Source organism: Nyctereutes procyonoides, unplaced genomic scaffold, assembly GCF_905146905.1.
Source record: "Nyctereutes procyonoides isolate TBG_1078 unplaced genomic scaffold, NYPRO_anot_genome, whole genome shotgun sequence".
Lineage (NCBI taxonomy): Eukaryota > Metazoa > Chordata > Mammalia > Carnivora > Canidae > Nyctereutes > Nyctereutes procyonoides.
Window position 1 is genome coordinate 55725543 of NW_026575047.1, and position 72089 is coordinate 55797631.

Here is a 72089-nt window from a genome sequence, read left to right on the forward strand (position 1 = left end):
TTCTACTTTTGGATAGTAGGGGAAACCTGTATACATATATATGTATATATGTGTGTAAAATAAATACAGCTTGAAAATTAAATTTTAAGGATGAGTACATTTAGTTTTTTTTTTATGAGGGTGGGTTGTGTGAAGAAAACATGCGAAGATATGATTAATTAAGACTCCAGTGAGAAAAATTGTTTAAATGGTCTCAGCCAAACAGCACATTTTCATTCTAAGGACCCAGCAATGACTCACTGCTGGTTATCACTATGGCAACAAAGCTGACTCTCAGGGCTCCCAGAGATGTAGACTAGGTTTACTGATAAGGCTTGGTACTGTCTGCTATTGATATGTAATAATTCAATCAGTAACTCAGATGCATATGTCTTTACATTGAACATTCTGTATTCTCCTGATCCTCTTTGAGTAAGGTGTTTTTTGAAAAATTTTTGTAATGGTAACTATACAGTAGTAAAAGGAGAATAAATAATAAATTCTTAAGAATGTAAGAATGAAGAAAAAGTGGACATATCACAAATAAAAAAGTAACCAGTAATACTGGAAATCAAATGCAGTGGTGCAAAAGGAAGATTTACTAAATTTATATCAAAGTAAATTCTTTTTAAAGATTTGTATTTATTCATTTGATAGAAAGGGAGAGAGAGCATAAGCAGCAGGGAGCAGCAGGCAGAGGGAGAAAGACAAGCAGGTTCCCTGCTGAGCAGGGGGCCCAATACAGGGCTCGATCCCAGGACCCTGGGACATGACCTGAGCCGAGGGCAGATGCTTAACCAACTAAGCCACCCAGGTGCCCCAGACAAAGTTAATTTTTTTCAGAGTTAATTTTAAGGAAAAGATGATAGCAGAGAAAATTTCAATGCACCAGGAAGAGCAATTTAAGAGCAATTTAGATTTGTGGTCATGTGATTATATAGCCTCAGAAAATACAAAGATAAAATGATAGAACTGGTAGGAGATACCCAGAAATCCACAAGGTAGTAGATATTTATCTTTAAAGATTTATTTATTGGGGCACCTGGGTGGCTCAGTGGTTGAGTGTTTGCCTTTGGCTCAGGTTATGATCCTGGGGTCCTGGGATCGAGGCTTCCTATGGCATCAGGCTCCCTGCAGGGAGTCTACTTCTCCTTCTGCCTACTTCTCCTTCTTCCTTCTGTCTCTGCTTCTCTCTGTGTTTCTCTTGTAAATGAATAAATACAATCTTTTTTTAAAAAAGATTTATTTAGGGATGCCTGGGTGGCTCAGTGGTTGAGCATCTGCCTTTGGCTCAGGGCATGAACCTGGATTCCCAGATCGAGTCCCACCTTGGGTGGGCATGCCCTTGGTGGGCATGGAGCCTGCTTCTCCTTCCTCTGCCTGTGTCTCTGCCTCTCTGTGTCTCTCATGAATAAATAAATTAAAATCTTTTTAAAAATATAAATAAATAAACAAATAAATAATAAATATTTAATTTATTTTAGAGAGAGTGGAAGGGGAGGGAGGGGGTGGGGATGAGGGAGAGGGAAAGAGAAACCCAAGGCAGCTCCAAGCTGAGTGTGGAGGCAAAGAGGGGCTCAATTTCAGGACTCTCTGAAATCATGACCTGAGCTGAAACCAAGAGTTGACCCTTGATTCACCACCCAGATGCGTTCGTAGTAGATATTTTTAATAACATGTTCAGTAACCTATTTAAAATGCAAAAATGTACTATTTGAATAATGCTATTTGAATAACTAATTTGAATAATATAGTGACCATTATGGAATTAATTGTGTTTAGATTCTTATACTCATCAAATGGAAAAAAAATTCACTGTTTATAGTACAAAATAAAAAAGGAATTTGGGCTGGAAGCCTAATACAGAAGCCTTTGTTTTTCTGATAAAAAAGAGATACCTTCAAATAAGATTACCACATGATAGACAATATACAAATAAATCTATATGGATGTTCTCATTCTCACAACATTCAGAGAAGTGTACTATTCAGATTAGATAATGAGGGAGGGGAGGAGGGGCAAGATGGCGGAGGAGTAGGGTCCCCAAATCACCTGTCCCCAACAAATTACCTAGATAACCTTCAAACCATCCTGAAAATCTACGAATTCGGCCTGAGATTTAAAGAGAGACCAGCTGGAATGCTACAGTGAGAGGAGTTCACGCTTCTATCAAGGTAGGAAGACGGGGAAAAAGAAATAAAGAAACAAAAGGCCTCCGAGGGGGAGGGGCCCCGCGAGGAGCCGGGCTGAGGCCGGGGCGAGTGTCCCCAGGACAGGAGAGCCCCGTCCCGGAGGAGCAGGAGCTGCACCAACCTTCCCGGGCGGGCGGAAAGGGGCTCGCAGGGAGTTGGAGCAGGACCCAGGAGGGCGGGGATGCCCTCGGGCTCCCGGGGACACTAACAGGCACCTGCAAGCGCAGGAGAGTGCACCGAGCTCCCTAAGGGCTGCAGCACGCACCGGAGCAGCTCGGAGGGGCTCGGGAGCGGCTCCAGGGAGGGAGCTGCGGGGCGGGAGCGCAAATCCAACAACACAGGCCCCGGAGCACAGGGCGCCGGGACACAGCCCAGGATCCGGCCTCCCCCCGGGACAGGCAGAGGCCGGGAGGGCCCAGGACAGCAAGGACGCTCCTGCCCCGAGCTGAGCAGATCAGCGGCCCCGCCCCGGAGCCTCCAGGCCCTGCGGACGGAGAGCCGAGAGCCCCGAGCCCCGTAGTTCCTGCGGAGGCTGAATCCAGGCTTCCAGAGTTGCCATAGCAACTGCCGCTGATCCTCCTGAGACCTCACGGGGTAAACAACCCCCGCTGAGCCCTGCAGCAGGCAGGGGCAGAGCAGCTCCCCCAAGTGCTAACACCTGAAAATCAGCGCAACAGGCCCCTCCCCCAGAAGACCAGCTGGACGGACCAGTTCCAGGGGAAGTCAAGGGACTTAAACTCTACAGAAATACTCCCCCGTGTTTTTTTTTTCTTTTCTTTTTTCTTTTCTTTTTGATTTCTGATTGCTTCCCCCACCCCCTTTTTTTTTTCACCTTTCTTTCTTTTTCTTTCCCTTTTTCTTCTCTTCTTTCCTTTTTCTTTTCTTTTTCTTTTTTCTTTTTCTCTTTTCTTTCCTTCTCTCTCTTTCTCTCATTCTCCCAATACAACTTGTTTTTGGCCACTCCGCACTGAGCAAAATGACTAGAAGGAAAACCTCACCTCAAAAGAAAGAATCAGAAACAGCCCTCTCTCCCACAGAGCTACAAAATCTGGATTACAATTCAATGTCAGAAAGCCAATTCAGAAGCACTATTATACAGCTACTGGTGGCTCTAGAAAAAAGCATTAAGGACTCACGAGACTTCATGACTGCAGAATTTAGATCCAATCAGGCAGAAATTAAAAATCAACTGAATGAGATGCAATCCAAACTAGAAGTCCTAACGACGAGGGTTAACGAGGTGGAAGAACGAGTGAGTGACATAGAAGACAAGTTAATGGCAAAGAGGGAAACTGAGGAAAAAAGAGATAAACAATTAAAGAACCATGAAGACAGATTAAGGGAAATAAATGACACTCTAAGGAAGAAAAATCTACGTTTAATTGGGGTTCCCGAGGGCGCCGAAAGGGACAGAGGGCCAGAATATGTATTTGAACAAATCCTAGCTGAAAACTTTCCCAATCTGGGAAGGGAAACAGGCATTCAGATCCAGGAAATAGAGAGATCCCCCCCTAAAATCAATAAAAACCGTTCAACACCTCGACATCTAATAGTGAAGCTTGCAAATTCCAAAGATAAAGAGAAGATCCTTAAAGCAGCAAGAGACAAGAAGTCCCTGACTTTCATGGGGAGGAATATTAGGGTAACAGCAGACCTCTCCACAGAGACCTGGCAGGCCAGAAAGGGCTGGCAGGATATATTCAGGGTCCTAAATGAGAAGAACATGCAACCAAGAATACTTTATCCAGCAAGGCTCTCATTCAAAATGGAAGGAGAGATAAAGAGCTTCCAAGACAGGCAGGAACTGAAAGAATATGTGACCTCCAAACCAGCTCTGCAAGAAATTTTAAGGGGGACTCTTAAAATTCCCCTTTAAGAAGAAGTTCAGTGGAACAATCCACAAAAACAAGGACTAAATAGATATCATGATGACACTAAACTCATATCTGTCAATAGTAACTCTGAACGTGAACGGGCTTAATGACCCCATCAAAAGGCGCAGGGTTTCAGACTGGATAAAAAAGCAGGACCCATCTATTTGCTGTCTACAAGAGACTCATTTTAGACAGAAGGACACCTACAACCTGAAAATAAAAGGTTGGAGAACCATTTACCATTCAAATGGTTCTCAAAAGAAAGCAGGGGTAGCCATCCTTATATCAGATAAACTAAAATTCACTCCGAAGACAGTAGTGAGAGACGAAGAGGGACACTATATCATACTTAAAGGATCTATCCAACAAGAGGACTTAACAATCCTCAATATATATGCCCCGAATGTGGGAGCTGCCAAATACTTAAACGAATTATTAACCAAAGTAAAGAAATACTTAGATAATAATACACTTATACTTGGTGACTTCAATCTAGCTCTCTCTACCCTTGATAGGTCTTCTAAACACAACATCTCCAAAGAAACGAGAGCTTTAAATGATACACTGGACCAGATAGATTTCACAGATATCTACAGAACTTTACATCCAAACTCAACTGAATACACATTCTTCTCAAGTGCACATGGAACTTTTTCCAGAATAGACCACATACTGGGTCACAAATCGGGTCTGAACCGATACCAAAAGATTGGGATCGTCCCCTGCATATTCTCAGACCATAACGCCTTGAAATTAGAACTCAATCACAAGAAGAAGTTTGGAAGGACCTCAAACACGTGGAGGTTAAGGACCATCCTGCTAAAAGATAAAAGGGTCAACCAGGAAATTAAGGAAGAATTAAAAAGATTCATGGAAACTAATGAGAATGAAGATACAACTGTTCAAAATCTTTGGGATGCAGCAAAAGCAGTCCTGAGGGGGAAATACATCGCAATACAAGCATCCATTCAAAAACTGGAAAGAACTCAAATACAAAAGCTAACCTTACACATAAAGGAGCTAGAGAAGAAGCAGCAAATCGACCCGACGCCCAGCAGAAGAAGAGAGTTAATTAAAATTCGAGCAGAACTCAACGAAATTGAGACCAGAAGAACTGTGGAACAGATCAATAGAACCAGGAGTTGGTTCTTTGAAAGAATTAATAAGATAGATAAACCATTAGCCAACCTTATTAAAAAGAAGAGAGAGAAGACTCAAATTAATAAAATCATGAATGAGAAAGGAGAGATCACTACCAACACCAAGGAAATACAAACGATTTTAAAAACATATTATGAACAGCTCTACGCCAATAAATTAGGCAATCTAGAAGAAATGGACGCATTCCTGGAAAGCCACAAACTACCAAAACTGGAGCAGGAAGAAATAGAAAACCTGAACAGGCCAATAACCAGGGAGGAAATTGAAGCAGTCATCAAAAACCTCCCAAGACACAAGAGTCCAGGGCCAGATGGCTTCCCAGGGGAATTCTATCAAACGTTTAAAGAAGAAATCATACCTATTCTACTAAAGCTGTTTGGAAAGATAGAAAGAGATGGAGTACTTCCAAACTCATTCTATGAGGCCAGCATCACCTTAATTCCAAAACCAGACAAAGACCCCACCAAAAAGGAGAATTACAGACCAATATCCCTGATGAACATGGATGCAAAAATTCTCAACAAGATACTAGCCAATAGGATCCAACAACACATTAAGAAAATTATTCACCATGACCAAGTAGGATTTATCCCCGGGATGCAAGGCTGGTTCAACACTCGTAAAACAATCAATGTGATTCATCATATCAGCAAGAGAAAAACCAAGAACCATATGATCCTCTCATTAGATGCAGAGAAAGCATTTGACAAAATACAGCATCCATTCCTGATTAAAACTCTTCAGAGTGTAGGGATAGAGGGAACTTTCCTCGATATCTTAAAAGCCATCTACGAAAAGCCCACAGCAAATATCATTCTCAATGGGGAAGCACTGGGAGCCTTTCCCCTAAGATCAGGAACCAGACAGGGATGTCCACTCTCACCACTGCTATTCAACATAGTATTGGAAGTCCTAGCCTCAGCAATCAGACAACAAAAAGACATTAAAGGCATTCAAATTGGCAAAGAAGAAGTCAAACTCTCCCTCTTCGCCGATGACATGATACTCTACATAGAAAACCCAAAAGCCTCCACCCCAAGATTGCTAGAACTCATACAGCAATTTGGTAGCGTGGCAGGATACAAAATCAATGCCCAGAAATCAATGGCATTCCTATACACTAACAATGAGACTGAAGAAAGAGAAATTAAGGAGTCAATCCCATTTACAATTGCACCCAAAAGCATAAGATACCTAGGAATAAACCTAACCAAAGAGGTAAAGGATCTATACCCTAAAAACTATAGAACACTTCTGAAAGAAATTGAGGAAGACACAAAGAGATGGAAAAATATTCCATGCTCATGGATTGGCAGAATTAATATTGTGAAAATGTCAATGCTACCCAGGGCAATTTACACGTTCAATGCAATCCCTATCAAAATACCATGGACTTTTTTCAGAGACTTAGAACAAATTATTTTAAGATTTGTGTGGAATCAGAAAAGACCCCGAATAGCCAGGGGAATTTTAAAAAAGAAAACCATAGCTGGGGGCATCACAATGCCAGATTTCAGGTTGTACTACAAAGCTGTGGTCATCAAGACAGTGTGGTACTGGCACAAAAACAGACACATAGACCAATGGAACAGAATAGAGAATCCAGAAATGGACCCTGAACTTTATGGTCAACTAATATTCGACAAAGGAGGAAAGACGATCCACTGGAAGAAAGACAGTCTCTTCAATAAATGGTGCTGGGAAAATTGGTCATCCACATGCAGAAGAATGAAACTAGACCACTCTCTTGCACCATACACAAAGATAAACTCAAAATGGATGAAAGATTTAAATGTGAGACAAGACTCCATCAAAATCCTAGAGGAGAACACAGGCAACACCCTTTTTGAACTTGGCCACAGTAACTTCTTGCAAGATACATCCACGAAAACAAAAGAAACAAAAGCAAAAATGAACTATTGGGACTTCATCAAGATAAGAAGCTTTTGCACAGCAAAGGATACAGTCAACAAAACTCAAAGACAACCTACAGAATGGGAGAAGATATTTGCAAATAACATATCAGATAAAGGGCTAGTTTCCAAAATCTATAAAGAACTTATTAAACTCAACACCAAAGAAACAAACAATCCAATCATGAAATGGGCAAAAGACATGAAGAGAAATCTCACAGAGGAAGACATAGACATGGCCAACATGCACATGAGAAAATGCTCTGCATCACTTGCCATCAGGGAAATACAAATCAAAACCACAATGAGATACCACCTCACACCAGTGAGAATGGGGAAAATTAACAAGGCAGGAAACAACAAATGTTGGAGAGGATGCGGAGAAAAGGGAACCCTCTTACACTGTTGGTGGGAATGTGAACTGGTGCAGCCACTCTGGAAAACTGTGTGGAGGTTCCTCAAAGAATTAAAAATAGACCTGCCCTACGACCCAGCAATTGCACTGTTAGGGATTTACCCCGAAGATTCAGATGCAATGAAACGCCGGGGCACCTGCACCCCGATGTTTCTAGCAGCCATGTCCACAATAGCCAAACTGTGGAAGGAGCCTCGGTGCCCATCGAAAGATGAATGGATAAAGAAGATGTGGTTTATGTATACAATGGAATATTACTCAGCCATTAGAAACAACAAATACCCACCATTTGCTTCAACGTGGATGGAACTGGAGGGTATTATGCTGAGTGAAGTAAGTCAATCGGAGAAGGACAAACAGTGTATGTTCTCACTTATTTGGGGAATATGAATAATAGTGAAGGGGAATATAAGGGAAGGGAGAAGAAATGTGTGGGAGATATCAGAAAGGGACACAGAACATAAAGACTTCTAACTCTGGGAAATGAACTAGGGGTGGTGGAAGGGGAGGAGGGCGGGGGGTGGGGGTGAATGGGTGACGGGCACGGAGGGGGACACTTGACGGGATGAGCACTGGGTGTTATTCTGTATGTTGGTAAATTGAACACCAATAAAAATTAATTTATAAAAAAAAAAAAAAAAAAAAAAAAAAGATAATGAGGGAGGGAGAAGTTATGTACTTTGTCCACAGACAGGCCCACATACAGAAAGTTGTGAAAGAATTTGAAACTGGATTGTCTGATTCCAGAACTCTTGAGTTGACTGCCTCCTCCCATTCTTCCAACCCTTTTGATCTGAAGTAAGTGTATGTGTGGTCTGGGAATGGGTGTCCTAAACAAACAACATACATGGGAAAAAGCATATATCTCTTCATTGTAGAGGAACCAGCCCCAAAGTTTAGGACTGAGCATTGCTAAGCTACTGGGGATAAAAGACTGCAGGATGGGACACCTGGGTGGCTCAACAGTTGAGCTTCTGCCTTTGGCTCAGAGTGTGAGTCCGGGCCCAGGATCAATTCTGCATAGGCTCTCTGAGGGGAGCCTACTTCTCCCTCTATGTTTCTGCCTCTCTCTTTGTGTCTCTTATGGATAAATAAATAAAATCTTTAAAAAAGAAAAAAAAAGACTGAAGAATGCTCTGGATACCATCTTTTCATCTTATCTGTCTCTGGACAAGGGACCAATTGTTCCATTGCCTGGACTCTGCCTCGTTAATTACATTTGTGCAACAGCACTCTTCTTGCTGTTTCTTTGTTTCCTGGAGCAATAGTTCAGCCTCTTTAACTGTGGTTTTTCTTATTTCTTCCAACATTGTCTCTTCTAAAATGATATTACCCAAATGGTCAAACAAAAGGTCTTAGTTTGGGTCATCTGAGAAGCACACATCAAAACAGAGTAATTATGCATATATTTTACTTGGGAAAACTTCTATAAGAAAAAAAAAGATAAGGAGATGTCTAGAAAGACTGGGATATACTTCAGACCAAGTATGATTGTAAAGAACAGAGAGAAAATATGATGGAAGCATTCTAGAGTGCTACAAAGTCTAGCGGAGACTCAGGAGCTCATCCATAAGTACTTAAGCCACAATCCTTTGTCATTGCAGTCCTGTTATCTCTCAAAAGTAGACCTAGCCACATTCAGTCATTAGCTGTGAGCAGCCCATGGGAGGTATGACATTGATATAAATGCAACAATGGATTTCAAAGAGGAGTGGTTAGTGCCCTTGGTCAATTAAACTCATTATAGTTGGAAATACTTCAGGTGCATTCTTATGACTGGTCAAATGAAGTAGAAGGCTAAAATGTTTCACCTGTGCTGTGATGCATGGTGACAAGAATGTATGAAATCTTAATCATGACCCAGCCTTTGATACACTCAGATTCTTTTTTTAAAGATTTATTTATTTATTTATGATAGAGAGACAGAGACAGAGACACAGGAGGAGGGAGAAGCAGGCTCCATGCTGGGAGCCCGACGTGGGACTCCAGGATCGCACCCTGGGCCAAAGGCAGGCGCCAAACCACTGAGCCACCCAGGGATCCCCAGATTCTTTTTTTTAAAAGATTGTATTTACTTATTCATGAGAGACACACAGAGAGGCAGAGACATAGAGCAGAGGGAGAAGCAGACTCCCTGTGACGAGCCTGATGCAGGACTCAATCCCAGGAACCCGGGATCATGCCCAGAGCTGAAGGCAGATGCTCAAACACTGAGCCACCCAGGTGTCCCAATACACTCAGATCCTTAATATAGTTTCTTTCTTAGGGCTTTAATTAGCCAACCAACTAGAGAATGAGGCCAATGTCATGTTCTCTAAGACTCTGTAATAATAAAAGCAGACGTTCCAAAAAAATAAGGTCAGTGTAGTAGGCTAGGGCAGCTAGGGCAGATCTAAAGAGCAGGTGCCATATTTTGTTTTACATATATGTAATGAGAGAGAGAGAGAGAGAGAGAGAACCGCAGGGGCCATGTGTGTTTAACTTATTGGCTGACAGGTTTTCCAACCCGTGCCTCCTTAGGACCCTGTCTAGGCTCAGGCTCTGGGAGTTGCCAGACCCTGTGCTAGCACTGCAGCCTGGTTGTGATTGGTCTGTCTTGGTGACCGTGTAGGGTATTTCCTGCAGAGGGTCCATTCCCCCCTGCAAATGGGACTAGAGCCAGGGACAGGGCAGGCACATGCCAAGTCAGAATGAACCCAACTTCTCAGAAGCTCCTTCCTCTACCCAATACCTCCCCATGGATGGTAGCGACAACTTCCTGCAGACATTTCAAACCTGTAATTTTTATATGAAAGGAAAATAAACACCAATGAAAGCTGATATATATATATATATATATATATATATATATATATATATATATATATATATATATACCATTTATCCAGACTGTCACAATAAGAGACAGAAGACACTAAACTGTGCTTAGAGAAAATAGAGTCATTTTGTCATTTTGGGGCCAGATACATGAAGGACTGGAAGCTAACTCCATCTATTTGTCTTATTAGTGTGGCCAAGTTACCTGAGTGTCCTATAGTTCAGTTTACTCACCTGAGAGAAAAATGGGAATAACACCAATTTTTGAGTGGGGACCTATGATGAGCATGCTGCTCATATTCAAGGATCTTGCTCCACTAATATTTTTGTGGTAAGCTCTATGGAACTTATTATTCCTCTATAAATAATGAATTGAGCAAGAAGCATATTAACCCATTATCCCCAAAATTTTAACAGTGAAGGGATTATTATATAATGCATTTAGGCTAAGGTCATAAATTTTGAAACCAATAAATTGCAAATTTTATAAAACGACTTTTCACTTTCTGAAAAATAGCAAAAATCCACATAATTTGGGAGCACATAAACAAGAAAACAGCAAAATTAAGAAATGGCAGAGTAATATTTTTGGCAAAAATAGACAACTAAGAAAACATACTGTATGAATTTATTTTTAAAAAGTTAAAGAAAAGGCCAATTTATTGAGATAGAAATTAGAAAGTTGGTTACCTATTGGATGAGAATCAGAAGGAACCATGAGAAAACATGCTTAAATGATGGAAATGTTTTTTATCTTCATGGTTATTGATTACATAGGTCCAGTTACACTGGAGTTGATGCTAATGGCTCACAAGAACCACTTATGCATATCTCTTCCCAACTCTACCTTCAGTAATGTATCTGTGGCTTGAAATGAAACATGGTGAGAATATTTACACCACAGATGTTGACATAACAGTACAAATCAGTGGGTTTTTTTCTAGAAAGTTGGTTTACCAGGACACTACTGTACAGATCCATACATTTGTCAAGTCATCAAATTCATACACGCACGTACATATATATTTAAATTTTTATTTATCTAGTCATGAGAGACAGAGAGGCAGAGACATAGGCAGAGGGAAAAGCAGGCTCCCTACAGGGAGCCTGATGCAGGACTCAATTCCAGGACCCCGGGGTCACAACCGGAGCCGAAGGGAGATGCTTAACCACTAGTGCCCCTCAAATTTATATTGTCTTAAAAGATGGGAAATTCATTTTTTATAAATTTTAACTTAAAAAATAATAATGGAATGTTTTCTTCCACTTAAAGGACAGTCTTTTTTTGACCTATTAGACATAAGGGCCCAAGTCATGGTCAGTCCAGGGTTTCCCTCTAAATTCCCAAAAGGGGGAGCCTCTACCAACAGGGCATTGCCAGTAAACAATTGAAGGTGTTCAAACCCATTTGGATATAACTATTGAGACCATTTAACTGAAACTGCTTCTTCAGTTGGTGCCCCCCCCACCTAGCTTTTTCTTTCCCCATTATAGGTATGGATGCATTAACAAGATGCTATGCCACTTGAACAAGCCCAAGTTCTTGGCCTTCCTGCTGCATAGATAGATGCCAATGACTCTTCCTCCTCAGTCAAGATAATAAATACTCCCCAGTATCCACCTAAATAGGGCACTGAATGCCAGTACCCTCTCATTAACAACATGCTTGAGGCAGGAATCATTAAACCCACAGTCTCCCCTTTCAATAGCCCTATTTGGCCAGTACTTAAGCCAGCCACTAATTCATGGAATTCACCATTGGCTACTAACACCTCAGTACTCCCACTCCCATGATTGAGGCTTCAATTCCTAATATTACAGAATGGATTGAAGACCTACAATGGGCCCAAGGATTGTCCTTAGTGGTTATTTGCCTAGCTAATATGTTTTTTTCATGTTCCCATTGTGGAGAAATCTCAGGCCCCACATGCTTTAATTTTTGTTTTGAAGCAGCTCAATATACATTTATGCATCCCCCAATGGGATAAACAGCTCTGAATTTCACGTAACCTCTGACATCAGAATTTAAATAATTTACAGTTGGAAAAGTACCATTTGGGGCACTATACTGATGACATTATGCTGCGGGATCCCTCAGGGAAAGCAGCAAGACCAGATTTGCACTGCCTCACAGACCACCCACATCAACATGGCTGGGCAATTATCTGTCACCAGACCCAAGGCACAACCTCATCTGTCAAGATTATTGGTGTTATATGATCCTCTAAGGGCCAATAAATTCCCCCCCAGTCATCAAAACTCAAAAATCAATTACTCACTATTAAATTACCTACAACATTCAGATAGGGACAACATATAGTATGTCTTTTCATGCTCTGGAGGCAACAGATCTCTTGTCTCTCATCTCTCATTAATTCATTGCCTTATATACATAAGCCCATGGAAATCTGTCACCTTCCATTGGGGTGAAGTCCAACAGTATACTTTATAAGCTGCCTAGCAGACAGTCCAATACGTCCTACCTTCAGTCCTACCTGATTCCACGTTCCAAATCAAGTCCTTCATCATATCTGGCACAGTCCCTAATGTCTAGTGACTCTGACCAGGGAACCCACTTTTCCTCTCAGAAGACTCAATAGTGGGCTCTCCAACTTAATATTCTTTGGAATTTTCATCTAGGCTACTGCCCCCAGACAGCTGGCCTCATAGAGTATCATAATGGCATCCTAAAAGAGACTATTTTAAAATTACTTCTGGTCACTGAAATGAATCAAACTCTCTCAGGTCTTCATTTGATTAGCTCTCACCCCAGGACCTTCAATCTCACATACCATTTATTATGGATCTTCCAAAATTCCATTTTTGGTCATTTCTGGCAAGACTCAAGCTTTTATCCTCCAAGATGATGCCTTTTTTATTTTATCATCTGACTCCACTTCCCCCTTCTCCTCTGATATTCCAATCATCTCATCTTCTGCTTCATCCTGATAACCTAATGAGAGCAGATGGTCCAATAAGATCCACTCAATATTGCATAATCCCAGCCCAAAAGCCCACCGAGATTTCTTTGGAAATATTGAAAATGGTGAGGACTCTTCACAAAGAGCCTCCATCAGACTGGCAACTTTCCCTAAATATTGTAGCTACAAGTGCTAGATAATGAAACTAAATTCCCCTACGGGTTCACAGAAAGTGGAAGCCACCACTCTGAGACCAACCAGTGGCACTGTTTACATGTGTAAAGAGGGAAAGAAACTCTTCACTTCGTGGACCTGAGCCATTTTTGGAGATGAGTGTGCAAGAAAGCTACAGGTCCTGACCTCACCCCACACTGGATGAAGTAATCCATGACTTTCTCCATGAGAATGACTACAGTCACCTTTAATCAAATACAAAATGCTGGAATATTACTCAGCCATTAGAAATGACAAATACCCAACATTTTCTTCAACGTGGATGGAACTAGAGGGTATTATGCTGAGTGAAATAAGTCAATCAGAGAAGGACAAACATTATATGGTCCCATTCATTTGGGGAATATAAATAATAGTGAAAGGGAATAGAAGGGAAGGGAGAAGAAATGGGTAGGAAATATCAGAAAGGGATACAGAACATAAAGACTCCTAACTCTGGGAAACGAACTAGGGGTGGTGGAAGGGGAGGAGGGCAGTGGGTGGGGGTGAATGGGTGACGGGCACTGAGGGGGGCACTTGACGGGATGAGCACGGGTGTTATTCTGTATGTTGTCAAATTGAACACCAATAAAAAATAAATTTATTATTAAAAAATACAAAATGCTCAGTCAGAATGAATCCAATCCAAAATCACCTAATGTCCATGCTCTGTGTCACTATGGCTAGTCTTACTACTTTGCATGGCCTGGATCATAGGGTTGCTGATAATCCCCTCAAGCCTAGTCATCACACAGATATTATGTTGGAACAATATGATTCCAGCTCATAATTGTACCACTGGGTAGTAAAGTGGGGAATGTTGGAGAGCCCTCTTGGCAAGGCTAAGGCCAGCATGCCACTGATTATGGGGGCAGATGGATTGAATTCCTTTTCAGTCAATAAGCTTCCCTGTAGGAATGTATAAATGACATGTAGCTATTCTTTCTGTACATCAAATATTGCTACAAGCTAACTGGCTCTATGATTGTCCATACAAAAATCCATCTGGTTACAGTGACTGTAACCCCCCATGATTTGTCCATTACCCTCACTGCTTGGTTCCAGGAATTCACAAAATAGCATCTACAGATCTCTCTTAGTCTGGGATATAAATGTGTCCAGAATATTTATATGTCCTGGATGAACTCCTTGGGAAATGAAAGAGAAGCTACTGATTGCATGGCTGAACATGCTCTTGATAACCCCAGGGAGCACTTCACTTTTTTTTCCAATAGCAGTAGACACCAGACATGCAGCTCATTCTTCAGGGAAGCCTCCAAGTTATATCATGCCACTCCACCTCGAAGCCATGACCAATACACCAACTGGATATCCACATGGATCATTCTTTCCTGGATCCTCAAGACTTTACCCTTGAGTGCGATGGTCTTGTCACTGAGAGAACATCATCTCACATGACAGGGCCTCTGACGAAGAGTTTACTATTGGAATTCATATGCTTCCTATAGCAGAGTGACACCTTGGGGACACATCACCACATTGAAGACCTTATCACTTACCCAGATGGTCCCACTTAGTTTACAGTGACCTCAGAGAAATAACACAATGGGGACTAAGTCTTTCCCAAAATAGTGGACTGAATGAACTGCCCTGTTAGAATCAGGGAATGTTCCACTAGAGTATTATTTTGCCATGTTTTTCTGGCACTGGTCTGTTGACTCTATCCTATAATAAGAAGATATATTCAGAATGTTAGACTATTAGTAGATTTTGTGTTGACCCCAGGGTAGCACTGTATCTTATTTCCCATGTGGCAGCTCAGAACCAGACAGCTTCCCAGTCTACAAATACTACCCATTAAGACTGTTTTGCCCTTACCTGTTCCCCTTGACTTTTCACTTCCATTTGCTTAAGGGACAATCCCCAACCAGGCTACTGCAAGTCCTCACCAGGATCATTCCTAACATTATCATGGCTATCCCCAGCATATCATTTTTCATATACTTTCCACCAGTAACACCAGCAAGACTCTTCATAAAAACCAATTAAAGTTTTATTCAATGGCTTGGGAAGGCTACCCACACACTGGGAATCAAAAATCGTGGGACTTGTTATTTGGCCCCAATTGCCTGCCCCTCCCCTTAAATGCTTCCTCAGCTATATTCCATTTCAGTCAACTCCAATTAACAACATCATATCCCTTAGTTTCCCTTCAGTTAGATGCCTCACCCATTTTCTATCTCAATTATTCCTCAAGGAGTCCTGTTGGAGTAGTTTTTCAAGGCCTCTTTGGTTATTCAGTGCCCAGGCACAAACAACTATTGGCCTTCAGATCACTTTAACCACACTACTGGGACTCTTCTAGTAGAAAGAGTCAATGAACAGGTATGAATTCCCCAGTTCTTTCTTTTTTTTTTCTTTTAAAAAAAGGTTTTATTTTATTTATTTGACAAAGAGGGAGAGAAAGGGAGGGAGAGAGATAGAGAAAGAGAGAGACCACAAGCAAGGGGAGTGAGAGAAGGAGAAGCAGGCTCCCTGCTGAGCAGGGAACCAATGTGGGGCTCAATCCAAAGACCCCAGGATCATGACCCAAGACAAAGGCCAAATACTTAAACAACTGAACCACCCAGGCACCCCAATCCCCAATTTCTTATCAGAGGATCCAATGAATACTTTACACTGGGAATTTGTCTTTGGAATTGTTTGCAGGGTGTCAACACATGGCTCACACGTAGTACAATTTCTCCATCAGCCATCTGACTGGCATCCTCAGGGCCACATACTACACTGCACAATATGCCATATTGCCTACCACTGAAAGTGTTTTTTAAAGATTTTATTTATTTATTTATTTATTTATTTATTTATTTATTTATGAGAGAGAGAGAGAATGAGAGAGGCAGAGACATAGGCAGAGGGAGAAGCAGGCTTCATGCAGGGAGCCCAGTGTGGGACTCAATCCCAGGTCTCCAGGATCATGCCCTGAGCCGAAGGCAGATGCTCAATCACTGAGCCACCCAGGTGTCCCCCACTGGAAATTTATATTAAGGGTAGCAAAACCCTGCATTTCCTACTCTAGTTGGCTACCACCAACCCAAAAGATCCATTTTCATTCACTCAGTCCTGGACATGTCAGTTCTACTCACACTCACTGGACTGGGTACTGATACAATGGCTTCACCACCAAAAATTGAGTAATTGAGGCTAACCAACAACTATCAGCCACTCTAACCCAACATGTACAATGACACCATAAAATCCTGTCACTTGTGCAACAGTTCCATGAGTCTTTTGATAATACAGCCACCTGATCCTAGATTATCTACTGGATATAGAAAGTGGTTTGTGCCTTCTCTAGGATGACTTGCTGACATTAACAACTCAGAACAAGCTCAAACCTACTTATACTAGATGACCTAAGATGTTAAAATATTCCACAGTATTGCCCAAATATTTAAACATATTCCCAGAGCCCGTGAGAATGGGCTGGAATGGGTTCATGGCTGGAACCCTCAAGTTTGGACAATGGCTACAGACTGGATTGCAGACTATTGCCTTTATAATTATTATGTGTACTCTCTTGGTTACAGTGCACCCTACTCCTGACTTCTAACGTGTGTGCCACCCAGGCTATTTGTGTCCTCACCATTAACTCTGATGTCTTGGTCTCCCAGGATGGAGTGTAATGTAAGTGCCTGACAATTAGGGTTTTTAAAAATAATAATATAAGTTCCTATCATTAAGCTTTTGATTGTTTATTTTAAATATTTTATTTATTTATTCATGAGAGACACACTGAGTGAGGCAGATACATAGGCAGAGACATAGGCAGAGGGAGAAGCAGGTCCTTGTGGGTAGTCCAATGTGGGACTCAATCAGGGACTCTGGGATCATGCTCTGAGCTGAAAGCAGACATTCAAACACTGAGCCACCCAGGCATCCCCATTTTTTTATTTTTTTATTTTAAGTTTTTAATCTGTATGTAAACATACAATTGTAATGATTCCAGGTGTACAATATAGTGATTTGATACTTCTATACATTACTCAGTGATCATCATAAGTATACTCCTTAATCTCCATCATCTATTCTACCCACCTTCCCACCCACCTCCTCTCTGGTAACCATCTGTTTGTTCTATATAGTTAACAGTCTGTTTCCTGATTTCTCTCTGTCTTGCCCTCTGTCTCGGTCTCGGTCTCTGTCTCTCTCTCTTTTTCCTTTTCTCATTTGTTTTATTTCTTAAATTCCACATATGAGTGAAATCATATGATATTCGTTTTTCTCTGGCTGACTTATTTCATTTAGCATTATACTCTCTTGTCATTGCAAATGGCAAGATTTTATTCTTTCTTATGGCTGAATGATATTCCATTGTATCTATATCTATATCTATATATCTATATCTACCACTTTTTCTTTATCCATTATCAGTTAGTAGATACCTGGGCTGTTTAAATAATTTGGCTGCTATAGATAATGCTGCAATAAATATAGGGGTGCCTATATCCCTTTGAATTAGTGTTTTTGTATTCTTTGGGGAAATATCCAGTTGTACAATTACTGGAGGCCGGGTAGTTCTATTTTTAAGCTTTTCAGGAATCTCCATCCTGGTTTTCAGAGTGGCCGTAATATTTGCATTTCCACCAAAATTGCAAGAGGGTTCCTTTTTCTCCACATCCTTTCCACAACTTGTTTCTTGTTTTTTTTTTTTTATTTTGGCCATTCTGACATGTGAGTTGATATCTCATTGTAATTTTGCTTTGCATTTCCCTGATGTAAGTGATGCTAAGCATCTTTCCATGTATCTGTTCCCTGATGTAAGGGATGCTGAGCATCTTTTCATGTATCTGTTGGCCATCTGAATATCTTCTTTGGAGAAATCTCTTTTGCCCATTTTTAATTGGATTCTTTGTTTTTTAGGTGTTGAGTTGTATCAGTTCTTTTTTTTTATAAATTTATTTTTTATTGGTGTTCAATTTGCCATCATATAGAATAACACCCAGTGCTCATACCATCAAGTGCCCACCTCAGTGCCCATCGCCCAGTCACCCCCACCCCCCGCCCACCTCCCCTTCCACCACCCCTAGTTCATTTCCCAGAGTTAGGAGTCTTTCATGTTCTGTCTCCCTTTCTGATATTTCCCACTCATTTTTTCTCCTTTCCCCTTTATTCCTTTTCACTATTTTTTATATTCCCCAAATGAATGAGACCATATAATGTTTGTCATTCTCCTATTGACTTATTTCACTCAATATAATACCCTCCAGTTCCGTCCACGTCGAAGCAAATGCTGGGTATTTGTCGTTTCTAATGGCTGAGTAATATTTCATTGTATACATAAACCACATCTTCTTTATCCATTCATCTTTCGATGGACACCGAGGCTCCTTCCACAGTTTGGCTATTGTGGACATTGCTGCTAGAAACATTGGGGTGCAGGTGTCCTGGCTAAAGATTTTATTTATTTATTCATGAGACACAGGCAGGGGGAGAAGCAGGCTCCATGCAGGGAGCCCGACGTGGGACTCAGTCCCAGGACTCCAGGATCGCTCCTTAGGCAGGCACTAAACAGCTGAGCCACCCAGGCATCCCAATGTATCAGTTCTTTATATATTTTGGATAGTAACTCTTTATCAGATATATCTTGAAAATATCTTCTCTCATATTGTAGGCAGCCTTTTAGTTTTGTTGATGATTTCCTTTCTTGTACAGAAGCTTTTTATTTTGATGTAACCAAGCAATCTTGAAAAAGCAAAGCTGGAGGCATCACAATTCCAGACCTCAAGTTCTATTACAAAGCTGTAGTAATCAAAATGGTATGGTACTGTCACAGAAATAGACACCTAGTTCAATAGAATGGAATAGAAAACCCGGAAATAAAACCACAACTATATGGTCAACTAATCTTCAACAAAACAGGAAGGAATATCCAATGAGAAAAAGACAGTCTCTTCAACAATGGTGTTGAAAACTGTACAGCCACATGCAGGAGGGTGAAACTGGACCACTTTCTTACACCTACAAAAAATAAATTCAAAATGGATTAAGGACCTAAATATAAGGCCTGAAACCTTTATAAAAAATCATAGAAGAGACATCAACTATAGCAACTTCTTTCAGGCTATGTCTTCCTGTGGCAAAGGAATCATTTTCTTTTCAGATTGAGTTCATTCTTCGGAGTCAGAGTTTGGATTACTCTTTCAAAGTAGGTGACTCGTTTCTCTGAGTGGTCTGACTTCAGAGAGCAAATGGCAGATAGGTAGGGGAAACAGATGTGATATCTCAACACATGATCAAGCCACGTATTTTTCTGTTCAATAAAGACATTTACTTCATATTACAGGCCCTCCATTTTTATCCCTTTCACCCAAAAAAGTAGGAAGTCGAATTCCATATCACATTTATGTTCTTCTGGAATACTTTCTTCTTGCCTCACAAGCAAATCATCCCTTGTCAGTGGGATTCCATAATTCCTTTGAATCCATGACTGTTGTCTATTTCCCCTACCTTTCCAAATGAGTGTTTCCAATATGGTTATCCTCTCCCTTTCTCCAACTAACTACTTAGTGTTGGGAGAAAATAGCATCCTTTTATTTTTCCAAGTCCTTAACCATGAAAAACCACGTTAGGACTTTAATATTATTCATACTTCCTGACTTTGAGCTGGATTCAATATCTAGATTAACTTTGCATTGTGTCCCTTAGAAAAAGAGTGTGTTCAACATGTGAGAAGAAGGAATTAAGTGAATATTTGATGAACAAAAGGGTTACCATGGCAGAGAAAATGCTGTATGGTCATCAAATCTTATTTACTCTGGCCTACATTTCACAGTCCTGCATTTCCCATTCAGAGTTGTCATTAGTTGAGGTCATGTGACTGAATTCTAACCACTGGCACATAGGCAGAAATGAAGTGTTTCACAACCATAGCTGGTCTGACATAATCCTCTATGCTTTTTCACTTCCTCTGACAAATGAAAGGCATATATTCTGAGAATCAAGTGAAAAACAGAATCATGAGTGGGTAGGTACTTGAATCCTTGATTAATTGCATAAAGCAGAGCTTCTCAATCTCCACTCTCCTTAATCTATCCTGAATTTGGCATTATCAAGAATAAAGTGATATGATGTATTTTTTTGACTTGACATATAACATGAAACATAACATAGTATAACATAACATAACCAAGCCACTGAGATATAGGGATTTCTTTGTCACTGCATCTAGTGTAAATTTCTCTGAGTATCCCAGAAAGGAATACATCAAAGAGGTTATAGTATTTTATCTGAAATCACTTATGGTTTTCAAGAAAAGGTATCTGCGTAAATATCTAGGAACCAATCATTCTAGGCAGAGGGAACAGCACATACAAGGACCAAAGTCTGGGAGCATATGTTTAAGAAAAAGGAAAAAAACACAAGTACACCTGGCTTCTAGTGAATGAAGAGGAGAGAGGTGAAAAATGAGATTGAAGAGGTTGATGGAGTCTAAATCACATAGAACTCTGTAGGTAATGGTGAAAAGCTTACATTTCACTCTAATAATGATGAAACATCTTGGAAGATTTTAAACAAGGAAAATACATGATCTTATTATGATATATATGGTTTAAAAGATAATTTGGGTTACTCTTTGGGGAATAAGGTTCAAGAGGGAAGCAGAGAGATTATTTAGGAGATAAGGCAGTCTTCCAGGGAGGAAATGTTAGGAAATTAGAAAAATATTTATAGTGGTAAAGGGAAAATTTATATAGTCCACTGATTCATTTAATTAATCAAGTCTAGGGAAAGCATATGAATTGTATTTTTACATAATAATTATATGGAATATATAGTACAGTTAATACATTAGCAAAACATATGTGTACAAAATTCTGTTAAATATTCGGAACACTTTAAGTTAGGCTGAAGCAAGCCCTAGTTTTAGACCTTTTTAGACTTCATCATGTAATTTTAGTGAAACTAAAGTCCTTCACAGTAACAGAGAATACAAAAAAGCTACTGGTTTTCCTTATGCCCACCAGATGGCCCTAATGGAATCCACTCCACTAATGGAATACAGACAGAATGAAGTCAGCACATCTCTTGCTCTTGTGCACTGAAAAAGTGAAAGGGAATAAAGGGGAAAGGAGAAAAAATGAGTGGGAAATATCAGAAAGGGAGACAGAACATGAAAGACTCCTAACTCTGGGAAACGAACTAGGGATGGTGAAAGGGGAGGTGGGCAGGGGGTGAGGGTGACTGGGTGACGGGCACTGAGGTGGGCACTTGACAGAATGAGTACTGTGTGTTATTCTATATGTTGGCAAATTGAACGCCAATAAAAATAAATTTATAAAAATTTAAAAAAAGAAACATAGCCCTCAACAAAATAAATTCAAATCTAAGAGACTATGCTATAGGATCTTACAAAATCGGAATTCTGTAAAACCTTACTGAGATGGGTAAGTACTCATTTTAGGATGAAAAATAATAATGTACATGTGTAAAAATATGTAATTCTAGTCACGGGCTTCAGCTAGAAAGTTTTAGAGACCACATTGCCCTTCTCTTCATTAGAGAGCATAGCTCCTAGACACTCATATTGGACAACCCTATAGATAGTTGAGAATATAATTAAGAATAAAGTGTAAAACAAGAGCTTGCTTAAGACTATCTACAAATGTCTTAAAAATCTTCTGTGGATTGTTCTTTTGCCAATTTATTAGTGGGTTTTTTATTTTCTATTAATTGACTTTTATGTGTTCTTTGTATATTCTAGATACAACCTCTTTATCAGATATATGATGTATAAATAAACATATTCTCTGAGGCTGTGACTTGCTGTTTAATTCCTTCAATAGTGACTTTCATAGGTGTTAATTTTACATTTTGCATTTGATAAAGTTTATTTTATCAATTTTTAATTTCATGGATTATACTTCTTTATTTATCTAAGATCCTGTCAACAAACTCAAATGCATGCTACCTTTTGCTTTTGTTTTCTTCTAAACAAATTTATTGTTTTTGTATTTTATACATCTATGATACATCTTTACTTTTTATATAAGGTCAGTTTCAAAGTTTACTTTTAGTGTATGAACTTCCAATTTCCCACCATCATGTGTTGAAAGACTTTTTTTTCTCCATTGAATTGCTTTTATGTCTTTGTCAAATATAATTTGACTCCATTTGTCATAGTCCATTTCTGGGTTTTCTATTTTGTTTCATTGATCTATGTGTTTCTACTTTCCAATGCCATACTGTCATTATCTTAGAGAGAAGACATTCAGTCTCTATATTAAGTATTATGTTAGAAGTATATTTTCCATACAAATCCTTTATTAGGTTAAGGAAGTTCCCTTCTCTTTCTAGTTTTGGAGAATGTTTACCCTGAATGGGTGTTGAATTTTTGGGACCTTTTAAAGAGATTACATGTCTTGCAACTCTTGTTCTAATTCACTGTTTTTATTACTGGGGGTTTGCTAGCATGATGGTGAAGTTGGGGGGTGGTGTTCTCCAAGCTTCTGGTTCTCAGTCATTGGAGTATACAGTGTGCTTCTGTGTTAGAGGTCTTCGTGATTGTCTCTGTCCTTCAACCAGGGATATAGTTTTTCTTCATGTTTTTATCTTGCTTGGTTATTGCTCCCAACCTACTTCCTTGGAGTTCTCTCTAGTGTTGGCTATAGCTTTTTTATTTCTTAGATGACACAGGAAGGCTGGAGTTAGGCTGGAGCAGCTAAACTTTCCTTTCCTGTGTTGCTTTCTGGTAAAGACTTTCCTCTAATTTACGATGTCTGGTAGCTTCTACTCCAATTTTGCATTCCCTATATCTCCCTAGAATCACCTTACCCCAGATTTTAGGGCAGTTGATTTACTGTACAGCCTTTGTTCTCTGGTAGGTTTAAGATAATGCATCAATTTTCTGTTTGTATATATTTTTTCAATTAAGGACAAAAATGATGACTTTCAAGCTCTTTACATGCCAGAGCTCAAACAAATAGTTGACTTTTAATGAACTTGATAGGAGTGAATAAAAGCAGAATTCAGATATATGACATGAATATGAAGCCTTTTATGTACTCTAACAAAACCTTGATTTCAGACAGTGTATTTTACCTTATTGTCTTCTGAAATGATCAGGGATTCTCAACTTTATTATGTGTTTCTCTCTCTGAATGCAAGTTGTTTTCCTTTCATTCTTGCAGACTTTGGGTTATTTTTGTAATTTATCTCTTTGCTCCTCCAGATATTGGGAATCCCTAACTAAAGATCACACATTTAATATGGCAGTGGAGTAACAGGAGTGTTATCTCCAGATTCACAGTGACCAGTAATGATGGACTATATCTCCAATAAGCTTTATTTTTCTAGACATCAGCATACAGCATTCTCCTAGGAAGGGCAACTAGGTCTCTGATGGCTCCTAGCTACCAAGAGCACTGGAATTCATTCCAGCCAGTACCACACACCCTAGATGCCTCTCCAGCTTAGGAATGCCATTAGCACGATCTATCTGTACATGAACACCATATTAATTTTTGGGGGAATATGATATCCCAGGCCTGGGTACATTTTGGCACCTAAGCCACTTAATTATAACTCATACAACCCCTGTAAAAAGGGAGATGGCTCATTTATTTTTTTCTAGAATTATTTGGTTATGTCAAATAAATCAAATCATATTTGATTATTATGTGATTATGATCAATTTCTGTCAAAACACTAAAGTAGCCATCCCTAAAACCACTATCAAGTTTGAATAAAGTCGTCTTTCAATGACTTTAAGAAATAAACTTCCCTTATGTGTACCCTTTTTATAAGATCCAAAAACTACTAAGAAGTGATCATATTAGAAAGGTACTTCTGTTTTTCCAAAAACATAGAAGCATAAAATGTGATCCTAGGGCAAGCTGGCTCTAGTAGTCCTGGCCAGCTGCATAAATCTGGTTAATTTACCATCACCTCATTCATTTCCATTGATGAACTTCCGAAAGGATCCCATTTGCAATCCATAAATAAGCATACTAGATATATAATACATACATAATTGTGTATGTATGATCAGCTAATGGAATGAAGAGGCAAACTAATGTTCCCAAATTCCTTTGTTCATTTATGAGTATTAGTTTCCCAAACAAGGGCAACCACTCACACCAACCCTTAATGAGGCTAGTTATCCAAACCAAAGAAGTCAGGATGGTAAACATAGCATGGACAGAACCACAAAAGAGCAATTTCCAGAGGCAATGCCATGTATGTGAAGACAACTTACAGAGAAGCCAAAGTTAAACTCAAGCATGTGAGCAGCCATTCACATATGATGAAGGGAGAGTGGCCCTTGGGTTCATAACACTTGCTCTGAGATTGTACAAACTGGTAATAGATCCATATCCTTACTTGAGTGTCCTTCAGAAATTTATTACACTCTTATAAGCTTCAGTTTCATTTGTAAAATGAGAACAAATACTTGACGCTTCTAAGGTTTTTGAAAAAACTGAATGTGATAATCTATGAAAACTGTTTGCCATTTATTGCTATGTATTACATATACTGCTATGTAATACATGTACAATAAACATTTCCTGAGAAAATGAGTTTGGGAGCCATAGCATTTTGGAATACTTGTGAATGTTTTGACTTGCATAGGCTACAATTATTTTCCTCCATTTTCTACCAGTTTTAGATTTTCTTTTTTTTTAATAAATTAATTTTTATTGGTGTTCAGTTTACCAACATACAGAATAACACCCAGTTCTCATCCCATCAAGTGTCCCCCTCAGTGCCAGTCACCCATTCACCCCCACCCCTCGCCCTCCTCCCCCTCCACCACCCCTAGTTCATTTCCCAGAGTTAGAAGTCTTTATGCTCTGTCTCCCTTTCTGATATTTCCCACACATTTCTTCTCCCTTCCCTTATATTCCCTCTCACTATTATTCATATTCCCCAAATGAATGAAAACATACACTGTTTGTCCTTCTCCGATTGACTTACTTCACTCAGCATAATACCCTCCAGTTCCATCCACGTTGAAGCAAATGGTGGGTATTTGTCGTTTCTAATGGCTGAGTAATATTCCATTGTATACATAAACCACATCTTCTTTATCCATTCATCTTTCGATGGGCACCGAGGCTCCTTCCACTGTTTGGCTATTGTGGACATGGCTGCTAGAAACATCGGGGTGCAGGTGTCCCGGCGTTTCATTGCATCTGAATCTTTGGGGTAAATCCCTAACAGTGCAATTGCTGGGTCATAGGGCAGGTCTATTTTTAATTCTTTGAGGAACCTCCACACAGTTTTCCAGAGTGGCTGTACCAGTTCACATTCCCACCAACAGTGTAAGAGGGTTCCCTTTTCTCCGCATCCTCTCCAACGTTTGTGGTTTCCTGCCTTGTTAATGTTCCCCATTGTCACTGGTGTGAGGTGGTATCTCATTGTGGTTTTGATTTGTATTTCCCTGATGGCAAGTGATGCAGAGCATTTTCTCATGTGCTTGTTGGCCATGTCTATGTCTTCCTCTGTGAGATTTCAGTTCATATCTTCTGCCCATTTCAAGATTGGATTGTTTGTTTCTTTGGTGTTGAGTTTAATAAGTTCTTTATAGATCTTGGAAACTAGCCCTTTATCTGATACGTCATTTGCAAATATCTTCTCCCATTCTGTAAGTTGTCTTTTAGTTTTGTTGACTGTATCCTTTGCTGTGCAAAAGCTTCTTATCTTGATGAAGTACCAATAGTTCATTTTTGCTTTTGTTTCTTTTGCCTTCGTGAATGTATCTTGCAAGAAGTTACTGTGGCCAAGTTCAAAAAGGGTGTTGCCTGTGTTCTCCTCTAGGATTTTGATGGAATCTTGTCTCACATTTAGATCTTTCATCCATTTTGAGTTTATCTTTCTGTATGGTGCAAGAGAGTGGTCTAGTTTCCATTCTTCTGCATGTGGATGTCCAATTTTCCCAACACTGTTTATTGAAGAGACTGTCTTTCTTCCAGTGAATAGTTTTTCCTCCTTTGTCGAATATTAGTTGACCATAAAGTTGAGGGTCCACTTGTGGATTCTCTATTCTGTTCCATTGATCTATGAGTCTGTTTTTGTGCCAGTACCACACTGTCTTGATGACCACAGCTTTGTAGTACAACCTGAAATCTGGCATTGTGATGCCCCCAGATATGGTTTTCTTTTTTAGAATTACCCTGGCTATTCGGGGTCTTTTCTGATTCCACACATATCTTAAAATAATTTGTTCTAACTCTCTGAAGAAAGTCCATGGTATTTTGATAGGGATTGCATTAAACGTGTAAATTGCCCTGGGTAACATTGACATTTTCACAATATTAATTCTGCCAATCCATGAGCATGGAATATTTTTCCATCTCTTTGTGTCTTCCTCAATTTCTTTCAGAAGTGTTCTATAGTTTTTAGGGTATAGATCCTTTACCTCTTTGGTTAGCTTTATTCCTAGGTATCTTATGCTTTTGGGTGCAATTGTAAATGGGATTGACTCCTTAATTTCTCTTTCTTCAGTCTCATTGTTAGTGTATAGGAATGCCATTGATTTCTGGGCATTGATTTTGTATCCTGCCACGCTACCAAATTGCTGTATGAGTTCTAGCAATCTTGGGGTGGAGGCTTTTGGGTTTTCTATGTAGAGTATCATGTCATCGGTGAAGAGGGAGAGTTTGACTTCTTCTTTGTCGATTTGAATGCCTTTAATGTCTTTTTGTTGTCTGATTGCTGAGGCTAGGACTTCCAATACTATGTTGAATAGCAGTGGTGAGAGTGGACATCCCTGTCTTGTTCCTGATCTTAGGGGAAAGGCTCCCAGTGCTTCCCCATTGAGAATGATATTTGCTGTGGGCTTTTCGTAGATGGCTTTTAAGATGTCGAGGAAAGTTCCCTCTATCCCTACACTCTGAAGAGTTTTGATCAGGAATGGATGCTGTATTTTGTCAAATGCTTTCTCTGCATCTAATGAAAGGATCATATGGTTCTTGGTTTTTCTCTTGCTGATATGATGAATCACACTGATTGTTTTACGAGTGTTAAACCAGCCTTGTGTCCCGGGGATAAATCCTACTTGGTCATGGTGAATAATTTTCTTAATGTGTTGTTGGATCCCATTGGCTAGTATCTTGTTGAGAATTTTTGCATCCATGTTCATCAGGCTTTGAAAATCTAAAACTCCCTGATGAACATGGAGTTTTAGATTTTCAAAGCCACTGTTCTCTGGCAGTGGGAGTCTCCCAAGCTATGCCTGTCACTGACAACAGGATGGCTCACAGCTACAACAGGCTCCAACTCTCATATTCTGCAATAGATAGAATGGGGAAGTGAACCTTTAGATGGGGGAGTGCCAGAACTCTAAGTGTACTATTGCAGACCATGACAGACAGCCTAAGCACAGAACAAATCCAATGGCTGGCTGTTGCTCTTCTCATAAATAAAATATTACCAGTACAAGTTAAAGTCACACAAGGTTGCAACAGAGCATGTCTGGTTCACCCCTAGGTTAGGTGCCTCATCACGTGGAGGTACAAAAAATCATTTATGTGAATGCTTCCACCTGTTTTAACCACTAATCACCTGAATTCCAAAGACCAGACAAAGAAACAAGTGCTGTAAGTTAATAGTGATTCAGAAGTGAATAGAGGTTTATCATAATTTAAGGTTACTGATCATCCAAAGCATCCACCTGATTTTGAAACTCTACCAAAAATAGAATTGTCAAAAAACATGATAAATGTATGAAATATAGAGTCTATGGCTACTTGAGAAGAACATGTAAGTTGTTGCCCAGATCTTGCTGTTGAATACTTAGGATCCTGTCAGGTGTTTGGGGCTGTACATAAAAGAAACCTCACCTAAAATTGGTTTTAAAATGCCCCACAGGTACGATTTGTTAATTTAGTGGCTTAAGCATGTCATTGAAGTCATGGGTGTTTTATATCTTTGAAATCTATGCTCCTTAGCATGTGAGTGATGTTTCTTTAATGATTATATGATAACTAGAGTAGTTCCAGTGGACATTATAGCTTCGCATGCCATGAGGAGGTATTTTGTACTCTCCTTTAAAAAATCTTCTTTTATTATGGAGGAAAATATTTCAGAAGACCACCGACCAGACTTTGTCTCATGTCCATCAATGAAGAATGATATTTGAATTATTATGATTATTTTAAACTAATTCTGGATTGGGGAAAGGAATTACCATACCTTAGTTCATGGTAGAATGAACATTCCAACCAAACTAAGTGTCTACCAGCAGGGAAAATATTTGGTTAAAGGGAGAGGGTAGGGTAGAAATGACAAACAGTAGAGGCCTCTACACACTTGCTTTATAAATTTATTAATAATGAGATCTCGGGAAGGATGGGGTTGGAGAACCAAACTATAAAAAAAGGTGTCCCAATATAAAACTGAACAGAGTGGGTCCTGGGTACCCACAAATAAAGTATAACATTGGTTTTGCAATACCTACATGGAGCATTTTTTAACCTTTGATGTACCTTATGTTGATAATAACACTATGTTTTAATTATAATTAGGAAATAGGAGGTAGGATGATGTGGCTATAGAAATGAAAGTATAAGTGACTACAATAGCTTTAATGGGCCATCTTAGGTAGACACATGCAGGCAGATTAAACTCCATGGAAAGATACTAAATAGATTTAATGGAAAAGAATACTAAGGTGATTGGAACTTTGTTGACATGCTCTATTTTTCTACCTGCCACCTCATCTCACCCTATTCAACCCTGACATTCACTCTGTTCTAGGTATACTTAAATTTGTCTTGTTACCAATCAATGAATTCCTCCTCCTTATGATCTTGACACTAGCTAATTCTTCTGCTTAAAATGTTATTCTCCCAGGCTTTTATGTGGCCTGGCTCCATTCTCTCTTTATTTTTTTAAGATTTTATTTATTTATTTGATAGAAAGAGACAGAGAGAGACAGAGTACAATCAGGGGGAGAGGGAGAAGCAGGCCCTCCACTGAGCAGGGACCCTAATGTGAGGCTCGATCCCAGAACCCTGGGACCATAACTCGAAGGCAGATGCTCAACTGACTAAGCCACCCAGGCGCCCCTACATTGTCTTTTTTTTAAAGATTTTATTTATGCATTAATGTGACAGAGAGAGAGAGAGAGAGAGAGAGAGAGAGAGAGAGAGGCTGAGGGAGAATCAGGCTCCATGCAGGGAGCCTGCTGCGGGACTCGATCCCAGGACCCCAGGATCACATCCTGAGCCAAAGGCAGATGCTCAACCACTGAGCCACCCAGGCATCCCTGAAGGAGACTTTCTTAAAAGGAATTGTGTGCATGGTCAGGACTGACTGAGATTGGGAGAAGTGAGTTTTACAAGTACACTGATATAACATTGAGATTTGGCTCTTCTCTCTGTTACAATGACAAGATTTTCTCGCATTGGTAGTCTATTCTTGATAAGAGACTGTGAACAGAGAGGAAAAGACAATGTTTTTGTTTTCTTTACCTGCCCAGAACAGCAAGGTTTTTATATTCTTTTTATCCTGTCTTTACTTACATAAGAGAGTGAAAACTTCTTAATATTAAAGGAGCTACATTTTGTTGACAACTCTATAACCTCCTGTAGAATCTCCTAGGGCCACCTTGGGGAAACAGATACTGAAGTGTTCAGTTTTGTAATGATTCATGATCCCTTGTAGGCATGTGCCTTGAAACCTTCTGAGATGGTTGGTTGGTTGGTTGGTTGGTTGGTTGGTTGGTTGGTTTGGCTGACTGGTTGGCTGGCTGGCTGGCTGTTTGCTTTTTCATTCATTCATTCGTTCTTTCATTCATTCATTTTCAACAGATTCCCAGAAAGCCAAACCCAAAATAGAGTCTCTTGACTAATATGTGTAGTTCACCTGCTATGTAAAGTCACATGAGAAGCATTGTCAAACAAATAATAATAAGCCCTTTTAGATTATATTGGGTGTGTGGATGCTGTCGGTGTTCCAAAAATGAAATGAAATTCCTAAAGTTGTAACATGTCCTGGTACAGTGCCATCACTTGACATTCGAATTGTTACAATGCTGTGTGTTAAAAAAATAATCAAGTTTTCTTCTCAACTGCATTATAATGAACTCTCATTCTGTCTTTAAAATACCATTCCAAAGGGACTCATAGGTGGTTCAGTGGTTAAACGTCTGCCTTTGGCTCAGGGTGTGATCCTGGAGTTCTGGGATCGAGTCCCACATTGGACTCCCTGCATGAAGCCTACTTCTTCCTCTGCCTATGTCTCTGCCTATGTTTCTCTCTCTTTCTCTCTGTGTCTTCCATGAATAAATAGATAAAAATTTTAAAAATAAAATAAAATACTAAGTAGTCACAGATCTATTCTCTGATCACAATATCTACAAAGAGCCCATGTTACTCTTCATAATTCACCTTATTGTAGTTTAAACACAGTATTATCCCTATTTACACTTCCAAATATGTTTATTATTCATCTCTCTTCACTAAAATGTAAGTTCTGTATTATTAAGAACTTTATCTGTCTCTTCACTTTTTTTTGTTGCAATTGCCTGGAACAGTGTGTTCACTAATAGTAGATGTCTCCCCTTCCTAAGATTAAGGGGTCAACCAATGAAACAGAACCAAAGAAATCTTGAATTATATAGCTCATCTGAATATAAGTCTTACTTAATCACCATGCCATTGCTTTTTAGTTATTATAGAAATAAATTAACTAAAATCTTGATATTCCTCTGGACAATATCTGCAGAAACTTGCAAATGAGTAATAGGATGATAGCAAAGTTGCAAATGTATGTTGTCGGCCTACTTATTGCAGAGAAACTTCAAAAATGTATGGTAGCTGGTCTTTTGTCTTTTTGCTCAGAAGTGAAATAGCAACCCAAATCCAGCCCACCTCCACCATGCCATCTTTATTTGTCCCCAGTGAAATCTAAGTTGTATACCTGTAGTGCACCAGTAGAGAAGTCAGTGCCATATCTGCACTGGCCCCCGGGTATGTCTCCAAAAGAGTTTGGTGATGACATCACCAAGACAACCAGTGATTGGAAGGATCTGAGGATTACAGTGAAACTGACCATTGAGAAGAGACAGGTCCACATTGAAGTGGTACCTTCTTCCTCTGTCTTGATTACCAAAGCCCTCAAGAAACTGCCAAGAGGCAGAAAGAAGCAGAAAAGAAAGAAGCAGAAAAACATTAAGCACAGGGAAAATACCATTTTGGATGAAATTCCCAATATTGCCTAAAAGATATGGCACCAATCTTCAGCCAGAGAACTCTCTGGAACCATTTAAGTAGTCCTGGGAACTACTGAATCTGTGGTCTGCAGTGTTGATGGCTGCCACCCTCATGATATCATAGATGACATCAACAGTGGTAGCAGTGGAGTACCTGGCTAGTTAAGAACTCCAAAGGAAAATATTTCAATAAAGGATAATTTGAATATATATATTCAAATATTAAATAAAGTATCATTTGAACATATATTCAACGAATATATTCAATATATATATTCAATTCAATACATTGAAAATATTATATATATAGTAGTGGCTGATCCCAGGCTATGGAATTCACTGCCTTTACCACCACTACATTTGATAATTGCTTTGTCTTCTTATTGTATCCTTAACAATTTCAACTTTTCTGGGTAAAGAAGCTAATATATTTTGTTTTTAATTATAGAACTTTCTAAGGGAGCAAAAATGAGTCTCACAATGGGTAAAAGAGAGGAATAGCTCAGAGACCAAGGCCAAACTCCTTGTCTTCTGGCAGCAGAAACCAGAGATAGAAAAGTAAGTGACATACTAAAATTTCAGACATCAATTGTAGGCTGAAGCCCAGTCAGGACTTTGTCCTCTGCCATGAGAGAGGGGCAGATGTTGAATCTGGGTACTCCTAAAGAAGAAACAATGACATCCATTTTGGGATCATATTAAAGGATATGCTGATATCTTTCTTTGCGAAGTTCCACTAAATGTTAAGTTTATGTGCAACAGAATTCCCTCAGTCTTGAAGCAAAACTGTGTTAGAAAATAATTCCTTGAAAAATCAGTGGTTTCAGTAAACAATTCTACTATTTTTTGAAAAGAATTAACATCAGTTATACACAATCACTTCCAGAATGTAGGAATATTTTATGAACTCGGTAATACCTGAGACCAAAATCAGACACAGTACTCCACCCCCAAGAAAGTGAGATTATTTCCAGGATGCAAGGCTACTGCAATATTTAAAAATAATTTAATATTAACAGGCTAAAAAGGAAAAACCATGATTGCAGCAATCAATATAATAAAATATTTTTAAAATATTTTTATTTATTTATTCATGAGAGACACAGCAAGAGAGAGAGGCAGAGACACAGGCTGAGGGAGAAGCAGGCTCCCTGCAAGGAGCCCGATGAGGGACTTGATCCTGGATCCCAGGATCACGCCCCAGGCCGAGGACAGACACTCAACCGCTGAGCCACCCAGGCGTCCCATAATAAAACATTTAACAAAGTTCAACTGTGAATAAAACTCTAAAAACATGAACAGAAGAGAACTTCCTCATCATGAGAAAGGGCATTAGGTAACATATAGGTGATATTATACTTTATAGTTAAGGATAGAATGTTCTCCTGGAAACACTGGAACAAGGCAAGATTGTTCTCACCACTCCATTTCAACATATTACTTGAAGTCCTGAATAATAAGTTAATAAAAGCAAATAAAGTACATACAGATAGAAAAGGAAGAAATACAACTACTCCATTTTTGCAGATGACATAATGGTCAATGTAGAAAATACTATAGAATCTATACATAAACTAGAATGTGTGAATTCAACAAAGTAGCATGTCTACAAGATCAACATACAAAATTCAGTTGTATTTCTACATACTAGCATTAAATAGGTGAATCAGAAGTTGAAAATGTAATATAATTTACAATAACTCAAAAAGAATGAAATACTTAGGCATAAATCTAACAGACATATCTAGGACTTATGTACTGAAAAATACAAAATGCTGTTGGAAGTTATCAAAGGTAATCCAAATAAATTGAGAGATATACTATGTTTTTGGATTGGAAGATTCAACATAGTAAAAATGTCGATTCTACCCAATTTGATATATAGGCTTAATTAAATTCCTACAAAACTCCCAGGAAGTTTCTTTTAAATATATAGACAAGGTTATTTTAAAAATTGGCATGGAAAGTTAAAGAACATAGAATGGCTACAAATAATTTTGAAAGAAAATAATAATGTGAGAAGGTACTTCTTTCAAGACAGTATAAAGCTACAGTCAAGTTGGTGTAGTATCAATGGAAGGATAATCACATAAATCAATCAGACAGAATAAAGAACTCAGAAGTAGCCCACACACACAAATAGAACCGATTTTTGACAAAGGTACAAAAACAATTTAATGTTGAAAGGATAGTCTTTTCAACAAATATTGCTAGAACAATTAGATATGTATAAGAAAAAAAAACTCAGCCTAAACTTAATTCTTTATAGAAAATAATCTCAAAATGGATCACAAAGTAAATATAAAATGTAATGCTGTTAAATTTTTAGAAGAAAACATAGAAGAAAATCTTTGGGACCAAGAGTCTAGTACAGGGTAGCTAGGTATAAAACAAGGAACATGATATATAATAGAAAATAAATCAACAAATTGGACATCATCAAAATTTAAAACTTCTGTTATGTAAAGATCTTGTGCTGCTATGATAATGGACAGCCAAACTATAGACTGGAAGAAAATACTTGTCAACAACACATCTAATAATGGATTCAAATCTAGATTATATAAAGAACTCACAAAACCCAACATTATAAAACAAAAAGTTCATTTAGTAAATGGCCAGTGGAGATGAACAAACATTTCAGTAAAGGAGATATACAAATAACAAGTAAGTACAGGGAAAGAATTCAACTTCTCTCACCATTAGGGAACTTCAAATTCAGAGCACAATGAGATTATCACTACATACCTATTAGGACAGTTAAATTTATTCTAAAAGTGACTACACCAATCGTTGGTGAGGATGAAGAGAAACTGGATCTCTCATACATTGTTAGTGGGAATGTAAAATGGTATAGCCATTCTAGAAAATAGTTTGGTAGTTTCATTCAAAAGGTAAACATGCACTTACCATGGAACCCAGCAACTACACCAGATAAGTGAAAAATTATGCCCATACCAAATCCTGTCCATGAATGTTCATAAGCAACTTTGTAGTAGCTCAAACCTGGAAACAAACCAACATGTCTTTCACAGATAAATATTTCATCAGCATTAAAAATTAATAAACTATTAAGACACACAACAACTTGGATGTGTATCATTCACATTATAGTGAGTGAAAAATACCAGTTTCAAAGGTGTGATTCAATTTATACAATATTATCAAACTGACAAAATTATGAAGATAAAGAACAGAGTAGTGATGGCCAGGGGTTAAGGATACACATGATTATAAAGACATAGTATGAAAGAAATCTTTGTGGTTGAAAAATAGATCTGTATGTTGATTGCAGTGATGTTTACAAAAATACACATTTATGATAAAATATCATTGAACTACACATATACATGGTACCAATGTCAAGGTACTTGATATTTTACTACAACTGTATAAGATGTAAACATCGGTTGAAAACAGATAGAAGGTCATTAACCCTGCATAATCTTTTCAACTTCTTGTGAATCTATTTTTCCAAAACAAAATTTTTATTTTATTTTATTTTTTTATTGGAGTTCAATTTACCAACATACAGCATAACCCCCAGTGCTCATCCTGCCAAGTGCCTCCTCAGTGCCCGTCACCTAGTCACCCCAACCCCCCACCCACCTCCCTTTCCACTACCCCTTGTTCGTTTCCCAGTTAGGTGTCTCTTATGTTTTCTCACCCTCACTGATATTTTCACTCATTTTATCTCCTTTCCCCTTTATTCCCTTTCACTAATTTTTATATTCCCCAAATGAATGAGACCATATAATGTTTGTCCTTCTCCGACTGACTTATTTCACTCAGCATAATACCCTCCAGTTCCATCCACGTCGAAGCAAATGGTGGGTATTTGTCGTTTCTAACGGCTGAGTAATGTTCCATTGTATACATAAACCACATCATCTTTATCCATTCATCTTTCGATGGACACTGAGGCTCCTTCCACAGTTTGGCTATTGTGGACATTGGTGCTATATCCAGCAATTGCACTGCTGGGCATTTACCCCAAAGATACAGATGCAGTGAAACAAAATGTTTTTAAGCGTGTCTTGCAGAAGCCACAAGGCTAACATTCAAATTACACAGTTTTTTGGAACAGCTATCTCTACTGCAGGTAAATATTATAAGCCGTTATAGAGTATGCTCCAGGAAGTCTATGAGGTCTAGGAAATGCCTCTATGGTTATTGCTGATTGATTGGGCAATACCAATCCCTTTGCTAACCATGGTTCTCAAGCTGAATGTATTTTGAACAAGTGACAGCATAGAAAGCTAGTCTTACTTGGAGATGGATTGGCAGCTTTGAGAGCAAAGGCATTTGCACTGAGAAAGGCATCTCAGTGAGACCACCAGAAGGATTTCTATAGTTTCTCAAAGCAAAATAGGAGGAATTGGTAATGAAAGAAGCTCCCCATGAGTTCCATCTCTTAAGCAGAATGAAGCAGGTTTAGCTTTAAGAATCTAAAAGGATTAGGACACCGAGGCTCCTTCCACAGTTTGGCTATTGTGGAAATTGCGACTATAAACATCGGGGTGCAGGTGTCCCGGCGTTTCATTGCATCTGAATCTTTGGGGTAAATCCCCAGCAGTGCAATTGCTGGGTCGTAGGGCACATCTATTTTTAACTCTTTGAGGAACCTCCACACAGTTTTCCAGAGTGGCTGCACCAGTTCACATTCCCACCAACAGTGTAAGAGGGTTCCCTTTTCTCTGCATCCTCACCAACATTTGTGGTTTCCTGGCTTGTTAATGTTCCCCATTCTCACTGGTGTGAGGTGGTATCTCATTGTGGTTTTGATTTGTATTTCCCTGATGGCCAGTGATGCAGAGCATTTTCTCATGTGCTTGTTGGCCATGTCTATGTCTTCCTCTGTGAGATTTCTGTTCATGTCTTTTGCCCAATTCATGATTGGATTGTTTGTTTCTTTGCTGTTGAGTTTAATAAGTTCTTTATAGATCTTGGAAACTAGCCCTTTATCTGATACGTCATTTGCAAATGTCAGGGGGAAAAATAAAAAAATAAAAAATAAAAGGATTAGGGGATTGGACCAATAGGCTCACAGGTCTCTTCATGGCATTCACGATAGAAACCCCTGGAAGATTTGGAAGAGATAAATTGCTTGCACTCAGGAAAATGAGCCATGGGTTCTAAAGATGGATCCACCTTAGGCTTCATTTCCTAGACATTCTCCCCAGAGGTCAGACCTAACCATTCATTTCCTGTGTCCATATGACTTTCTGGGTTGGGGGCAAAAGTAAGCAGGAAGGGTCTGTGATCTAAATGTTAGGATCATCTGCCTTAAGACCCATCTTTGCTTGACCCAAGGTGGGTTTTCAATATAGAATTCAAGGAGTTCTGGAAACATCCACCAGAGGGACCCCTGAACTCACTTGAAAATCCTTTTTGTTTTTTTTTTTAATTGGAGTTCAGTTTGCCAACATATATCACCCAGTGCTCATTCCGTCAAGTGCCCCCTCAGTGCCCGTCACCCAGTCACCGCAACCCCCCCGCCCACCTCCCTTTCCACTACCCCTTGTTCGTTTTCCAGAGTTAGGTGTCTCTCATGTTCTGTCATCCTCACCGATATTTTCACTCATTTTTCTCCTTTCCTCTTTATTCCCTTTCATTAAATTTTATATTCCCCAAATGAATGAGACCTATGTTTGTCCTTTTCTGATTGACTTATTTCACTCAGCATAATACCTTCCAGTTCCATTCATGTCGAAGCAAATGGTGGGTATTTGTTGTTTCTAATGGCTGAGTAATATTCCATTGTATACCACATCTTTATCCATTCATCATTCCATGGACACCGAGGCTCCTTCCGCAGTTTGGTTATTGTGGACATTGCTGCTATAAACATTGGGATGGAGGTGTCTCCAAGTTTCATTGCATCTGTATCTTTGGGGTAAATCCCGAGCAGTGCAATTGCTAGGTCATAGGGCAGTTCTATTTTTAACTCTTTGAGGAACCTCCACACAGCTTTCCAGAGTGGCTGCACCAGTTCACATTCCCACTAACAGTGCAAGAGGGTTCCCCTTTCTCCACATCCTCTCCAACATTTGTTGTTTCCTGTCTTGTGAATTTTCCCCATTCTCACTGGTGTGAGGTGGTATCTCATTGTTTTGATTTGTATTTCCCTGATGGCAAGTGATGCGGAACATTTTCTCATGTGCTTGTTGGCCATGTGTATGTCTTCCTCTGTGAGATTTCTGTTCATGCCTTTTGTCCATTTCATGATTGGATTGTTTGTTTCTTTGCTGTTGAGTTTAATAAGTTCTTTATAGATCTTGGAAACTAGCCCTTTATCTGATACATCATTTGCAAATATCTTCTCCCATTTTGTAGGTTGTCTTTTTTTTTGACTGTTTCTTTTGCTGTGCAGAAGCTTTAATCTTGATTAAGTCCTAGTACACCTCTACCCTGCTACTCCTTGACCCTTAGGATGAGGAAAAGTGAGCGACAGAGGAAAATCGGGAGCCATTCAATGCTTTAAACCAAGTAAAATAGTATGATCTTAATAGCCAATGTAGTGATTCATGTGAATCACAGCATTATTGAAGTTAGAGATAATGCCAAAGGCAGCTGCAAATTTCATGCAGGAGACAATGGCCACAGGGATGGAGAGGAAGGAAAACACTGACCCTACAAGGTGGCAAAACTAGCATGGTAGGATAACTGATCATATGAGGAAGATGCCCAGATTTTAGGTGCTGGCAATGGACACAGGACTGTTGAGGAATGATCTTATATTATTTCAAGTATTATGACAGTAAATGAGAAGGTGACATGAGTTGTGGATGTCCAGTGGCGGTCATAGGGGCAGAGTATTCCATTCATCATAGCCACAATTATTAATTCTTGTTTGCTGACATTATTGCTTTATGAATGTCTTTAACAAGCAACTGGCCTTTGTGATTATGGCTATCAAGAGGCATGGCTTAGAGTAAAATCACCTCACAATTCAGTCCATCATTTTTAACTAAATGTATTAAGATATCCACTTGCTTATAATTTAACAGTCTATACAATTGTGCCCTCAATTTGGTCATAGAATTTAATGGGAAATGGCTTTTATTGAGATTGTATTATAGCTTTGTTGACAGTCTACTAGCACCCACTTATTTATTTTTTGTCAATTTATTTTTTATTGGTGTTCAATTTGCCAACATATATCACCCAGTGCTCATCCTGTCAAGTGCCCACCTCAGTGCCCGTCACCCAGTCACCCCCACCCCCTGCCCTCCTCCCCTTCCACTACCCCTAGTTTGTTTCCCAGAGTTAGGAGTCTTTCATGTTCTGTCTCCCTTTCTGATATTTCCCACTCATAAAAAATATAAAAAAATGCACCCACTTTAAGTTTCTTTTTTTAATTATTATTTCTTTATTGGAGTTCAATTTGCCAACATATAGCATCACACCCAGTGCTCATCCCATCAAGTGCCCCCCTCAGTGCCCATTTTAAATTTCTTAACAGATTGTCATGCCACTGGTCCACAGCACATAATTATGTATTGAGCAAACTACAAGTTGTTTCTTGAGGAAGCCTTTGATCTTTTCAGCCGAACACTCAATATATACCTCGATATTTGTGTGGTTGCATGAGGGGAAGGTATGAACACATTATAAGTCTTCCATAAGCAGTTCTTTTTGTAAAGAAGTCCTTGCCCCTCCTGCAGACTCTTTCCATTCAATATATTCCCATATGAGGAAATTCCAGGTGAAACAGTACAAATATTTTTAAAACTTTTTAAAAAAGATTTATTTATTCATGAGAGACAGAGAGAGGCAGAAACATAGAAAAAGGGAAAAGTAGGCTCCCTGTGGGGAGCCCAATGTGGGACTCAATCCCAGGACCCCAGTATCAAGATCTGCGTCAAAGGCAGACCCTCAACCACTCAGACACCCAGACAACCCTATTTTTAAAACTTTTGATGATGCAGTAGACTGAATTTATTTCAAGGCAAATTTTAGTAATTTACACTGCCCTTGGTAGAGTATAATGAAGGGTGCCTGTTTCATAACAACTTTACTTACACTGGTTCCGTGGGCTTTTATTTTATTCTATGCCAATTTAATAAATGAAACAGAAATACTGGTCTAATATTTCTGTCTTTAAATATTAATAGGGTTGTAAGTTTTTTCTTTGTTATTTGAGACCTGCATTTCCTTGTTTTTTTTTTTTTTTGTTGTTGTTGTTGTCCGATATCTTTTGCCCATTTATTTACAGGTGTTTTAATTTTTTTCTCCATTGTAACATTAAAAACTTTGTACTACCTTTATCTACATTCGGGAACTTTCAAATAAATGAGTCTTAAATTTGTTTTCACTTTTTTACTCTGTATTTTCGTGTATTCCCACAGTTTTGTTTTTTGCCCTCTGATTTTATAATGTCAGTTATTCTTAAACTTTTCCACTGACTATTTGGCTAATCTAGATTATTTTTAATTAAAAATTAATTATTATTATAAATGATCTCTCATTAGAATTTAAACTAACTCAGGTCTTAAACCCTTGGCATTGATAAAATAAGGTTATTTCTTTTATATCGTATATGAAATAAATGATTTGGAGGAATATGGCTCTGCTTCACCAACAGCAACTTGCTCAAGCACTTCATGAGTAAATTATTTGCAAGAAACTATAGAAATGATAACAAATGATCTGAAAAAAAAAAACCAAGAAATTCTAAATCCATGTGACATATTGCTATCCCAGAAAAAAACCTCTTTTGAGGATAGTTCTCAGCTGGGGTAGTGCTGTTGGTTTCATGGGGCATTAGTTGTCAACATAAGTAAAGATTGATTTTGGCCAGAAACCCAGTACTTGCTGACCCAAGAAGTTTACAAGAAACTCCCCCTGTATTTATGGAAAATCTAGCCACTTGGACAACTTGCCAAAGATCCCTTACAGACAAGCAGCTTCTCTAGTGGGGCCAGCTGCACTAGAAAGCTCAGCTCTGTGTGTGCTGGGAATGGACTCTGCTTCATATAGGTTCATCTCCTAATGCAGATGCTCAGCTTCCCAAGTGCCAGTGGATTGAACTGGCAATGATCACCTTGTCCTATGATATAAGAGAAAAGAAGGCATGTTTGGGCACAGATTCCAGTAAAATTATGGGCAAAGGTTATGAAGCAAGTAGTAGCCACAACCCCGGTATTTAGGGTCTGACGCTGAGAACTAGGGGTCTGGCTATAATGTGCAGCTGCCCAAGCAAATCTCTGAACCAGGACGTGCCACTAGGTGGCAGAAGAATTCCACTATCACTATTTACCTTGTATCTGGAATTTACCCAGATAAGGGGGCTTTAGGGGAGGATTCTTGATCTATATGGGTCAGGAGAGGTGGCTGCAGTGCAGATGATCCCGATCCATATGAAGACAGCAGTAACTTCAGGAAAGTCTTCCTGTGTACACCACTCTGGTTTGTGCATCAATTTCTTTCCCCAAAGCACTCAGGTGGATTCACTCCTTGGTTGTCTTCCCTCCCACACCAGTTCCACATCCAAGAGTTGACTATAGTTATTTAGGAATCCTCAGAGATTATCAGCTAACTTCCCCTGTATGTTAGGATTTATGCCCCCCTACCCCAACCAGGAACCTCCTGGTTGCCTCCCCCTTAAACCTCCATGTCACTAGTAATGCATCTCCCTCCTTTTCCACCGCTACCTGTGATCTGCAGGATCCCAGTGCATCCCTGTGTTTTCTTTACCCTGTTATAAGTCTAGATGTTTTTCAAGGAAAATTTCCATCTCAGTATCAGTGTGTTGATGAAACCCGCAACTCCTGAGCCGCTGGACACCTACCATGGGCCCCATAACTGACAAATACCCCATTGGCTAATTGATCCACGTAGCTAAGAAACCTGGATACTTGTGGTGTGCTGCAAGAAGATGGTCCTCCTTCCCCATGTAACCTTAAGGAGAAAAGTCTGCTTCAAATTGCAATTTAATAATCTGTGCCGTTCAATTAATCTGTGGGAGTCTTACACACTCATCTACAAAATGGGAATAATAATCCCCACTTTGAAGGACTATTGTGAGGATTAAATAAGATGAGGTATACAGGTTCTTTCTGATTCAGCCTCCCTGACTTGTTAAGTTTTATTTTTAAATTAAGGACATCTTCACAATCATTGCATCATTATGATGAATATAGCACTGTCCTTGGGAAAGGCTCATTACTGTGGTTTCTACTATCACTGGTAGTAATCTTGATGTTTAAGTCTATTTAGAGAATATGGTAAAACTTGGCTCCTAGTCATCTAGAGTAAAAATGAGAATAAAGACAAACACTTTCATGTTATGCTGAAAGTATATTTATATATATAGATATAGATATTTATTTTTCTGCAGACAGCTTTTACTGATGAGTCATTTTAATGTTCAAAGAACAGACTATTTCAATACTACATAATCTGTACCAGAATGAGATGGATAGCTTCTCAATTCATTTCACAAAGCCAGCACAACTCTGATACCAAAACATAACAATTATAACACAAAACAGAGAATCACAGATCTCACTTAAAAATACAGATGCCAAAATACCAAATAGAACAGTAGCCAATTGAAATCAACACCACATGAAAATGTACAAAGCTTTGGCAGATACCAAGTTGATCCAAATTGAAATCCAAACTTACACACATAGAACCGGAACATAAACACCAGAAACAAAAGGCCCCCCCACCCCACCCTGTCAGTGGCCTCTGGCCAGGAACCCAAAGGAATGAGATATCTGCAGAAGGAACCACATTAGCGGGGAGGGGAACTGCTGGTGGGGTCACCGGCATTATCACCGGATCCAGGCTCATCCTCATCCAAATCTTCAGCCTCACACTCTGCCAGCGCTTCAAAGTACTGCAAAGGCCAGCACCGTGGATCTCTCTTATGGAGCTTGGCCAAAAACCTCAAAACAAGCATCTTGCTGGTTTCTAGGAATGCTCGGGGGCCCCAGAGGAATTCATATTCTGCTGGCTCAGTATAGGGGATTCGCCTGTACTCTAGGTACTTCTGCCTTACAAATACTTCAGTGATGAGTTTCTTTGTATTTCCGAAGAGAGCATGTGTCTCTCGGACATCCAACCCAAGCCTGTACAGAAAACTAAAGATCATGTCCTCCCTGACACAATTGCCTTTCATAAAAATGAGACTCAGGACCACCATCAGGAGGCCTAACTTGGGCCTGTCTAAATAGGATGCCACTGGTTCACCCCTATGGTGTCCCAGCTTGTTGATGATAATATAAGAGTGGTTTTCAGGATCAATTTCTTTCAATTGATAACCAAAGACACACTCCAGCTTATTGTTGGCACGATTGATGATATCCAAGCACTCATCTTTATATTCACGGATGATGAATTTCACCATCTCTGAGCGCTTGATGGGCACCTTGGCTTGGTCCTTGACCAAGAGGAACTGCACCAATGCATTTGCTCTCTCATCCAAGGGAGACAATGGCTGAGTCTCCAACTTGGGGTCATTCTGGGTGACACCAAATCCCTGAGAGAGATTGGTGAACTCAGAGATAATCAGGGGCTGAGGGCTACCTGGGCTTTCCCAGAGACCCAGGGCCCTGGAAGTGCTTGGGCCCTCCCAGGCACTCAGAGCCCAAGTTGTGCTGGGTCCTTCCCAGCCACTCAGGATGCGGGAGGTGCTCGGGCCCTCCCAGCCACTCAGGCCACGGGAGGTACTCGGGCCCTCCCAGTCACCAAGGACCTGGATAGAGTTTTCAACCTCCCAGTCATTCAAGTTCAGATTTTCCCAGGGTCTTGGTGCCTGCCAGTCACGCAGGGCCAGCATTTGGCCACTGCTGTCCTCTTCAGTATTCAGATGTTTCTTCTTCCGAGTGGCTTTTCCAGAGCGACGGGGAGGCTCAGCAGGGGTCTTCGAGGCCTCTTGAGTAGTGGCCATTGCCTTGGGGGCAGCTGCTGTAGCCATCAGGATGGTAGGCACTGCCTGGGATGCTTTTGAAGCATTCACACTGGGTTGTGGAACCCATGGAACTGCAGGCAGGGCCTCCATGCAGGCAAATGGATCCTGCAGAGCAAGTGGCAGTGATTTTGGGGTCTCTGAGGGCGCAGATGGGCCCTGAAAGGCATTAGAAGAGGCAGGCTGGAACCGGGAGGTAGTTGGAAAGACCCTTGAAGTGGCAGTGAAGGTCTCCGAAGTGGCAGGCAAGTTTTTCCAGGCAGTTGGCAGGTGTGCTCGTGCAGCTGACACTGCCTTTGGAGCACAAAAAGTGGCAGCAAAGATCATGCGATCCTTTGAAGGAGCCCTACGTTCCTTTGAAGAGGTCCTGCGTTCCTTTGAAGAGGTCCTGCGTTCTATTGAGGAGGCCCTGGATTCTCCCGATGGAGTCATCAGTGATTTAGCGGAGCCCATGGGAAAATTTGCTGCCGCTAAGGGAGCTCCGGGCTGGCCCTGCAAGGCTGCTGGGGGGCCTTGCCAGGAGGGCTGGAGTTGCAAGGTGGGCAGCTCTGCTTGCGGGCCCGTGGGCTGGGCCTGCTGGGTGGGTAGCTGGATTTGCAGGGCCTTTTGGGAGGCCGGGACCCCCTGAAAGGGCTGCTCCAGCTGAACCACTGGTGGGCCCTGCCTCTGGGCCTCCTGGGTGGGCACTGGCTGCCAGAACTGCCCAGGGGCCTTGGAAGCCTGCCAGGCAAGAGCCTGGGCTTGCTGCACCTCCTGGAATTCCATCGATGTCGGCAGCTCGTGTGGCACTGGGGCTTGGCCTTTGGGGGCCTGCCAGATGATGGAAGGGCAGTGCACAGCCTGTGGAGCAGACAGGGGGGCCGACAGCACAGCCTGGGGTGTCTGCGGGCCAGCGGGGGGCGCCGTGGGCACCTGTGTTGCTGCTGGAGCAGTGGGCACCTGCGGTGCCGCCCGCACCTGTGGAGCTGCCCGCACCTGCGGGGTGGGCAGCCTAGCTTGTGGTGCCTGCCGCAACGGTGGCGGGGGTGGCAGAGCCTGCCAGAGTGGCGGTGGGGTGGCCAGGACCTGTGGGGCAGGCCGGATGGGCGGCGGTGCCTGGCGGATCAGCGGTGGTGCCTGACGTATCGGGGGCGGGGCCTGGCGCACCGGCGGAGGACCAGGTCGGATGGGTGGTGGGCCCGGGCGGATGGGTGGTGGGCCCTGGCGCACGGGTGGAGGTGCCTGCCAGGCAATGGTCGGAGCCTGCCAGGTGACCTGCGTGGCCTGCCAAGCCAGAGGCGTGGCTTGCCAGCCTTGTGGCGGGGCCTGCCATCCTGGTGAGGTGGCCTGCCAACCCGGGGGTGTGGCCAGCTGCGCCGGCGGGGCCTGCGGGCCCTGGGGAACCTGCGGAGGAGCCCTTATAACCTGAGACTGGATTTGCAGAATCAGAGGCTGAGCCTGTGGGGCCCAAGAAGCCAGAGGCTGAGCAGGTGGGGCCGCTGGCTGCGCCATCGGGGCTCCTGAAGCTGCAGGCTGGGTAATCGGAGCTCTCGAACCTGGAGGATGAATCATCAGGACTCCGGGACCAGGAGGCTTGGCCATCGGGGCTCCCGGAGGCGGAGGCTGGGTCATCAGGGCTCCTGGGGGCGGAGGCTGGGCCATCGGGGCTCCCGGAGCAGGAGGCTGGACCATCAGGACTCCCGGAGTCAGAGGCTGGGCCATCAGGACTCCCGGAGTCGGAGGCTGGGCCATCGGGGTCCCCGGAGGGGGAGGATGGGCCATCGGTGTCCCCGGAGGGGGAGGGTGAGCCATCGGTGTCCCCGGAGGGGGAGGATGTGCCATCGGTGTCCCCGGAGGGGGAGGATGCACCATCGGGGTCCCCGGAGGGGGAGGATGGGCCATCGGGGTCCCCGGAGGGGGAGGGTGGGCCAGCGGGGTCCCCGGAGGGGGAGGGTGGGCCATTGGGGTCCCCGGAGGGGGAGGATGGGCCATCGGGGCTCCGGGAGCTGAAGGATGCATCATCAGGACTCCCGGAGTCGGAGGCTGGGCCATCGGGGCTCCGGGAGGGGGAGGATGGATCATCAGGACTCCGGGAGTCGGAGGCTTGCCCATCGGGCCTCCCAGAGGGGGAGCCTGGACCATCGGGCCCCCAAGGGCTGGAGGTTGGGCCATCGGAGCCACTGGGGTAGGCGGCTGGCCCTGTGGGGCCTCCCAAGCAGGCTGAGGTGCCTGCCAAGCGGCCAGTGAAGCCTGCAAATCAATCGGAGGTGGATCCCAAGGGACTGGCGGAGCCCGAGAGGAGGCGGGCGGAGCCCGCATCAGAACCGTAGGGCGGCTATAGACCGGAGGCTTAGGGGCCTCGGCCGGGGGACTCGAATCACCCAAATTCTTACTTAGCTGCGACATGTCCCTTTGCTCTGACAGCTGGTGGGCCTTTTCCTCCGACAGCTGCTGGGCCTTTTCCTCCAGAGAGAAGAGAATGCCTACGTGGCTGATCAGAGGATCCCTCCCTGCTGACTGGTGAATAGGAAGTAAGTGCCCTTAGCTCTGCAGCTTTCCGCAGTAAGGAGGAGGGGGGAAGGGGGCTCAATCCCGCCCCTTCCCCGCCCCCGACCACCACAAGTGGATAGTGCAGAGGGGCGTCTACCAGAAATCCTGGCTGACACAAGATCCCTTCTCACTCTGTCCAGTCCCCTAATGCAGCCTGGTGAGACTTACCATGGATGAGTTTTCACAGAGGAGTGACAGGAACAGACCTATGTCTTAGAAATCACTGTACTGCAGTATAGAGTAGGAACAGACCACTGGTAACATGGAAGGCATCCATGAGGGGGGAGATGGTGTGGTTTGAGCTCAGATACAGCAAAATCGGAGCCAGAGGATAAAATAAATGCATATATGTATATGAGAGATTCAGGAATCATAATGGGCAGCTATTATAATTTAATGCAAAAGAGATGGAGAAGACATATAAGTCTGTCCTGGGAAAGTGGGGAATTGCTGGTGTAGTTAATTCTTTTAGGGACACAGTAGGAAGCATGTAGGAAGAAAGATTCATGAGTATTGATTGGGACATGGACATTTGCAGTGATGTGGGACTGCTAAGGAGAGATGCTCTATAGACCATCTTGTATGATGGCTTCAGATTCAAAAGAAAACGGAAACGGGAGTTAAGGTACTCCTGAACTGTAGGAGTGAATGCAGTTGCAAGTGAAGTGTTTAGAGTGACATGCCTGAGATATGTCTTGAAGAATACAGACATTTTTAGACACAAGCAGAGAAGAGGAATCATAAAGACTACAGAAAGAAATCATAAGAATTCAATTACTGCAGACATCAATAGAAGACATCAATTTTAGTACCAGGAAAATTTCCTGTGGAATGGCTGGGACAAAAGAACATGGTGGGTTCCTTAGTGCTATTTATCAGTTACAGAGCAAGAAAGAAATCATAAAAAAAGCAAGCAAAAAAATGCACTAGAAAACAATAACATGAGTGAATAAATAGATATAAGATTAATATATAGGAAAAATGGATGAAGAATAAAGTACAAAATTTCAGGGAAATCTACTCATGAACAAAATCAGTTTAAAATTAGATATATTTACAGATAAAACAGAAGACATCAATATTATTGGATAGTACTATACTACTTCCCATTGACAAGAAGTGACAGTCTCCAGTTCTAGTTGGTTGGTTTCCTAAAAATATCCAAAATACTAAATAGCAAGAATGTTTAGTTTAAAGCAGATGGCTTTCACCTAGGGCAAGTCCAGAAAGATACCATGAAGGATACCACAAGGGGGCAGAAGAGAATGATGAAGGCCATACCCTACTCCTCCTGAGGCACCCTTAGCTGATGTTCCTCAAATTTGTTAATTTATTAATTTCAATCAGGACATAAACACACTCACAAGGTTATTATTGCACCAAATAATGAAGGAATAATTTCAGAGTGAGGTTTCAATGTTTTATTTTCTGGCAACTGAAGAGATTCAGAATCAGTGTTTGTGTTTTGTTTTTTTAAAAAAGATTTTATTTATTTATTCATGAGAGAGAGAGAGAGTCAGAGACACAGGCAGGGGGAGAAGCAGACTCCATGCAGGGAACCTGACATGGGACTCGGTCCCGGATCTCCAGGATCACTCCTGAGCCAAAGGCAGATGCCCAACCCCTGAGCCACCCAGGTGTCCTGCAGATTCAGTTTTATTGTCCCTAGGAACATCTTCCTTTTCAAAGACAAGCATCTTTTTCATTGTGCGTAATATGTCACTCCCATATATACCTACAAAGCTACTTCTACAGAATGGATATCCATGCTTCATGGCTTCCAAGTCCCTCTTATGCATTAATAGTCCACATAAGACTTCTTATTTTGGTAGGGGTTTGGAACCACTTTAGGGGGACTGACTCTAGACATATAACCTTGGTGTTCCTCTATCACAGTCCTGACACATGACAGTTACTGGCTATGGATGGCTTTGGGAAATTGAGTTCATTTTTCAGCCTATGACATTTCTACCCTCAATAAAATATAGTTGCTTCTTCTCTAATTAAAATGTATAGTTTTCTGAGAGATTATTTTACTTATCATTTCTTTTTCAGTATTATGGAAGATTTAACCTTCAGTTCACCATGCTGTGAGTCATCCTACCCAGTAAATGGCTACTAGTAGGTCTCAACTGTCCTCACTGATGTTGTGTGGCAACACTATTCATTGCCACCCAATGTGAACTCCAACTAAGTTCGTTATATATAAGGAGGCTCAGTTTATGTCCAAAAGTGATACAGAAACAAAAAGAAAGTATCAGGAATTAAAAAATTAGTGTCATTTGGAATGGAAAGTAGTCAAGTTTTACATTTGCATCTGTGTTTCCTTGGTAACATTGTTTAACTGGTAGAGAAAAATGTGGGTAGAAGTATTTAGCTATTCTGGTGGGACTAATAATGATAGATGAAATAGGTTTATGCTTCCTTGGGAAATCTGCCTATTTTAGATAATCAGTACTCTCAGATCCACACCACTTGAAAACCTAGCTACTTACACCTACACATTACCTCCTCCCAACATCCAATACACCTGAGAAACCAAGGAATATATAACTACCTTGTAAAGACTGACTGCTTTAATAACAGTAAAACCCAAAACTGTGCTGAGTACAGTGGGAAATTTGGACTACATGCTTTAAGTCAGTCTCTCAAAATCTGCCTTCTCTTTATGGGATCTTTGAGCTTTCTGAAGCCCTACCTTCTGTGTGTATGCCCTTCCACTCTTATGCCTCTGAACCAAGTCTTATCAAAATTTCCTTTCCTTGCATCTCTATGAAACAGCTTAAAAACTCAAGGTGAGGAGAAAGCAAAAGGCAAATATATACCAAAAATCCATGGGATGTAGATGTCTGTCTTCTAATATAAAAGACTTGCAGTATTTCCATAAGTATATAACAAAAGGATAACACAAGTAATTAAAAAATTGGGGGAAGGAGAACTGAGGATAGACAAATAGAAGTAGGAAAATCATTGTTCAGGTATACCAAAATATTTTTAAAAGATTCCGTTTATTTATTAATGAGAGGCACAGAGAAAGAGAGAGGCAGAGACACAGGCAGAGGGAGAAGCAGGCTCCATGCAGGGAGCCCAATGTGGGACTCGATCCTGGATTTCCAAGATCAGGCCATGCGCTGAAGGCAGCTCTAAAAAGCTGAGCCACCCAGGCCGCCTTAAAATTTTATATATGTCTTTACTCTCTGATTCAACACCAGAGCCTCCATGCAGATTGGAACCTTGTTTTGTTCACTCTTATATACCCTGTTCACTTTTATATGCCTGTTCAACCTGAATAGCCATTAAAAAAATGAAACTGTGAAATTAGGAGAAGTAGATATTTTTCACTCCTAAATAGTTGTTAGACATAGTGTAAATATTTCTGAGTGGGTAAAATAATTTGTTATGATTTTCAAAAAGTCTAAAATTATTTATTTATGAAATGACTTTTATTAAGAATTAAGTATGTGCCCAACACTGATATGAGCAGTGCTATAGAGGAATATCTGACACCAAATATTATTGACACATAAAGATATTGACATTGTATTTTCAGTACAATAAAGTGTTACTGTTTGTATTGTTTAAAATTAATACCGGTCATATTTGATGCAAATAACTGAGGAGTCACTTATGCCTGAAGTGTGGGCAGATGGAGGTGTAATGCTGGCAGTAGTAATAAAAAGAAAAAAAAAAACAAAGCTGTGGGAGAAATTCATGAATATTCTCCAAATAGACTGAAGGAATATAAAAAATAGAGAAAGGGAATAAAGGGGAAAGGAGAAAAAATGAGTGGGAAATATCAGAAAGAGAGACAGAGGGATCCCTGGGTGGCGCAGCGGTTTGGCGCCTGCCTTTGGCCCAGGGCGCGATCCTGGAGACTCCGGATCGAATCCCACGTCGGGCTCCCAGTGCATGGAGCCTGCTTCTCCCTCTGCCTGTGTCTCTGCCCCTCTCTCTCTCTGTGTGTGACTATCATAAATAAATAAAAATTTAAAAAAAGAAAAAAAAGAAAGAGAGAACATGAAAGACTCCTGACTCTGGGAAACGAACTAGGGGTGGTGGAAGGGGAGGAGGGCGGGGGGTGGTGGGGGTGACTGGGTGACAGGCACTGAGATGGGCACTTGATGGGATGAGCACTGGGTGTTATTCTATGTGTTGGCAAATTGAACACCAATAAAAAATAAATTAAAAAAACTGCACATAAACTTAAAAAAATAAGACAAGCTTCCAATGCTTATGCTTGTTCCAATGTAATAAAAAATACTTTTCCAGCAAGAGCATAAAGATTTGGGGGCTCATCTTAAAAAAAAATAAAAGCAAAAACAAAAACGAAAACAAAAAACCAGGATGTATCAGATATGTAAGGCATTTGAAGTAAAAATTGCACGGAATTTATTAAAATAGTATAACTACTATTTACTGAATGCTTAAGTGTGGTCAAATAGTATTCTAAAAGTAAACACTGTACATTCCTCACAAAATCCACAAGTGTTTGGCCCCACTTTAAACATCAAGAAATTGAGGCTTAGGATGGAAATTAACTTGTCACAGATTTGGCAATGTATTGCCGAATCTGGAATTAGAGCCTAATCTATTAATTTCCTAAAGCCAATATTCCTAACCATTACACCAGTGTTGTCAAAATATTTTTTTCCAAAATTTTTTAGCTTTAGATATAATTAAAATATAATGAAATGCATAGGTCTACAGCATTCTGATTAGTGAGCTTCGTCATGAAGTAGCCATCTCTCAAAACAAAGTAAAGAACATTTTCTTTATCAAATAAAGATCCAACATGTCTTTTCTCAGACAATTCCTCTATGTCCAAAGGCAACAACTTTCTGATTTCTCTTGCCTTATATCAGTTTTTCCTATTCTCAAATTTCATATAAGTGGAATAAGTATGGTGTGTATTATTTTTTTGCAGAGATTCAACAGTTTTTTAAAAAGATATAAACATATTTTTGTATGCATAGGAAGTTTGCCATATGTTTTAATGCTGACTAGAATTCCATTTTACTTCATTGCACCTGTTAATCTATTACTTGTTGACCTTTGGGATATTCGCAATTTGGGGCTAATCTAAAAAAAGGCTGCTTTGAAAATTCTTTTAAAAGTCTTTTTAGAGGGATGGCTGGGTGGCTCAGCAATTGAGCGTCTGCTTTCTGCTCATGGTGTGATCCAGGTATCTGAGATCGAGTCCCACATTGGGATCCTTGTAGGGAACCTGCTTCTCCCTCTGCCTGTGTCTCTGCCTCTTTGCTTATCTTTTTAAACTTTTAATTCTAGTACAGTTAACTTACAATGTTATATTAGTTTCAGATATACAGTGTAGTAATTCAACAATTCCATACATCACCCACTGCTCATCAGGACAAGTGCACTCCTTAATCCCCTTTACCTGTTTCACTCATCCCCTGCCACTTCCAGTCTGGTAACTATCAGTTTATTCTCCATAGTTATGCTGAGTGAAGTAAGTCAATCGGAGAAGGACAAACATTATATGGTCTCATTCATTTGGGGAATATAAAAAATAGTGAAAGGGAATAAAGGGGAAAGGAGAAAAAAGGAGTGGGAAATATCAGAAAGGGAGACAGAACATGAGAGATTCCTAACTCTGGGAAATGAATAAGGGGTAGTGGAAAGGGAGGTGGGCGGGGGGTTGGGGTGACTGGGTGATGGACACTGAGGGGGGCACTTGATGGGATGAGCACTGGGTGTTATGCTATATGTTGGGAAATTGAACTCCAATAAAAAAATAAGATGTGTACTTATCTTTATAAGAAACTGTAACAGTTCTCCATATTTGAATTAGACCATTTTACATTCTACCAGAATATATGAGAATTCCAGGTGCTCAATAACCTTACAAAATGTTGTGTTACCAGCCTTTTTGATTTTGGTCATTCAAGTGGATGTGAAATTGTGATAATAAAATTTTACACTTCTATTAGCAGTGGATGAGAGTGATACCTGCTCCATGTCCTTGCCAAAATTTATATAATTGACCATTTTTATTATAGGCAGCCCATTGGACAAAGCAAAATAATATATCATTGTGTTTTGTTTGTATGTTTGTTTATAAATAGGCTATTTTTTAGAGCGGTTGTAGGTTTACAAAAAAACTTGAGGGGAAGAATTGAGCGTTCCTATATATCTTAAGCCCCTACCACACGTATACCCACAACTTCCCCTGCTATCAATAACTTGCACCTGAGCGGTACATTTGTTACAATCCATGAACCTACATTGACACAACATTATCATCTAAAGGCTATAGTTTACAATAGGGTTCCCTCTTGGAATTATATATTCTGTGGGTTTCGAAAAATATATATGACATGTGCCCACCGTTATAACATCATACAGAAAAATTTCACTACCCTAAAAATCCTCTGTGCTCTACATATTCACCCACCCTCCGCCAAACTCCTGCAAACACTGACCTTTTATTTTTTTATTTTATTTTTTTAAATTATAAATTTATTTTTTATTGGTGTTCAATTTACCAACATACAGAATAACACCCAGTGCTCATCCCGTCAAGTGCCCCCCTCAGTGCCCGTCACCCATTGACCTTTTAAACGCCCTCATAGATTTGTATTTTCCAGAGCGTCATTTGCTTTGGAATGATACAGTGTGTAAATTTTTATGATTGTTTTTTTCACTTCCTGACATGCATTTAAAGTTTCTCCATGTCTTTTCATGGCTTGATAGCTTATTTCATTTTTAGCTTTGAATAATATTCTACTGTCTGGGAGTAAGTCTATCTATCCACCTACCTATCTTGGTTGCTTCCAAATTTTGGAAAATATGGATAAAGTTATTATAAACATCCATGTGTATATTAATTATTTTTTATTATAAACATCCATGTGTATATTATTTTTTATTATTTATAACATACCACTGTATAGATTTGCCACAATTTGTTTACTAACATTCACCTATTATAAGACATCTTGATAGCTACCAAACTTGAGCAACTATGAATAAAGCTCTTATAAACATTTGTGTGAAGAATTTGTATGAACATAAGTTTTCAATTCACTTGGGTGAATAACAAGGAATAGAATTGCTAGACTGTATGATAAAATTAAATGTAGTTTTGTAAGAAAATGCCAAAACTGACTTCCAAGGTGGCTTACTCGAAGGCCATTTCTATATCTTCATTGTTTATTTCACTCCATTTTCCATTTCTTAAATTGGCTTGCCTCTTTATTGTTGATTTTAACAGAAATAACATTATCTAGATTTTCTTTTTCCTCATTTGCCAGTTTGACTAAATTCTGCTTTTATGGATTTTTTTCAACTTCATTTAAGTTTTCAAGTTTTCAAGTTAAAGTTGTCAATCTCCCTTTATTAACAATCTGTTAAATGTTAAAAAGTTCAACAATTTCTTTTTACTAGATGGACAGTAATAAAATATACCTTTATTATTATGTCAATGCCTGTATAATATGTAGTATTCTCTTTCTTTCATTCCTGATATGAGTGATTTGATTTCTTTGTCTCTTTTGTTTTTTTTTTCTTTTATTAGCTTTTCTAGGGGTTACCAGTTCTCTTATTCTTTCCAAAGAAAAAATGATTGATGTGTAATTTTCTCTGTTGTTGGTGTGTTTTCTATCTCACTGATTTCGGCTTTTCTTTCTATTCTATATATTCTACTTGCTTCATTTTTTAATTTTTTTCTTCTACATTATTAGTATGCAAGCTTAGGTCATTTATTTTAAATATTTCCTCTTTTGTAAGATAGTCATTAAAGTTATAAATTTCTCTTTCTGTCTTAATTGCAGCAGCATTTTACAAATTTTAGAATATCATGTTTTTATTATTATTCACTTTGAAATATTTTACAGTTTTATTTTGGATTTCCTATTTGATTTATGGGTTATGTAGAAGTATGTTGTTTAATTTCCAAACATTTGGATATTTTATATATATTTTCATAATGTTAGCTGTTACTTTAATTCCAAAGTGACCAAATAATATATACAATAAGATCAAGTTATTTAAATATATAAAAGTTTGAATTTAACTACCAGTAAAGGGTTTATTTTTTAAAAAATATTCTTTTTTTAATAAATTTATTTTTTATTGGTGTTCAATTTGTCAACATACAGAATAACACCCAGTGCTCATCCCGTCAAGTGCCCACCTCAGTGCCCGCCACCCAGTCACCCCCCCCCCGCCCACCTCCCCTTCCACCACCCCTAGTTCATTTCCCAGAGTTAGGAGTCTTTCATGTTCTGTCTCCCTTTCTGATATTTCCCACTTATTTTTTCTCCTTTCCCCTTTTGTTATTATATGAATTACTCAAAGAAACGTGTTAGAATCTTCAATATGGCTATAATTTGTCTATTTCTTCCCTTAGGCAATTTAATATAATATACTGCAAGATCTTTATTAAGTTACACATGAGTATGAGTATGTCTTTGGTTTGGCCTCTTCCTTCAAGCTTTTATTTAAATTCTAGTAAGTTAATATACAGTACAATATTAGGTTCAGATATAGAATTTACAGACAACACCTGGTACTATTGCAACAAGTGCCCTTCTTTTTTTTTCTAACAAGTGCCCTTCTTAATACCCAACACCAATTTAACCCATCCCCTGCCCACCTCCCCTCCAGTAACCTTAAGTTTGTTCTCTATAGTTAAGAGTCTGCTTCTGGTTTGCCTCTTTTTATTCCCCTATGTTCATACTTTTTTTCCTTAAATTTCACATATGAGTGAAATCATATGGTATTTGTCTGTCTCTGACTGACTTATTTTGCTTAGCATAATACAATCTAGCTCCATCCATGTCATAATTTATGGCAATATTTCTTTCTTTTGATGGCTGAGTAATATTCCATTACATTATATATAGAGAAATATATATGCATATATACACATTTATCTCATATATGTGTATACACACACAATTTCTTCTTTATATATTCATCAGTTGAAGGATTTCTGTACTCTTTACATTATTGTTGATAATGCTGCCCTAAACACTGGGATGCATGTATCCTTTCGAATAAATATTTTCTGTATCCTTTCAGTAAATACCAAGTAGTTCAATTGCTAGATGATAGAGGAGTTTCTAGTTTGCATTTTGGAAAGAACCTCCATAGTGTTTTCCAGAGTTGCTGCACCAGTTTGGTTTCCCACCAGCAGTGTAAGGGTCTTCTCCTTTCTCCACATCCTCACCAATACCTGTTGATTCCTGTGTTGTTAAATTTAGTCATTCTGAAAGGTATGAGGTGATAATCTTATTGCAGTTTTGATTTGTATCTCCAGGATGATGAGTGATGTTGATTATCTTTTCGTTTGTCTGTTAGCCATATGTATGTTTTCCTTGGAAAAAATGTCTATTCATGTCTTTTGCCCATTCTTTAACTGGATTACTTGTGTTTTTTGTGGGGGTGTTGAATTTATAAGTTCTTTATAGATTTTGGATATTGACCCTTTATCAGATATGTAATTTGTGAATATCTCCTCCCATTCTGTAGGTTGCCTTACAGTTTTGTTGATTGTTTCCTCTATTGTACAGAAACCTTTTATTTGGTGAAGTATCAATAGTTTATTTTTTGTTTTCCTTTTGTTTCCATTGCCTCTAGAGATATATCTAATAAGCTGCTATGGCTGATGTCAAAGAGGTTACTTCCTGTGTTCTCCTCCAGGATATTGATGGTTTCCTGTCTCACACTTAGTTCTTTCATCCATTTTGATTTTATTTTTGTGTACAATGTAAGAAAGTGATCCAATTTCATTCTTTTGCATAAATTGATCCTTTCATCCTTATGGCATGTCTCCCTTAGCTCTGTAAGTACTTCTTGTCTTTTTTTAAAGATTTTATTTATTTATTCATAAGAGACACACAGAGACAGAGAGAGAGACAGAGAGAGAGAGTATGAGAGAGAGGCAGAGACATAGGCAGAGGGAGAAGCAGGCTCCATGCAGGGAGCCTTATGTGGAACTCAATCCCAAGACTCCAAGGCCATGCCCTGGGCCTAAGGCATGCACTAAACCACTGAGCCACCCAGGGATCCCCATACTTCTTGTCTTGAAGTCTACCCTGTCTGATTATCAATAGAGTCTTACTGGCTTTCTTATGTTTAGTAAATATATTCTGCTTATTTGTGTTCCCATACATACACAGAATTATAATTATATCATTTATAGATTTATCATAAGGAATTGTCTCATGTGAATATGGAGGTTTACAAGTCCCAAGTTCTGCAAGGTGTATTTCCAGGCTGGAGAATCAGAGAAGTCAATGATTCAGTTCAAGTCTGAGTATGAAGGTCTGAGAACCAGCAAAGCCAATGGTGTAGTTCCAATCTGATAGCCAGCAGATTTGAAACCCAGTAATAGCTAATGCTTCACCTCAAGGCCAATGGGAGGAAAAAAAGCCTATGTATCAGTTCAAGGTCTATTGGGCAGAAAGAAACCCCTCTTACTTGGAGAAGGGTAGACTTTTTGCTATATTCAGTCTTTCAACTGATTGTGTGAGACCCATCCACATTATGGAGAATGATCTGCTTTATTCAGTCTATTGATTCTAAAACACCCTCACAGAAACACCCAGAATATTGTTTGACCAAATATCTGGGGATGCTGTGGCCCAGTCAAGTTCACACATAAAATTAACAATCACAATTAAGTTGTAATTTTATTCAATATTAATCCATTCTATTAATTTCTGCCTTTTTCTTAGAATACCTAGCCAACTAACATTTTTTTATATTTTTTTACTTTTTATTGGAGTTCAATTTGTCAACATATAGCATAACACCGAGTGCTCATCCCATCAAGTGCCCCCCTCAGTGCCCATCACCCAGTCACCCAACCCCCCTACCCACCTCCCTTTCCACTACCCCTTGTTCGTTTCGCAGAGTTAGGAGTCTCTCATGTTCTGTCACCCTCACTGATATTTTCACTCATTTTCTCTCCTTTCCCCTTTATTCCCTTTCACTATTTTTTATATTCCCCAAATGAATGAGACCATAAAATGTTTGTCCTTCTCCGATTGGCTTACTTCACTCAGCATAATACCCTCCAGTTCCATCCATGTTGAAGCAAATGGTGGGTACTGAATGGATAAAGAAGATGTGGTCTATGTATACAATGGAATATTACTCAGTCATTAGAAATGACAAATACCTGCCAACTAACATTTAATGTAATTACTAATAGGGTAGAATAAAAGTCTATTATACTGGTATTTTTCTTCCACATATGCAATCTATTTTTAGTTTTCCATTTATGATTAATAAAATATTTTAGTATTCCATTGTATCTCCTGTATTTTTTATTTATTCCTTTGTTATTTTAATGGATACTCCACAGATTACAATATTCATTTAATACTGTCTACCTCAAAATACCACCTATGTCATAAATTTTGTAAGAACTTTACAACAATGTAATTTCATTTAAACTCCTCACACCTGTGTTCTTGTCACTCTTTGACCTCTATATATGCTAGAAACATATAACAACATGACTATTATTTTTTCTTTAAATTACCACTTGTGTGTATATATAGATATAGATATAGGTATTGATAGATCTATATATTAAACCATTAATTAATATATATTAGATTATATATTAAACTAATAATTCTATATATTAAACTATAATAAACGTGCACATAAATATATTGTATATTTAAATAATGTTAAATAATCCTTTACATTGTGAATTTATTATATATGCCATTTAATATATGCTATATATACATATATGTACACATAATTTTTATATTATATGTTACATATACGTAATACTTCTATATAGTGGTTCTGTTTATTTCTTCCTGCACATTAATATTCCATCAAGCATCGATGCCCTTCAGCCTAATACACTTTCCTCACTATTTCTGTTTTTTTTTTTTTTTACCATCTTCACCCATTTTTCCAATCCCTGACCCCCTGCCCCTAATAACCACAAATCTGTTTTCTACATTTATAAGCTTGGTTCCTTTCATTTTTCACATATTAGTGAAATCATACAATACTGTCTTTCTTTGTCTTACTTATCTCACTCAGCAGAATGTCCTCAAGATCCACCCATGATACAAAATGGCAAAATTTCCTTCTTTTAGATGGCTGCATAATATTCTATTGCAAATATGCAAATACCTCACATACAGACACATACATCTTATTTTCTTTAAACATTCATCTATTCATCTATTGATAAACAATTAATTTGTTTCTGTGTCTTCTCTACTGTAAATAAAGCTGCAGTGGACACAGGGATGCAGGTATCTTTCTGACCTAGTGATTTTGTTTCCTTTAGACATATTCCCAGGCATGGAATTGCTAGACAATATGGTAGTTCTATTTTTACATTTTTAATTTTTTATCTTTTTTGTTTTTATTTTTGATTGTACTTTTTTTTGTTTTGTTTGTATATATTTAATCAATTGTTTCCCAGACCCATATTATTGGTTTTTCAGGGTTTTTTTATTGGAGTTCAATTTGCCAACATATAGCATAACAACCAGTGCTCATCCCATCAAGTGCCCCCCTCAGTGCCCGTCACCCAGTCACCCCCACCCCCACCTACCTCCCTTTCCACTACCCCTTGTTCGTTGCCCAGAGTTAGGAGTCTCTCATGTTCTGTCTCCCTTTCTGATATTTCCCACTCATTTTTCCTCCTTTCCCCTTTATTCAGTATTTTTTATATTCCCCAAATGAATGAGACCATATAATGTTTGTCCTTCTCTGATTGACTTATTTCACTCAGCATAATACCCTCCAGTTCCATCCACGTTGAAGCAAATGGTGGGTATTTGTCGTTTCTAATGGCTGAGTAATATTCTATTGTATACATATACCGCATCTTCTTTATCCATTCATCTTTTTTCGATGGACACCGAGGCTCCTTCCACAGTTTGGCTATTGTGGACATTGCTGCTAGAAACATCCACGTGCAGGTGTCCCGGTATTTCACTGCATCTGTATCTTTGGGGTAAATCCCCAGCAGTGCAATTGATGGGTTGTAGGGCAGATCTATTTTTAACTCTTTGAGGAACCTCCACACAGTTTTCCATTGTATATTTTTAATAGGAGTTTGATTTGCCAACAAAGATTTTACTTATTTATTTAATTGAGAGAGGGAGAACACAGAAAGGAAGGGAGAAGCAGACTCCCTGCTGAGCAGAAAGACTGATGCTGGGCTGGATAGCAGGATCCTGAGATCATGACCTGAGCCAAAAGCAGATGGTAGACCAAATGAGCCACCCAGGTGCCTCTATTTTTATATTTCTGAGGAATCTCTGTACTGTCTTCCACAGTGACTGAATCAATTTATATTCTCATCAATGGTGCATAAGTATTCTCTTTTCTCCACATTCTCATCAATAATTGTTATATCTTTTTGTAGTAGTCCTTCTATCAGGTATAAAGTGATGTTTCAATGTGATTTCAATTTGCATTTCCCTGATTATTAGTGATGCCGAGCACTTTCTCATGTACTTGGTCATTTGTATGTCTTTTTTGGAAAAATGTCTATTCGGTTCCTCTGCCCATTTTTTAATTAAGTATTTGGGGGTTTGGCTATTAAGTTGCATGAGTTATCTTTTATAGTTTAAAGATATTAACCCATTTTATACATATACTTTGCTAATATTTTCTCCCATCCTATAGGTTGGCTGGTCATTTTGTTGATTGTTCCTTTTGCTTTTTAGTTTGATGTAGTCCTCCTTATTTAATTTTGCTTTTGGTGTCAAAACAAAAAAACAAAATCAGAAAAACAAAGAAAAATGTTGGCAAGACCAATATCAAGGAGCTTTTTCCATGTTTTCTCCTAAGAATTTGATGGTTTCAGGTATTAAATATTTGAGACTTTAATTCATTTTGAGTCAATTTTTATATACAGTATAAGATAGTGGTCCAATTTAAACTTTTTGCATGTAGCTATCCAGTTTTCCCAATACAATGTATTGAAATCACTATTCTTGGCTCCACTTTCATTCTTGAAATGTACTTTTTCTGCATAGAGAATTATAGACAATTTTATTTTTCCTTTCAATGCTTAGAGATGCTATCCTATTGTCTTTTGGCAATAAGGCATCATTCTAAGTGTTCTCTTGTATGTAATGTCCTTTTCCACTTTCCACTCAGCTACTTTTAAGAATTTGGTTGTATCTTTGGTTTTCAGCATTTTGATGGTAGGCATACTGTGAGTTTATTTTGCTTATCCTAATTGGGGTTCACTGAGTTTATTGCATATGTAGGTTAATACATTTCATCATTTTCACAAAATTCTCAGCCATTATCTCTTTAAATAATTCTCCCTCACTCTAAATTCCCCTCTTCTTTTCACTCTCTTTCCTTTAAAAACAATTAACAGCTTTGTTTATTCACTGAGGACTTTTCTTTACTCTTCAGCTCTGCTCCTGCATCTTCAAGCCTCAGGAGGTCTTTTTTATTCTTAATTTACCAAACCACTGTAATGTACCCAATGAAGATTTTATGTGCACTTTGGGAGGAATTGCTAGCAGCTTTCTTTCTCTGCTTGCAGCCTCCTGCAGACTGTGGCTTTGTACTCAGAGAAAGATCTGTCCATCTTGAGGGGATATGTATTAGCTTTCCTATCTTATATCAGCCTCCTCCTCATCACTATCTTGCACTCAGGGAGTAATTCATGAGTTTGTTTCATCTCCCCTGCCTTGCTCTCAGCCATTGGTATGCTACTCACATTCAGTCAGTGAGAGACTTAAAGGAGAGATTTCCCAAGTGGATTTGGACTTCTTTTAAACACCTGAGAATTTGAACCTGTCATACCAGACAAGGTGTAGTCAATAAAATTTATAGTGGTTTGAGTAGTTTCTCTTTATAGCCATCCATGGGGACTTTCCTTCTATGTCTGCATTACCCTCAGGGATTAAAGAACTAGTGGGACTCTGATTTTAGGAAAGCTTGCTATTTTTGAAATTTAATTCATTTAGGTTTGTCTGTATTTTTGCTTGCTGATGTGTTTTGTAATTTATCCATATTGGTATTATGACTAGGCTAAAACATTTTGCTTCCAATTCAGAAGTGAAAGTCCTTTCCAAGTCTTTTAGTCAAAGAATCTCCAGAAAGCATAGGCAATTTCTCATTGTATGATAAACCCAAAGAACTTCTGTGATGGCCTCACTTGAATCTGAAATTTCTTTGAAATTTCAAGACTTATATTTAAATTTTCACCCAAAGTGTATATTCACCCTCATAATTTGATAGGATCAAAGAATAATGTTGCCAGTGACTTGATCTAGAGTCATTAAGTTTCCATATTTGTTTTATTTATTTTTTTTCCATATTTGTTTTAATTTCAAATGGAAGTTTGAATAACTTTACCACACTTTGCAATTAGCCTTCAAATTACATATTTGTGCCTTACGTTGTAAAGCACATAGCAGAGCATGGAAGTGTGTGATAAATAGCACTCCCATTACTTCCAATACTAAGTGCATTCAGGACTTTGCATCTATGAAGCAGAGAGAGACAGAGACAGAGAGAGACAGAGAGAGAGAGAGACGGAAAATGCACTAGGATGAGCTGAAAGAAACTTGCTGTCTCAATTGGTGGTGGGGGGAGAATTGTATTTATAATTAACATAAAGGGGCAGAAACATAAATACTGGATCTAGGCATCTATCTTGAACAGTGAAAGGGCTAAGCGTTGAAGCAGCTCCTGAATGACAGCCTAGATTTCCTCAGGAACCAGAAGAACAGAGTGGTCTTAAGGAGAGTATCAGTTGTGGTGTCTTGTCACTGGGAAAAGGAGAGGGAGTTGCCTATGAAAAAGCAGATACATTTCCTGACAGGAGACCATGAATGTGAAGTAGCTTCAGTCTCGGGTGGGCATATAGAGAAAGGAGATGTGAGATTCACTGGGGTTTGAACATTTGTCTTATAGAAGAGATAGACAATCAAGTGAAGTTCCAAGGAGGAATAATGCATAGGAAATGCATGCCATTTAATCTCTTAGTTCTTCTTTCCCACACCTAATCATGGTTCTTTGCTCTCACTACTTCTCAGGCACTTGTAAAATGTACATGACCCCCAAGGCCTCTTCCTCACGATCCACCCTTGTATTACCAAGCCACATTGTATTCCAAGTATATCTTTCAATTTAGGCTTAAATTTGTGTCAAAAAGTCCTTTGTGTCTTCTCTTCCTCATGTTCTGTGAGACTCTCCTGAAAATTAAATTCCCAATTCAAAAAGTTTCTAGAGAAGTATCCATCAGATGGGAAGAATGAAATCAGTCACAAGGTGGCAGAAGAGTTCAGCCACACCCTTTACTGTCTTAACAGGCCTCAATTTCTTCTTGAACTGGTGGGGAGGGTTTCGGATTTGAGTTTCCATTTGATCTGCTGGAGCTTCTGAGAATGAGGAATCAGGATCAACAGCTCCACCAAGTTATCTCAAGGCCAGACTCAGATGAAGCCCCCTCAGAAGTGTCCCTAATTACACATCTCCCAAGTAAACTTAGAGGACTCCACTTAATGAAAAGTTAAAAAAAAAAAAGTGGACAGAACAATATTACTTGCACGTAGGGTTTTGTCTGGATTGGAAAATACTAGTCCTTAAATAACAAACAATACAAGGAGAGAGAAATGTAAGGTAGTGGTTGTGTAAAACAAATTACTGCATGAGCCATTTAATCTGGGAAGTAGAAGAAGGTCCTGGCAAAATATCTACCACATTGCATTTCCCTTGCCCAATTCCATCCAAATGGGCCTCCTCGTAGACCTTGGACCAAGTCTCAGAACCTGGGAAATTGCAGGTATAATGCCTTCTGCTAAGAATGTTCTACTTATTTTCCAAGATATCCTCATGGCTCAATCTCTCATTTTTTTCAGATGTCTGCCCAAGTTTCATCTCTTCAGAGAGTTCTTTCTGACAACTCCCTGTTAATAATAATCACTTATTCTACTTTCAGACTTGTCAAATTTCAAGTTTTCTTATACATTTTCATTTACATTTCTGCCTTTTCCACATTAGAATAGATGATCCATGCAGGCAGGAGTTTTATTGGATCATTTCACCACTGTAGCCCACATTTGCAGAAAAAGTGTCAGAACATCATACATGTTTAGTCAATATTTTATTTATCATTGAATCAATAAATTGATGAAAGGACATATATCAAGAGAATACATCAAAATGACATTGGATATTTTAACTCTGTAATTGTGTTATCCTTACCTTTTAGAATTTTGTTTTATACATTTTTCTATATTCTGTACAGATTCTAGGGCCAGACCACCTCAGGGGAAAATTCCATTAAGATTATTAACTAGCTTTGTGATCAAAAGCATAAGAATTAATATCTATGTGTCGCAGTTTCCTCATCTGTAAATGGTGGTAAAAATACATACTCTTTGCTCATTGTAAAAATTACATATTAAGTCATTTATAAGTAATAGCCACTACTGTTATCATAATTAACTTCTCAACATATCATGTGACATTGCCTTCTACAAGTGTCATCCTTCATCCTTTGATCTTTCCAATTGATTTGTTGGATTGTAGTATTCTTTTTTTTAATGTTACACATTTTTTCAGTTAGCATTATTTTTTTATATTTATTTTTTATTGGTGTTCAGTTTGCCAACATATAGAATAACACCCAGTGCTCATCCCATCAAGTGCCCCCCTCAGTGCCCGTCACCCAGTCACCACATCCTCCACCCCCGCCAACCTCCCCTTCCCCCACCCTTAGTTCGTTTCCCAGATTTAGGAATCTCTCATGTTCTGTCTCCCTTCCTGATCTCTTCCCACTCATTTTTTCTCCTTTCCCCTTTATTCCCTGTCATTATTTTTTACATTCCCCAAATGAATGAGACCATATAATGTTTGTCCTTCTCCGATTGACTTATTTCACTCAGCATAATACCCTCCAGTTCCATCCACGTCGAAGCAAATGGTGGGTATTTGTCGTTTCTAATGGTTGAGTAATATTCCATTGTATACATAGACCACATCTTCTTTATCCATTCATCTTTCGATGGACACCGAGGCTCCTTCCACAGTTTGGCTATTGTGGACATTGCTGCTATAAACATTGGGGTGCAGGTGTCCCGGCGTTTCACTGCATCTGTATCCCAAAGATACGGATTGTAGTATTCTTATATTACTGGACACACTGAGTGGTACAAAAGAAAGATGCTACAGTATTTTTTTACTTAATTTTTTATTTAAATTAAATTAAAATTTAAAAATTGTGTCATTAGTTTCAGAGGTATAATTCAGTGATTCATCAGTTGCATCCAACACCCGATGCTCATCACTTCAAGTGCCCTCCTTAATGCCCATCACTCAGTTACCCTATCCCCCCAGCCATCTTCCTTCCAGCAACTATCAGTTTGTTTCCCATAGTTATTAAGAGCCTCTTATTGTAAAAAAAAAAAAAGAGTCCCTTTTGTTTTTCTCCTTTGTTTTTATCTTTATATTTTTCCTTCCTTTCACCTATACTCGTGCTTTTTTTCTCAAATTCCACGTAAGAATGAAATCATATTTCGATGGACACCGAGGCTCCATCGAAAGATAAATGGATAAAGAAGATGTGGTATATGTATATAATGGAATATTACTCAGCCATTAGAAACGACAAATACCCACCATTTACTTCGACGTGGATGGAACTGGAGGGTATTATGCTGAGTGAAATAAGTCAATCAGAGAAGGACAAACATTATATGGTCTCATTCATTTGGGGAATATAAAAAATAGTGAAAGGGAATAAAGGGGAAAAGGGAGAGAATGAGTGGGAAATACCAGAGACGTGACAGAATGTGAGAGACTCCTAATTCTGGGAAACGAACAAGGGGTGGTGGAAAGGGAGGTGGGTGGGGGGATGGGGTGAGTGGGTAATGGGCACTGAGGGAGGAACTTGATGGGATGAGCACTGGGTGTTATGCTATTTGTTGGCAAATTGAACTCCAATAAAAATAGATTTAAAGAAAGAAAAAGAGAGAGAGAAAGAAAGAAAGAAAGAAAGAAAGAGAAAGAAAAGAAAGAAGAAGAAAGAAAGAAAGAAAGAAAGAAAGAAGAAAGAAAGAAAGAAAGAAAGAAAGAAAGAAAGAAAGAAAGAAAGAAAGAAAGAAAATGAAAGACTCCTAACTCTGGAAAACGAACTAGGGGTGTTGGAAGGGAAGGTGGGCGGGGGGTGGAGGTGACTGGGTGACGGGCACTGAGGTAGGCACTTGACGGGATGAGCACTGGGTGTTATTCTATATGTTGGCAAATTGAACACCAATAAAAAATAAATTTATTAAAAGAAAGAAAGAAAGAAACCATATGATATTTGCCTTCCTCTGACTGACTTTTTTTTCCCAGCATGATACCCTCTTGTTCATCCATGTCATTGCAAATGGCAAGATTTCATACTTTTTGATGGCTGAGTAACATTCCACTGTATATACATACAATTTCTTCTCCTTTATCCATTCATCTCTCAATGGTCATCTGGGCTCCTTCCATATTTTGGCTATTGTGGGCATTGCTGCTATAAACATTGAGGTGCATGTGCCCCTTCAAACTTTTATAGTTAATACAATGGCACTAACTTCCTATCTTTCAATAATTGCTCTGAATGTAAATGGACTAAAGGCTTCAATCAAGATATAGGGTAACAGAATGAATATAAAAAAGACCCATTGATATTCTGCTTTACAAGCAACTCATTTTAAATACAAAGACACCTCCAGATTGAAAGTGAGAGGGTAAAGGACCATTTATCATGCCCAAGGCCATCAAGAGAAAGCTGGAGTAGCCATCCTTATACCAAACCAACTAGATTTTAAACCAGGGATTCTAATAAGAGATGAAGAAAGATACTATATTATAATAAAGAGATCTATTCAACAAGAAGATCTAACAATTGTAGATATTTATACCCCTAACTTGGGAGCAGCCAAATATACAAAATAATTAATAATAAAATTAAAGAAACTCATTCAAGATAATACAATAATAGTAGGGGGTTTAACACCCTAATCCAACAATGGACAGATCATCTAAACAGAAGATCAACAAGGCAGCAAGGACTTTGAATGACACACTGTACCAGATGAACTGCACAGAAATTCAGAGCATTTCATCCTAAAGCACGAGAATACACTTCTTCTCCAGTGCATGTGAAACATTTTCTAGAGTAGAAAATTAAAAATACATGGACATAAATGAAAATGAAAACATGAATGTTCATGACCTTTGGTATGCAACAAAGGCAGTCCTCAGAGAGAAGTATACAGCAATACAAGTCTTTCTCAAAAAACAAAGTCTCAAATATACAACCTAACCTTATAGCTAAAGGAGCTGGAAAAAGAATAGCAAATAAAGTCTAAATCCAGTAGGAGAAGAAAAATAATAAAGATTAGAACAGAAACCAATAATATAGAAATGAAAAAAAGCAGTAGAACAAAACATGAAACTAGGAACTGGTTCTTTGAAAGAATTAATAAGATTGATAGACCCCCAGCCAGGTGTATCAAAAAGAAAAAAGACCAAAATAAATAAAATCATGAATGAAAGAGGAATGATCACAACCAACACCAAAGAAGTAGTGAAAGGGAATATAAGGGAAGGGAGAATAAATGTGTGGGAAATGTCAGAAAGGGAGACAGAACATAAAGACTCCTAACTCTGGGAAACGAACTAGGGGTGGTGGAAGGGGAGGAGGGCAGGGGGTGGGGGTGAATGAGTGACCGGCACTGAGGGGGGCACTTGATGGGACGAGCACTGGGTGTTATTCTGTATGTTGGTAAATTGAACACCAATAAAAAATAAATTTATGAAAAAAAGAAGTACAAACAATTATGAGAACACATTATGAGCAACTATATGCCAACAAGTTGGGCAATCTGGAACAAATTACCCCATTCCCCCATCCATTCCCTTCCAGCAACCCTCACTTTGTTTCTTATAGTTAACAGTTTCTTATGGTTTGCCTCCCAATCTGTTTTCATCTTATTTTATTTTTCCTTCTCTTCACCTAATTTCATTTGTTTTGTTTCTTAACTTCTGCATATGGGTGAAATAATATGGTATTTTTAATTTGGTGATGGGTATTAAGGAGGGTACTTGATGTAATGAGCACTGGGCATTATATGCAACTGATGAATCACTGCATTCTACCTCTGAAACTAATAAATTCAACTAAATCAAAATGAAATAAAAACGAAAAAATAAATAAAATTTAAAATACATTATATGGTCTCATTCATTTGGGGAATATAAATAATAGTGAAAGGGAATAGAAGGGAAGGGAGAAGAAACGGGTAGGAAATATCAGAAAGTGAGACAGAACATAAAGACTCCTAACTCTGGGAAACGAACTAGGGGTGGTGGAAGGGGAGGAGGGCGGGGCATGGGGGTGAATGGGTGACGGGCACTTAGGGGGGCCCTCGACGGGATGAGCACTGGGTGTTATTCTGTATGTTGGAAAATTGAACACCAATAAAAAATAAATTTATTATTTAGAAAAAAGAAAAAAAAAGAAAGGCCACTAACTCCTAAATAAATAAATAAATAAATAAATAAATAAATAAATAAAATTCTAAATCACTGTGCTTTGTAATATAACTTGACATCCAGAATTGTGATGACTTCAGCTTTGCTTTTCATTTTCAAGGATGCTTTAGCTATTTCGGGGTCTTTTGTAGTTTCATACAAATTTTAGGATTCTTCTAGGTCTGTGAAAAATTCTGATGATATTTTGATAGTGATTGCATTAAATTTTTAGATTGATTTGGATAGTATTGACATCTTAATAATATTTGTTCTTCCAATCCATGAGCATGGAATATCTTTCTATTTATTTGTGTCCTCTTCAGTTTCAAAATGGGTTAAAGACCTAAATATAAGACATGAAACCATTAAAATCCTAGAGGACAACACAAACAGTAACCTCTTTCACATCAGTGATAGAAACTTCTTATTAGATATATCTCCGGAGACAAAGGAAATAAAAGGAAAACTAAAAATAAACTATTGAGACTTTACTGAACAAAAGTTTCTGTACAGTGAAGGAAACAATCAACAACACTGAAAGGCAACCTCCAGAATAGTAGAAGATATTCACAAATGACATATCTGATAAAGGGTTAGTATTAAAAATTATAAGGAACTTATCAAACTCAACGCCCTAATAACAAATAATCCCATTAAGCAAGAGGCAGAAGACATGAATAGACATTTTTCCAATGATGACATACAGATGTCCAATAGATACATGAAAAGTTACTCAACATCACTCTTCATCATGGAAATGCAAATAAAAACTACAATGAGATACCACCTCACACCTGCCAGAATGGCTAAAATTAACAACACAAGAAACAACAGGTTTGGGAAAAGGTATGGAAAAAGGGAAACATACTTACACTATTGGTGGGAATGTGAACTGGTGCAGCTACTCTGGAAAATAGGATGATTTCTCAAAAAGTTAAAAACAGAACTACATTATAATCCAGCAATTGTACTACCAGGTATTTACCCAAACAATACAAAAATACTAATTCAAAGAAACATATGCATTCTGATGTTTATAGCAGCAGAATCTTACTACCATAGCCAAAGTATGGAAATAAAACAGCTCATGTGTCAGCAGGTGAATTGGTAAAGAAGAAATTATATTTATTTTCTTTCTACAATGGGATATTCCTGAGCCATAAAAAAAGAATGAAATCTTGCTATTTGTAATGTAGGAGGAGCTAGAGGGTATAGTGTCAAGTGAAATAAGCCAGAGTGACAAATACCATATAATTTCATTCACATGTGGAATTTAAGAAACAAAACAAGGCACATAGGGGAAAAAAGTGAGAAAGAGAGGCAAACCAAGAAACAAATTCAACTATAGAGAATAAACTGATGGTTACTAGAGGGGAGGTAGGTGGGGTGGAAGGTGAAATAGGTGATGGGGATTAAGAGTGCACTTGTGATGAGCACTGGTGGTTTGGAAGTGTTGAATCACTAAATTGTACATCTGAAGGTAATATGACATGGCATATTAACTAATTGGAATTTAAATTAAAAATTTAAAAAGGAAAAAAGAACTTTCAAATAAAAAGTTCTATTTCTTGTAGTACTATTAGCATTTATCTTAAATTTTTATTTTGAAATTATTTAAGTACCAATTACCCAAACTAGGAAATTTACATTGGTACAGTACTATCAAGTAAACTATAAACCTTATTTGGATTTCACCAATTTTGAAATACATTTATTTTTTAGGACTATATAATTCTATTTTTTTTCTTACTGTTGTTTTTTAATTTTTTTTATAAATTTATTTTTTATTGGTGTTCAATTTGCCAACATATAGAATAACACCCAGTACTCATCCCATTAAGTGCCCACCTCGGTGCCCGCCATCCAGTCACCCCCACCCCCCACCCACCTCCCCTTCCACCACCCCTAGTTCATTTCCCAGTTAGGAGTCTTTCATGTTCTGTCTCCCTTTCTGATATTTCCCACTCATTTTTTCTCCTTTCCCCTTTATTCCCTTTCACTATTTTTAATATTCCCCAAATTAATGAGACCATATAATGTTTGTCCTTCTCTGATTGACTTATTTCACTCAGCATAATACCCTCCAGTTCCATCCACGTCGAAGCAAATGGTGGGTATTTGTCATTTCTTTTTTTATATATATATTTTAAAGATTTTATTTATTTATTCATGAGAGACACAGAGAGGTATTTGTCGTTTCTAATGGCTGAGTAATATTCCATTGTATACATAAACCACATCTTTATCCATTCATCTTTCGATGGACACCGAGGACTATATAATTCTATGACACTTACTATAGACACGGATTTGTGTAATCATCAAAATATCCAGGATATAAACTGGCCAACGCCACCAAGAAATTCTCTCATATTAACCCTTTATAGTCATAGCTCCCTACTAACATTGGTGACACTTATTTGTTCTCCATCACTATAATATTGCCATTTCACAAATAGCTAGTCTATCAAAACAAGTTGTAGATTCAAAGTATATTGTGTTTTAGATGTTTTTTGAAAGTGAACATTTCTTGAAAGCTGGAAACTAATGCCTGAAAATCTAAAACTCTACTGCTGCTTCTAAGTTACTTCCTAAGTATTCTATGCACAAAAGCTTTTTGTTGAGAAAATGTTTAGCTTGATGCCATCACATTGGACTTAAGAAATTAGTACAATGTGGAACTCAGTAAGAACAGAGCTGCCGGTCAAAGTGAATATATTTTTGACTACACTCATTTTTATCACTATATAAAAGAATAAAGTATATCATGAAATCTATAGGCATTGTACAGAAATATTGGAAAAGAAAACAGGAGAAAAGATATCCTTTGTATTATGGAACAGAAAGAATTATGACATTGTTATTTTCAATATAAATATTTTAATATCCTATGTCCTTTTGAATTGGTACTATCCTAAAATTCTTATGTTTATGCATTTTAATAATAATTAAAATATAGCCTATAATATTTATATGTGCAATCAAGAGTTACAATAAATTCCTTTTCGGAGAACAGAAACCAAAATATTTTTCTATTTCTTTACACATATTAATTAGTTCAACTGTCAATTACTACTAATCACCACTGTTAACTAGTCTTATTTTTGTTTTTTCCTTTTTTTTAATAAAATTTATGGTGACACAAAATGAAATGAACAAAACCCCTATTTTTCATGTTATATGAAAATAATAACACATTGTATAACTACTTATTATATATTATAATACTATGTTGTTAGGATTTATTTTGTCTGGTATGATTGTGTCCTGGGTTGACTTTCTAAATGTTGGCCACTTTAGACATAGACAAGCTGATTCTAAAATTTATATGGAGAAGCAAAGGAACTAGAATAGCTTAAATGATTTCACAGAAGATGAATAAAGTTGGAGGATTTTCTCTACCCAATATTAAGACTCACTATACAAATCAGCAACCAGTGTGGTATTTGGCAGAGGGATTGACACATAGATCACTGGTGTATATACAAAACTCAGAAATAGGCTAACCACAAGAAGAGTTAACTTATTTCTGACAAAGTTACAAAAGCAATTCAGTGGAAGGGTAGTCTTTTATCAAATGATGTTGGAGCATTTATCCATTCATATGAAAAACAAACAAAACCCCAAGAGCCTCAATATAAACCTCATATCTCATAGAAAAGTTAGCTCAAAGTTAATTATAGATCCGAATGTAATATTTAAATCTCTAAGTGATTAATCACTTACATATAACACCCTATGTTCGTCCCAACAAGTGGTCTCTTTAATATCCATCACTCATTTAGCCCATTTTCCTGCCCACCTACCTCCAGCAACCATCAGTTTGTTCTCTATAATTAAGTCTACTTATGGTTTGCCTCCCTCTTTTATTTATTTCCCCTACATTCATCTATTTTGTTTATTAAATTCCACATATGAATGAAATCATATAGTATTTGTCTTTCTCTGACTTATTTCACTTAGCATAATATACTCCAGCTGCATCCACATCAGGGCAAATGGCCAGATTTCATTCTTTTTTATGGCTGAGTAATATTCCAATGTATATACATACCACTTCTTCCTTATCCATTCATTGTCAATGGACATTTGGACCTTTACATCATTTGGCTATTGTTAATAATGCTGCTCTAAACATTGGAATGCATGTATCCCTTCGAAAAAATATTTTTGTATCCTTTTGGTAAATACCAAATAGTGCAATTGCTAGATGATAGAGGAGTTCTAGTATGAAGAACTTCCATACTGGTTTCCAGAGTGGCTGCACAGTTTGCATTTCCACCAACTATGTACGAGGGTTCCCCTTTCTCCATATCCTCACCAACACTTGTTGATTCCCGTTAAATTTAGCCATTCTGACAGATGTGAGGTGGAATCTCATTGCAGTTTTGATTTATATTTTCCTGATGATGACTGATGTTGAGTATCTTTTCATGTGTCTGTTAACCATCTGTAGGTCTTTGGAAAAATGTCTAT

The 72089-nt window shown here is 39.0% G+C and overlaps 1 protein-coding gene and 1 pseudogene across 1 annotated transcript; one reads left to right on the forward strand and one right to left on the reverse strand.

Annotated features, from left to right (window-relative positions):
* Window positions 1–31329: 31329 nt before the first annotated feature.
* LOC129510217 (60S ribosomal protein L12-like) lies at window positions 31330–31825 on the forward strand (annotated as a pseudogene).
* Window positions 31826–41974: 10149 nt separating this feature from the next.
* Window positions 41975–46062, reverse strand: MAGEL2 (MAGE family member L2). The gene has a single exon (XM_055326551.1). It carries the CDS (start codon window positions 45966–45968, stop codon window positions 42408–42410), a length of 3561 nt encoding a protein of 1186 aa, XP_055182526.1. The 5' UTR covers window positions 45969–46062; the 3' UTR covers window positions 41975–42407.
* Window positions 46063–72089: the final 26027 nt, after the last annotated feature.

What these genes read in the sequence shown, in the direction of transcription:
- MAGEL2 (XM_055326551.1), bottom strand. Translation starts at nt 45,968, where the DNA reads ATGTCGCAGCTAAGTAAGAATTTGGGTGATTCGAGTCCCCCGGCCGAG.